The 72,089-nt window shown below is 36.8% G+C and overlaps 2 protein-coding genes, 1 non-coding gene and 1 pseudogene across 6 annotated transcripts; all 4 read right to left on the reverse strand.

Moving 5' to 3' along the window:
- Positions 1-4,789: 4,789 nt before the first annotated feature.
- Positions 4,790-7,523, reverse strand: LOC116105467 (glutamate decarboxylase 1-like). Of its 3 annotated transcripts, none has more exons than XM_031391887.1 (6): positions 7,202-7,523; positions 6,293-6,765; positions 6,102-6,209; positions 5,271-5,366; positions 4,989-5,203; positions 4,790-4,907 (listed from the first exon to the last, which is right to left on the reverse strand). In XM_031391887.1, exons 3-6 carry the CDS (start codon positions 6,183-6,185, stop codon positions 4,835-4,837), a joined length of 468 nt encoding a protein of 155 aa, XP_031247747.1. In that variant the 5' UTR covers positions 6,186-6,209; positions 6,293-6,765; positions 7,202-7,523; the 3' UTR covers positions 4,790-4,834. The 3 variants fall into 3 exon arrangements, with proteins under 3 accessions (XP_031247747.1, XP_031247748.1, XP_031247749.1); XM_031391888.1 differs by having other exon boundaries at positions 6,293-6,395; positions 7,202-7,217; XM_031391889.1 differs by lacking the exon at positions 6,293-6,765.
- Positions 7,524-25,557: 18,034 nt separating this feature from the next.
- LOC116105463 lies at positions 25,558-38,249 on the reverse strand. Of its 2 annotated transcripts, none has more exons than XM_031391881.1 (14): positions 37,805-38,249; positions 36,874-37,012; positions 36,025-36,244; positions 35,850-35,950; positions 35,184-35,305; positions 35,001-35,092; positions 34,073-34,178; positions 32,433-32,587; positions 30,942-31,069; positions 28,531-28,652; positions 27,535-27,632; positions 27,182-27,423; positions 26,621-27,002; positions 25,558-26,519 (listed from the first exon to the last, which is right to left on the reverse strand). In XM_031391881.1, the coding sequence occupies exons 1-14, from the start codon at positions 38,066-38,068 to the stop codon at positions 26,459-26,461; spliced, it is 2,232 nt and encodes a 743-aa protein (XP_031247741.1). In that variant the 5' UTR covers positions 38,069-38,249; the 3' UTR covers positions 25,558-26,458. The 2 variants fall into 2 exon arrangements, with proteins under 2 accessions (XP_031247741.1, XP_031247740.1); XM_031391880.1 differs by having other exon boundaries at positions 30,942-31,072; positions 37,805-38,248.
- An 18,677-nt stretch (positions 38,250-56,926) lies between these two features.
- Positions 56,927-57,033, reverse strand: LOC116105472. Its single transcript, XR_004124086.1, has one exon. It is a non-coding gene; the product is annotated as a small nucleolar RNA R71 (small nucleolar RNA).
- Positions 57,034-62,559: 5,526 nt separating this feature from the next.
- On the reverse strand, positions 62,560-65,622 carry LOC116105451 (annotated as a pseudogene).
- Positions 65,623-72,089: the final 6,467 nt, after the last annotated feature.

Raw genomic sequence — 72,089 nt, forward strand, 5'->3', positions numbered from 1 at the left:
CCCATATTATAGAGAAATGGACCAAAAATCAAGTATGAATATAAAATGAGTATACTAGCCTTACAAAGAAGCATACAAGAGTCATACAAGAGTCAAATCCAACCCTTGAAATTCTGATTGCCTTTTTCTCTCCTCTTTTTTCTTTCCTTCAAGGTTGGATTTGACTCTTTATTGACTCTTATCATGCCTCTTTGTAAGCTAGTATACTCATATGAATAGGACCTACAAATCAGAAATTTAACCTGTAATGTAGCTGATAAAAAAGACTCGAGTGGTCCCAATTAGAGACCGACGGCCCAGAAAAGCCGCGGGGCTGAGGCTAGTCCCCATATTATTGGGGTTCAAGAATCCATGTCTTGATTACTTACCAAAAAAAAAAAGGATATGTCTTGAGAGTTTATTTAGTAATTTGAAATGAGATGCCTCATCAAAGGAGCATATCGAGAACAAAAGTTGAATTTCTTGTTCTTGAGGTGGTCCTTCTTTCGTTCTTTCATTCTATTTTGGATCTTTTTTTACTTGTCTTTGTATTTCAAATCCCAAATCTTCATTTTTTGGCTTATCTTCAGCTTCAGCCTACATATTAAGATTATGATGTGACTTTGCATGACTGTATAAACGTGAACCCATATTTACTTACTGATTAGTACAGTTGACATTTGTTATTACTCTGTAATACTGCTGCTCTCTTATCTCTTAAGTGCAGCTTGGAACTGGTAGTCGAAAATGATGTGAAGGGAGACAGAAGCTGAGAGATGGAGATTTCTGATTTGTTTTCTCTTTGATGACGGAACTGAAGGTTATAAAAGTGCTTTGCGTGAGGAGAAGAGTGTAATTTTGGTGTCTTTCATCTTTTACTAATTGTTTGAAACCGTTGGTTATTCATAAATTAGTTATGGGTTTTGTTTTTTGCTTTTGCCAATGTTTAAGTCTCAGTTTCAAACATAACTTCTGTCTCTGCTTTTTCAAGTTCATTTGGATCTGCAAAATAAAGATACTAGTTAGTAGCAACATGTCATATTCATATCCTTTTCTTACTCATGAACATATGTTAGAGTTTTGCCACGACATTGTAATTATTAACACAAGTTCTCCTGAGTTACTAGATGTAAGCGCCCCGCGTTGTGCAGTATATTTAGTAGTTGTTTTTGAAACAGTTTGTAAATAGTTTTATTGTAATAACAATGTAATACTCCGTATTTTCTTTGTGGATTTTACTTAATTTTATTTATGTGAACTAGGGGTAATATTTAAGAATTGAAACTTTTTAGAGATGTTTTAGTAAGAAATAAGGATGGTGGGTTATTAGGTATTTTGCAAGAGTACTTGTGCGAAATTGGAAGTGTAAATCTTTTAACAACTTTATGAAATTGTTTAAGATGGGGGTCCTTTTAATATTGTGTCATCAAGGTACATGCATAATTCTCCAGGGTGAGATCATGATAAAAACTTAACTTTATTTAAGGATTTTGGGGTGCAAGATGTAAGAATCAAAGTAAAGGGATGCATGCATAATTCCAATGCAAGATATTAAGGCAATTTCTTTAGGAAATTAGCCCGGTTTTGGCACATTGTTTGCCATGGTTGTGAAATTTTATTATTTTGAATGAGGATGGTGGAGTGGAAAAAGAGAGATAGCCGAAAAAAAAAAAAAAAAGCCAAAGAGAAGGGAAAGGAGTGAAAGAGAGAGAGAAGAGTGAGTGTGGCTAAGTGAGGAGAGGAGATCTCACAGTTTTTCTTCAATGGGTAACATCTTGATTTTGAGATGCTAGTATCATTCCACCATTCATACAGTTTGTGCATTTCTTTTTCTCTAAATTCTTGGCGTTCGGGTTGTTAGGGAGGAAAGGCAAGATCTTTGAGGCAGCTGGCTTTTCGGGTTGAGCTAAATTTTTGTGTGAGTGGACTAGTAAATGCATTAAAAATTCCATGCTCTTGCATTCACATTTGATTGGGTTATTTTTTTTTTATTTGTGCTGGCTGCTTTATTGTTGGTATAATATGTTGAGTTATAAGATTATAAAGTATATTTAAAGTAAGTTGTCCGGCATGCTTTTGCTCACTTATTGATATTTTTTTGGTTAAGTTCGGCTAAGTGTTGAATTATGGGAGTGTTCCTGTATGTTATGAACTTTTGGTTGGAATTTGAAGTCTAATTCAGAGGCTGCAGGTTGGGTATTTTGGGTTATGTGCGTGAAATGTTTTGCTAAAATATGGGATTTGGTATGGGTGGTGTGGAGCCTTATTGCATCTTGTATTGTTATGTGAATTTAAATTTTTGCTGGGACTATGTTACATGTATTAGGCTGTCTTTTTGGCCTGGTTGGGTTTGGTTTATATATACATGTGTGGTTGTGGACATTTGGATGTTATGCATGTTGTCACTCTTCATATTTTTGTTGTGTTGGTTTATGGTCGAGAATGCTAAGCAATTATTGGACAGAGAAGAATGCAATCGATAATTGATTGGTTAAGTTGGTTTGACACAATGAAATTTAACAATAGGCAGCATTTGTGTTCTGGTACTGTCATATTGATGATTTATTGTTATGGGTTTAGTTTCATGAATTTTGCAATGGGGATTGCCGAAAGTTTATCTTGAGTGTTTATATTATTTTTGTTGGGTTTAGGCTTTGATGTTAATTAGTGGGGAGGTTGTATGGGAAAAGAAATTTTGGTGAGGAGCATTGTGTTTGGTTATGTTGTGTATTGTCAAAGTTGAAAGTCAGTTTGGGGGTTGACTGCAAAGATTAAAATGTGGGATTTTAGTAAAATTGATGATAATATAGGGTGCAAATAGAATTTTTTACATACTTTGTATTTTGACGTGGTGAGCATTGCATTCATGATTTCATACCTTTTTATTGAAATTTTATATTATACTTTAATATCGTAAGGCATGCATGATGCATATTTGAATGAAATTGTGGATGCATATTATTATTATGTTTGACTCCGGATTGGAAACCGTAACCGTCCCCCTCTAGACATCAGCTAGTATTTGATATTTATCCTCATGCGCGCATTGAGATGGTCTTTCCTACCGAACCATTGGTATATCCTATAGAACAAGCGGACGCCTGACGCCTCCAGGCGGATTACACTAGGCGGTATTGGCCGGTGTGGGATTTTGGACGCTCCGGGTAGACTGTGGGCGAGATTATATTTGATATCTATCATGACACCCCGAGGGTAGACTGTGGGTTGAGCATGGTTATCCAATGATATGTTCTGTACATCCCGAGGGTAGACTGCGGATGGTGCCACCCCGAGGTAGACTGTGGTGGTGTAGCTTCATGTCTGAGTTAGGGACTGGTTCATAGTTATGATCTGACCCCTAAGTCAGTAGGGTGTGATAATGATTTATTTTATATGATAGTGGTGTGTGATTTCATGGCATCCGAGATAATATATATATACTGTTGTTGCCTTGTCATATAGTGCACTAGTGTTGTGTGCATACAATTATTCATACTTGTTTTCCAGTTAAAATTATTTCGTATAATTTATTATCCGCTCACTGGGCTTCCCAGCCCACTGTTTTATGTTTCCTCCCCCAGATCGTAGATCGGTTCTGTGGGAGCATACTCTACGCTCTAGTTGGCCTTGACGCATGATGATTTGCATCTTTTACAAACTTTAGTGGACTCTGATACTATGTTTTCTTGTAATTGGATTTCAGTTCCTGTTTTTAGAATAATTATTGTGTATTTCTACTTTCTAAACCTTAAACATGCAATGCACTACTTTTCACTTTCGCTATAGACAAATTGTTTTTATGAATGTTTTTTTTTTAAGAGTATTCACCTTCCTTTCGGGATCCTGAGTCTCCTGAAGCGCCCGGATCTGGTGGAATAGGGATACTCGGAGGGGGCTTGACAACAGAAATCAACTATTCAAACATAACAGTTGTTAAGCATATTTTATCATCGATAATATTATAGTTACTTAATTCTTCTCTTTCAGATGCAAAGAATATGTATAAGAAGCTAATAATGTCATCCAAACCGTCTCAACTACTATCAAATCCTATTTATGGAACATAAATTATGATAATATATTATGTTTCATAATCGGATTTGGGTTCAGATTAGAATGGATTAGCCGTGTGACGTGTGGAACATTCTTTGCATTGGTGAAGCGAATATGTACATTCTTAGCAAGGAGGAACATACTCAGTAAATTTTAAGGATGAATACGATCAGCCCTCATTTGTTCCCCATCCTGCAATGTACTTAATGTTACAACATTTTCCAAGTTCAGTAACTAATTTCCATGGAACCATTTTTGGAGGCTCCAAGCTCAAAAATTCAGACAAACAGTTCCATCATCACAAATATCGATATGTTTTATTTGTAATAACAAACACTTATATTCCAGGAAAAAGATTATCCAAATCAGAGTCCATATTTATAGCACTATGTGAATCAAATTACAGTAATGTACAATGAGAAATCGTAGTCTAAGATAGCAACACTGAAAGTAACTTGAATAATGTTATATATATGCATCAGATACCAAGCAACCAATGAGAATCCACCAACATAAGAAGTTAACTTGGGAAAGCAATAGCTTAAGATTAAAGGATTCTAACACCATCGATCATTACAATCATCCTTAGATCAAGCTCATTTGACGTTAAACATTCCCAATTATATCTTACATATTCTCACATCCATTAGCATATAATAATTAATGGTACTATTGGCTTAATATAAACATCCATTACAAAATGGTTAGTATGTTAATGGTTTCTTTGAAAATGAATTGGTCAAATCCATATTTATGCCTACTCACATTAATGCTCTTCACCAAAGGCAACGGGAAATCCCACTCAAAGCTCCGGGTAAAGGAATGGAGCAATAAACCCACCGCTTGCAGCATCAACATGGATTGGAGTGTCCCGTCTACAAAAACAATATACAAATTAGTTTGTAAAATTAGGTAATGAATAATTGTAAATTGGCATATTAATAATAAATAATTACCCAGTTTGTTTGTTCTTCTCAGTCAAGAGATCATTCAAAAGCTTAACATCTTCAAATTCTCCATTGAGAGTGGAACCAAGAATAGCAGCAACACAAATAGTGTTCTCATCTACCATTTCAACTGCTTTTTGAGGGTCCATTACATAGTATCCATCTCTTAGCTTCACCTCCTTCAGCTCCACCTCAAAGTGCCTTGCAAATTTCTCCCAGCACACCTAACGAAAGATATGTTATGTTATAATTAATTAATGATAATTCATAAATGGGATGATGAGTAATTACCTGAACATTGTGCTCAAAACTGGACACACGTGTCAAAATATGCTCCCATGCTTCCAGTAAATAATTTCCATCTTCATCCGCAATTGTGACTATTGCCTATGGGCAATGTAAAATATCAAATCCAGCATCAGAATGAAGTTCAATGAATTATCCAGAGATGATAGACATATAGGTGTCATTAAGAACATCTACAGTAATCAGATCATACAATTTGAGTTCATGGTAGCAAACGCATTATGCATTGATGAAAATTTTTTCAGATTCCCACAAACACACTACTTGGCATGATAAACTACTGCTCCACATGCTATTGGTATTTGTAGCATTCAGATTTCATTCAGCTTAATTGCTTTCTAATTTTCTTGCATTTTTTATTTCTGCCAAATATTTCTTTTGTGTTTCAGCGACAAAAAAATTATCTCATTACAAAGATGCTGCAAATTTTGTACACAAAATAACAGTCATGAATGTTAGCCTGCACACCTAGGACAATTCAAGGTTGCAACTCTTAATTCATTCCTTCAGTGTCAATATTTAGGATTCATACTGAACTAATTTTCATTCGCACTTCACATTCAAGAAAACCATTATGTATTCTACAATTGTGGACAGACCAATAAATATGTTGACAACTGCAGGCATAGATCAGGTGATGACAATAAAGAATACATTACAACAATGATGATTCAGGTGGTTTGAAGTCTGATACTGACACAACTTTTGGTGAAGTGCATGGGTAAAGCATTTGCCAGAAAGTATATTCAGTATCTATTTGTTGCCACTAAATGAACCAAAAAAAACAAAAGAAACATAATTAAATAGTAAACATACCAAACTAAACTGACCAAGGAAGAATAGGCCATCATCAAAACTGACCAAGGAAGAATGGGCCATCATAAAATTTATTAGGAGCATTTTCCAAGTAATCGAAAGTGGGACCTGTTCCAAGTTTCTAATTTTTTTAGTTCGGTTTATATACAAAAAACCCTGACCATGGAAATACAACACCTTTCAAAACATACCAACTTGTTTTACAGGGTCTCCTATGAATGAAGTATACACATCCCTGTTGAGTGTATCAGTGTAGGATAACAATTCTTCACCAAACTTCTTTTTGTCAGGATCCTACAATATTTTGATAGGAAACTAAACATTCCAGGAGGTTCAGAGGAGGGCATCAAGGGAATTACACAGCCTAGCAGCAAGGTGTACGTGAGGAAGAATAAAGTGGATTAGAAGGCCACATGGGAGTTGCTTAAAAAGAAATATATATACGTGGCACCAGATTAGCAGATTAGTTTGTTAGGCCTACAGACTAGTAGACTAAGTTTGTTAAGATAATTGGGTATAAAAAGGTTACGAAAGATGTACAGGGTATGGGATTATTCACAAAGTTGTATTGGGAGGTTCCTAGCTCCTCGAAGTGCTAGAGTTATCTCTTCTTTTCATTTTCTTCATTCTGTTCTTCTTCATTTTTCCATTAAAGTTCTCAGTTCTGAAACATCAAGTACTACAGATTATTAATACAAATATCAGTGCATTATTCAGTGTTTAATCTTGTTCTCTGTGTGAGTTGAGTTGGTTGAGGGTGAATCATTCAGGTTGTTATCATTGGTATCAGAGCCAAGGAATCCTTATGGTTAATACGAGGATGGAAGCCAGAATTAAGGGATTGGAAAAAGATGTAGGAAGTGTTAAGGAGGACATCGGCAGTATCAAGGGGTATGTCGTGGAATTAAAAGAATGGATGCGATTGAGGGATGAGAAGTAGAAGAGTGGTGATCAAGGGAAAGATAAGGGAGAGACATCAGGAAATCAGATGACTAATGAAGAAGGAAGCCCAGCACAATGGAAAAACACCGGAGGATTAGAGCGACTTAGAAATAGTGCGATCGATGGAGATGATCGGAAAATAAGAAAGATGGATTTACCTGTGTTCAATGGTGAAGACCCATATGGATGGACTTTCCGAGCCGAACGGTATTCAACATCAACAAGATTTCCGAGGCTGAGAAGATGGATTCAGCGGCGGTGTGCATGGAGGGAGTGGCTCTCAATTGGTTCTAGTGGATTGATTCAAGAGCTCCGTTTCCAAATTGGGGAACGTTTAAAAACGCACTAATTGAACGATTTCGACCCTCCTATAAGGGTTCTGCTTTTGAGTCCTTGGTGGCGTTGAAACAAACAGGAACTGTAACCGAATACCGTGAGCAGTTTGAGTTGTTTGCTGCACCGATGAATGAGGTAGGAGAAGAATTATTGATGAGCACATCCACTAATGGACTAAAAGAGGAGATTAAGGCAGATTTACGAATTGCTAGGCCCACCTCCCTTTTTGAATTGATGAACGAGGCCCACAAGATAGTGGAAATAAATTGGATCTTAGACAAGTCCAAATTTAAACCAACCCAAGCCCAATGGAAATTTAAAGTTGAATCAAATCAGTGGAATTTTAAAACTGAACCAAACAAAATTGACCAACCATATACACGAGTTACACCCAGCCCAGAACCACTTAGAATCAGTTAGGGCTCTAACGACGCAAGAAGTGCAGATCGCACTAGTGGAGTACAAACACGATTTGAAAAGGGAGAGAGACCACCAGAATATTCACCAACAAACCTTCGAGAAGGTAATTTTCGGCGACTGACAGACGCTGAAATGCAGTATAAAAGAGAGAGGGGGTTGTTTGTAATTATGTAACACATTCCTCCGTGAGTTACTAGCATGTAAGCCGCCCGCGTTTGGGTCAGGGTAGTAGTTAGTAGTTGTTTTGAACACTTTGTAAATAGTTTTATTGTAATAACAGATGTAATACTCCGTATTTCTTGTGGATTTTACTTAATTTTATTATGTGAAGCTAGGGGTAATATTTAAGAATTGAAACTTTTTAGAGATGTTTTTAGTAAGAATAGGATGGTGGGTTATTAGGTAGTTTTGCAAGGTACTTGTGCGAAATTGGAAGTGTTCAAATCTTTTAACAACTTTATGAAATTGTTTAAGATGCGGGGTCCTTTAATATTGTGTCATGCAGGTAATGCATAATTCTCCAGGGTGAGATCATGATAAAACTTAACTTATTTAAAGGATTTTGGGGTGCAAGATGTAAGAATCAAAGTAAAAGGGATGCATGCATAATCCAATGCAAGATGATTAAGGCATTTCTTTAGGAGAATAGCCCGGTTTTGGCAATTGTTTGCCATGGTTGTGCAAATTTTATTATTTTGAGATGAGGATGTGGAGTGAAAAAGAGAGATAGCCGAAAAAAAAAAAAAAAAGCCAAAAGAGAAGGGAAAGGAGTGAAAGAGAGAGAGAGAGAGGAGTGTGGCTAAGGAGGAGAGCGAGATCTCACAGTTTTTTCTTCATGGGTAACACTGTGATTTGAGTGCTCAGCATTCCACCATTCTTACATTGTGCATTTCTTTTTCTTCTAAATTCTTGGGTTCGGGGTGGTGTTTAGGTGGGGAGGAGAAGGGCAAGATCTTTGGGGCAGGGGCTGGCTTTGGTCGGGTTGAGCTAAATTTTTGTGTGAGTGACTAGTAAATGCATTAAAATTCCAGCTCTTGCATTCAAATTTGATGGGTTAATTTTTTTTTTATTTGTGCTGGCTGCTTTATTGTTGGTATAATATGTTGAGTTATAAGATTATAAAGTATAGTTTAAAGTAAGTTGTCGGCATGCTTTTGCTCACTTATTGATTTTTTTGGTTAAGTTCGGCTAAGTGTTGAATTATGGGAGGTTTCTGTATGTATGAACTTTTGGTTGGAATTTGAAGTCTAATTCAGATGGCTGCAGGTTGGGTATTTTGGGTTATGTGCGTGAAATGTTTTGCTAAAATAGGGATTTGGTATGGGTGGTGTGGAGCCTTATTGCATCTTGTATGTTATGTGAATTTAATTTTGCTGGGACTATGTTACATGTTATTAGGCTGTCTTTTTGCCTGGTTGGGTTGGTTTATATATACATGTGTGGTTTGGGACATTTGGATGTTATGCATGTTGTCACTCTTCATATTTTTGTTGTGTTGGGTTTATGGGTCGAGAATGCTAAGCAATATATGGACAGAGAAGACATGCAATCGATATTGATGGTTAAGTTGGTTTGACACAATGAAATTTAAACAATAGCAGCATTTGTGTTCTGGTACTGTCATATTGATGATTATTGTTATGGGTTTAGTTTCATGAATTTTGCAATGGAGATTGCCCGAAAGTTATCTTGAGTGTTTATATATTTTTGTTGGGTTTTAGGCTTTGATGTTAATTAGTGGGAGGTTTATGGGAAAAGAACAATTTTGGTGAGGAGCATTGTGTTTGGTTAGTGTGTAATTGTCAAAGTGAAAGTCAGTTTGGGGTGACTGCAAAGATTAAAAGTGTGGGATTTTAGTAAAATTGATGATAATATAGGGTGCAAATAGAATTTTTTACATCTTTTGTATTTTGACGTGGTGAGCATTGCATTCATGATTTATACCTTTTATTGAAATTTTATATATACTTTAGATATCGTAAGGCAGCATGATGCATATTTGAATGAAATTGTGGATGCATATTATATTATGTTTGACTCACGGATTGGAAACCGTAACCGTCCCCTCTAGACATCACTAGTATTTGATATTTATCCTCATGCGCGCATTGAGATGGTCTTTCCTACCGAAACTTGGTATATCCTATAGAACAACGACGCCGCTGACGCTCAGGCGGATTACACTAGGCGGCTATTGGCCGGTGGGATTTGGACGCTCCGGGTAGACTGTGGGCGAGATTATATTTGATATCATAATCTGACACCCCGAGGGTAGACTGTGGGTTGAGCATGGTTATCCAATGATATGTTCGTATACATCCGAGGGTAGACTGCGGATGGTGCCACCCCGAGGTAGACTGTGGTGGTGTAGCTTCAGTCTGAGTTAGGGACGGTTCATAGTTATGATCTGACCCCTAAGTTAGTAGGGTGGTGATAATTGATTTATTTTATATGATAGTGGTGTGTGATTTCATGGCATCCGAGACTAATATATATATACTGTTGTTGCCTTGTCATAAGTGCACTAGGTGTTGTGTGGCATACAATTATCATACTTGTTTTCAGTTAAATTATTCGTATATATTATTATCCGCTCACTGGGCTTCCAGCCACTGTTTATGTTTCCTCCCCCAGATCGTAGATCGTGTTCTGTGGGAGCATAACTTACGCTCTAGTTTGGCCTTGACGCATGATATTTGCATCTTTACAAACTTTAGTGGACTTGATACTATGTTTCTTGTAATGATTTCAGTTCTGTTTTTAGAATAATTATTGTGTATTTCTACTTTCTAAACCTTAAACTGCAATGCACTACTTTTCAACTTCGCTATAGACAAATTGTTTTTTATGAATGTTTTTTTTTAAGAGTATTCACCTTCCTTTCGGGATCTGAGTCTCCTGAAGCGCCCGATCTGGTGAATAGGGATCACTCGGAGGCTTGACAACAGAAATCAACTTATTCAAACATAACAGTTGTTAAGCATATTTTATCATCGATAATATTATAGTTACTTAATTCTTCTCTTTCAGATGCAAAGAATATGTTAAGAAGCTAATAATGTCATCCAAACCGTCTAACTACTATCAATCCTATTTATGGAACATAAATTATGATAATATATTATGTTCATAATCGGATTTGGGTTCAGATTAGAATGGATTAGCCGTGTGACGTGTGGAACATTCTTTTGCATTGGTGAAGCGAATAGTACATTCTTAGCAAGGGGAATCATACTCAGTAAATTTTAAGGATGATACGATCAGCCCTCATTTGTTCCCCATCCTGCAATGTACTTAATGTTACAACATTTCCAAGTCAGTAAACTAATTTCCATGGAACCATTTTTGGAGGCTCCAAGCTCAAAATTCAGACAAACAGTTCCATCATCACAAATATCGATATGTTTTCATTTGTAAGTAACAAACACTTATATTCCAGGAAAAGATTATCCAAATCAGAGTCCATAATTTATAGCACTATGTGAATCAAATTACAGTAGTACAATGAGAAATCGTAGTCTAAGATAGCAACACTGAAAGTAACTTGATAATGTTATATATATGCATCAGATACCAAGCAACCATGAGAATCCACCAACATAAGAAGTTAACTGGGAAAGCAATAGCTTAAGATTAAGGATTCTAACACCATCGATCATTACAATCATCCTTAGATCAAGCTCATTTGACGTTAACATTCCAATTATATCTTACATATTCTCACATCCATTAGCATATAATAATTAATGGTACTATTGAGCTAATATAAACATCCATTACCCAAAATGGTTAGTATGTGTTAATGGTTCTTTGAAAATGAATTGGTCAAATCCATATTTATGCCTACTCACATTATGCTCTTCACCAAAGGAACGGGAATCCCACTCAGCTCGGGTAAAGGAATGGAGCAATAAACCCACCGCTTGCAGCATCAACATGGATTGGAGTGTCCCGTCTACAAAACAATATACAATAGTTTGTAAAATTAGGTAATGAATAATTGTAAATTGGCATATTAATAATATAATTACCCGTTTGTTTGTTCTTCTCAGTCAAGAGATCATTCAAAGCTTAACATCTTCAAATTCTCACATTGAGAGTGGAACCAAGAATAGCAGCAACAAATAGTGTTCTCTCTACCATTTCAACTGCTTTTTGAGGTCCATTACATAGTATCCTCTCTTAGCTCACCTCCTTCAGCTCCACCTCAAAGTGCCTTGCAAATTTCTCCGCACACCTAACGAAAGATATGTTATGTTATAATTATTATGAATAATTCATAAATGGGATGAGAGTATTACCTGAACATTGTCTCAAAACTGACACCGTGTCAAAATATGCTCCCATGCTTCCAGTAAATAATTTCCATCTTCATCGCAATTGTGACTATTGCCTATGGGCAATGTAAAATATCAAATCCAGCATCAGAATGAGTTCATGATTATCCAGAGATGATAGACATAGTACGGTGTCATTATAGACATCTTTTTCATTGAATCATTCTGAAAATCTAATTAATCAAATAACAATAAGATAGGTTAGTGTGGTACTTAGTATTAGTAATTCTCTTGGGATTCGATACTCGTTACTCGAGCTTTATTACTTGCACGATTCCGTACATTTGTGGATTTCAACAACATATGTTACATTTATATTTCGGCTTCTTCTTTATAAACATACTTCATAAACATCAAATTATTTTCTTAATTTCAAAGGATATTGAAAAAATCTCCAACTCCCAAGTCCCAATATTATAGAGAAATTGACCAAAAATCAAGTATGAATATAAAATGAGTAATACTAGCCTTACAAAGAAGCATACAGAGAGTCATACAAAGAGTCAAATCCAACCCTTGAAATTCATGATTGCCTTTTTCTCTCTCTCTTTTTTCTTTCCTTCAAGGGTTGGATTTGACTCTTTATATGACTCTTTACATGCCTCTTTGTAAGGCTAGTATTACTCATATGAAATAGGACCTACAAAATCAGAAAATTTAACCTGTAATGTAGCTGATAAAAAAAGACTCGAGTGGTCCCAATTAGAGACCGACGGCCCAGAAAAGCCGCGGGGCTGAGGCTCAGGTCCACATATTATTGGGGTTCAAGAATCCATGTCTTGATTACTTACCAAAAAAAAAAAAAGGATATGTCTTGAAGAGTTTATTTAGTAATTTGAAATGAGATGCCTCATCAAAGGAAGCATATCGAGAAGCAAAAGTTGAATTTCTTGTTCTTGAGGTGGTCCTTCTTTCGTTCTTTCATTTCTATTTTGGATCTTTTTTTACTTGTCTTTGTATTTCAAATCCCAAATCTTCATTTTTTGGCATTATCTTCAGCTTCAGCCTACATATTAAAGATTATGATGTGACTTTGCATGACTGTATAAACGTGAACCCATATTTACTTACTGATTAGTAACAGTTGACATTTGTTATTACTCTGTAATACTGCTGCTCTCTTATCTCTTAAGTGCAGCTTGGAACTGGTAGTCGAAAATGATGTGAAGGAGAGACAGAAGCTGAGAGATGGAGATTTCTGATTTGTTTTCTCTTTGATGACGGAACTGAAGGTTATAAAAGTGCTTTGCGTGAGGAGAAGAGTGTAATTTTGGTGTCTTTCATCTTTTACTAATTGTTTGAAACCGTTGGTTATTCATAAATTAGTTATGGGTTTTGTGTTTTTGCTTTTGCCAATGTTTAAGTCTCAGTTTCAAACATAACTTCTGTCTCTGCTTTTTCAAGTTCATTTGGATCTGCAAAATAAAGATACTAGTTAGTAGCAACATGTCATATTCATATCCTTATTCTTACTCATAGAACATATGTTAAGAGTTTTGCCACGACAGCCTAGTTTACATATAGATTTTATTTTGTTTGTGTTTTCAAGCTAAAAGACTTGTTCTATCGCTTAGTTTGCTAGGGACTAGCAAGAAGCTGGTTGGGGGTTGTGATAAGAGTTTGAAAATACACATTTAGTTAGTGGTTTATGGGGATTATTTGTGGGAAATTAGACTTAATTTGGTAAAGTTGCTTAATATTTTCATAATTGTCTTTTACAGGATCACGGGTATGTTTTGAGTGTTTTCAGGTTCTTAAAGATTATATTCAAATGAAGGTTATTCGATGATGGAATGTGGGACGACAAGAATCAAATGGTTCGTGATTCAGACTGAAACAAAGAAGTTATGGTGATTTGAAGTTAAAGTGAAAATCTTGGAAAACGCTCTAGTTTTGAACATGTGATAGTAATTCGACAATAACTTGAGTTGTAGATTTTGGATCAAGATGATTCTTGAACCATTGGAAAGATGATTCAAAGGGATACAATTCATATTTTTACCACTTCGCAAGATTCGAATGTTATCATGCTCAAAAGCCATCGTCTTTTCAAGATTGCAAGTTCTAGGGCAGAATCAACTATGCCGCAGCACAACTGCGGTTCTGGAGTTTTTTACATTAAATTTATGATATGTATTTCCTATTTTTAGAGTTCTAAAGTGATTAGGAAAGTGGGAATCATAACCGTAAAACCCTAGGAGTATAAATAGATGTCTTTAGTTGATTTTTAGGAGATTAGAAGGGAGAGAAGTTCAGCTACTCTTTGGAGATTGCAAATTCCTGCAATTTTGAGTCACCAATTAGAGAAGTTTTTCTACTCTTTCTTAAACTCATGTTTATGAATACAATAGCTTTTATTACAAAAAGTATGAACTAATTTTATTTTCTAGGACTAAGATGTAGCCCAATTTTATGAATATGCATTGAATTATTTGTTGCTAATTTTTATTAAGTTTTGTTTTAAGTTTTATTATTGCGCTTAATGCTTTCAATTCTTAAGGGCCTTAGAGTTGAATGATTTTATGGGTTAGGTTGAGATCGAGAGATGAAACCTAATTAGTCTAAGGTAATAAAACCATAGATTGAGTGAACACTAGAGATATGTTACCGCGATCTGTGAGACTCTGATAAATTCCATAAAACTTAATGATCTCCCATTACTTAAATCTGATTAGAGATAATTCGGGTTAGTAATTAGGAGTTAATTTGTTAATTGTTTGAGAGAAAGTTAACAAAAATATTAGGGAGTTTGGTCTTGAGAATAAGCTTAATTGGGCTAACGATAATTGTCAATACATAGGATTAAATTGGTATGAAATCTATACCCTAGGTTTAGTCATATTGATTTCCTACTAAAGTATTAATAAAAGTCTGTCTTTGTTTTGTTTCTAAGTTGATTTATTTTTCATTGAATCATTCTGAAAATCTAATTAATCAAATAGCAATAAGATAGGTTAGTGTGGTACTTAGTATTAATAATTCTCTTGGGATTCGACACTCGTTACTCGAGCTTTATTACTTGCATGATCCCGTAAATTTGCGGATTTTAATAACATATGTTACATTTATATTTTGGCTTCTTCTTTATAAACATACTTCATAAACATCAAATTATTTTTCTTAATTTCAAAGGATATTGAAAAAACCTCCAACTCCCAAGTCCCAATATTATAGGGAAATTGACCAAAAATCAAGTATGAATATGAAATAGGGCCTACAAAATCAGAAAATTTAACCTGTAATGTAGCTGATAAAAAAAGACTCGAGTGGTCCCAATTAGAGACCGACGGCCCAGAAAAGCCGCGGGGCTGAGGCTCAGGTCCACATATTATTGGGGTTCAAGAATCCATGTCTTGATTACTTACAAAAAAAAAAAAAAAAAAAAAAGATATGTCTTGAAGAGTTTATTTGGTAATTTGAAATGAGATGCCTCGTCAAAGGAAGCATATCGAGAAACAAAAGTAGAATTTCTTGTTCTTGGGTTGGTCCTTCTTTCGTCCTTTCATTTCTATTTTGGATTTTTTTTTTTACTTGTCTTTGTATTTCAAATCCCAAATCTTCATTTTTTGGCATTATCTTCAGCTTCAGCCTACATATTAAAGATTGTGATGTGACTTTGCCTGACTGTAGAAACGTGAACCCATATTTACTTACTGATTAGTAACAGGTGACATTTGTTATTGCTCTGTAATACTGCTGCTCTCTTATCTCTTAAGTGCAGCTTGGAACTGGTAGTCGAAAATGATGTGAAGGAGAGAGACAGAAGCTGAGAGATGGAGATTTCTGATTTGTTTTCTCTTTGATGACGGAACTGATGGTTATAAAAGTGCTTTGCGTGAGGAGAAGAGTGTAATTTTGGTGTCTTTCATCTTTTACTAATTGTTTGAAACCGTTGGTTATTCATAAATTAGTTATGGGTTTTGTGTTTTTGCTTTTGCCAATGTTTAAGTCTCAGTTTCAAACATGACATAACTTCTGTCTCTGCTTTTTCAAGTTCATTTGGATCTGCAAAATAAAGATACCAGTTAGTAGCAACATGTCATATTCATATCCTTATTCTTACTCATAGAACATATGTTAAGAGTTTTGCCACGACACTGTAATTATTGAACACAAGTTCTCCTGAGTTACTAGATGGAAGGCCCACGCGTTGTGTAAGTATATTTAGTAGTTGTTTTTGAAACAGTTTGTAAATAGTTTTATTGTAATAACAGAAATCAACTATATTCAAACATAACAGTTGCTAAGCATATTTTATCATCGATAATATTATAGTTACTTAATTCTTCTCTTTCGGATGCAAAAGAATATGTGTCAGAAGCTAATAATGTCATCCAAACCGTCTCAACTACTATCAAATCCTGTTTATGGAACATAATATTATGATAATGGATTAGAATGGATTTGGGTTCAGATTAGAATGGATTAGCCAAGGTGTGACTGTGTGGAACATTCTTTTGCATTGGTGAAGCGAATATGTACATTCTTAGCAGAGGAGGAACATACTCAATAAATTTTAAGGATGGATACGATCAGCCCCTCATTTGTTCCCCATCCTGCAATTGTACTTAATGTTACGACATTTTCCAAGTTCAGTAACTAATTTCCATGGAACCATTTTTGGAGGCTCCAAGCTCAAAAATTCAGACAAACAGTTCCATCATCACAAATATCGATATGTTTTAATTTGTAAGTAACAAACACTTATATTCCAGGAAAAAGATTATCCAAATCAGAGTCCATAATTACATAGCACTATGTGAATCAAATTACAGTAATGTACAATGACAAATCGTAGTCTAAGATAGCAAACATGAAAAGTAACTTGAATAATGTTATATGTAGCATCGGATAACCAAGCAACCAATGAGAATCCACCAAACATAAGAAGTTAACTTGGGAAAGCAATAGCTTAAGATTAAAGGATTCTAACACCATCGATCATTACAATCATCCTTAGATCAAGCTCATTTGACGTTTAACATTCCCAATTAATATCTTACATATTCTCAACATCCATTAGCATATAATAATTAATGGTATACTATTGAGCTTAATATAAACATCCATTAGCATATAATGGTTAGTAGTGGTTAATGGTTTCTTTGAAAATGAATTGGTCAAATCCATANACTAGGTGTTTTATTCTTCTTTTCGCAAGATGGTACATGCTCCCTCTAAGGATGAAGTGTCACACTTGAGGAGTAGTCTTTGTGACTACTAAGTTTGAGCTTTGTCCATTGGCACCATGCTGCATGTCACATTCTTATTTAAACCCTCTGAGTTGCCTTAAGGATTCAAAAGGGAAAGAGGCAACCAAGGAGTCAAAAGGGAAAGAGGCAACCAAGGAGAAGGGAGACTTTACATCTCTCCCTCTTTGGGTAGTAAAGGAGAGACTGGCGATCAAAGGGAGGCTCCTCCTCTAACCCTTGGTCTCCCATGGTAGTAATAGAGGGTGAACTGAGAACAACTGAAGGGTAAAGTGGTGGCTTGCTCCTATAGAGGGTGCGATGAACAAGAGGTGCTTGTGAGTGGCCTATTGTTCGCCCATCATAGGGGGCAATGGACAAACAAAGAGAGGCCCCATGACTTCTCTTTGCTACCCAAACTTGTTTCCTTTGGGCAACAGGAGGTAGCCAAATCTGCTTGTTTGCCTTATGGTTGGGCAAGTACAGTGGATTCCTACACCAAATCCCACTTGCCCAACCCCCTTAACAAGTGCTAAAATGAACGATATCAAAGCAATTTAATAATATTTATTAACTTATAACAGTATAAATTTTAAGGACTTACTAAAACTTCATTAACGATAGGGGCAATTATGTTATTCGGAAACTTCAAGGGGATTTTGTTATTATAGTAGACCTTAGGGGGATTAATGTTTATCAACTCTTTTTCAAAAGAAAGCTTTTAGACATGTAATATATGACAATTATTGCCAAAAGAATATTAAGATAAATGTAAAATATTTTATAGTTCTCAAGTCAAGGCATCCTAATATTACTTTTGTCAAGACCATGCTTATATACATTTGGATTCATCTCATTCAACTGAAATAAAAAATGAGTTCAGAACATATAAAAATTGCCAAAAAGATAGTAGTATTGAATAAAGGGAGTTTGCATTTGAGTCTTGAGATACACAACTGTTTCAACTTGCAACAGAAACCAAAATTATATACCTGTAAGTGTTGTTCTCGTCTCATTTGAAAACAATTTCCTGGATTTTGTCAATAATTGATCATCATATATTTAGCATCATTAGTTTTGAAGATCCCATACTAATCCTGCAAGTTTTGAGTCCTTTGTCACCAAACCAATAGATGAGTAAGATCCCATACTAATGTACTTAGATATGTGATACACTCCAAGATAATCAAGAGTCAGACATAAAATAGATGAGTAAATAAATAAAAACAATCCCCTTAAGAGGTTCAATCTGCTTAAACGGGTGCTTTCTCTCAAACATGATAAGTTGAAAGCATATACCAACATTGATCCACAAAAGCATCAAATCCTTGAAGATCAAGGAAAGTAATAAGAGCACAGTTCTGTAAATAAGGAAGGTAGAATTCTTTTCAAAAGATCAATTATATGATATCACCTTTGACAAACAAGAATCATGAACATCTGTTACAATAGTCGTTCCATAAGAAAATAATATTGCAAATGGTAAGCATTATAAACACCATTGACTCGACCTATACAAATACAATTAGATGATGACAAAATTATCACAAATTGGTATACTTGTATTCAATACCATACAAATGCTTCTTGATTATGGCAAAGTGAATATTGAATCCTTAGCTTGAAATAAAAGGAATGAAGAGAATGGATAACATTGTATTTTGAAAAGCTTCTACTCGTGCACTGATAGGAAACTAGACATTCCAGGAGGTTCAGAGGAGGGCAGCAAGGGAATACAACCTCCCTATCAGCACGGTGTACGTGAGGAAGAATAAAAGCGGATTTGAAGGCCACATGGGAGCTGCTTAAAAAGGAATATTTAGACGTGGCACCAAATTAGCAAAGGAGTTTGTTAGGCCTACAAACTAGTAGAATAAGTTTGTTAAGATAATTGGGTATAAGAAGGTTATGAAAGATGTACAGGGTATGGGATTATTCACAAAGTTGTATTGGGAGGGTCCTAGCTCCTCGAAGTGCTAGAGTTATCTTTCTTTTCATTTTCTGCATTCTGTTCGTCTTCATTTTCCATTAAAGTTCTCAGTACTGGAACATTCAGTTCTGCAGATTATTAATACAAATATCAGAGCGTTATTTAGTGTTTACTCTTGTTCTTTGTGTGAGTTGAGTGGGTTGAGGGTGAATCAATCAGGTTTCTATCATTGGTATCAGAGCCAAGGAATCCTTATGGTCAATACGAGGATGGAGGCCAGGATTGAGGGATTGGAAAAAGATGTAGGAATTGTTAAGGAGGACCTCGGCAGTATCAAGGGGTATCTCATGGAATTCAAAGAATGGATGCGATTGAGGGATGAGAAAGAGAAGAGTGGTGATCAAGGGAAAGATAAGGGAGAAACATCAGGAAACTAGATGACTAATGAAAAAGGAAGCCCAACACAATCGGAAAACACCGGAGGAGTAAAACGACTCAGAAGTAGTGCGATTGATGGAGATGATCGGAAAACAAGGAAGATGGATTTACCTGTGTTCAATGGTGACGACCCGGATGGATGGACTTTCCGAGCCGAACGGTATTTCAACATCCACAAGATTTCCGAGGCTGAGAAGATGGATTCAGCGGCGGTGTGCATGGAGGGAAGGGCCCTCAATTGGTTCCAATGGACTTATTCAAGAGCTCCGTTTCCAAATTGGGGAACGTTTAAAAACGCATTAATCGAACGATTTCGGCCATCCTATAAGGGCTCTGCTTTTGAGTCCTTGGTGGCGTTGAAACAAACCGAAACTGTAACAGAATACCGTGAGCAGTTTGAGTTGTTTGCTGCACCGATGAATAAGGTAGGAGAAGAATTATTGATAGGCACATTCACTAATGGACTAAAAGAGGAGATTAAGGCAGATCTGAGAATTGCGAGGCCCACCTCACTTTTTGAATTAATGAACCAGGCCCAAGAGGATAGAGGAAAGAAATTGGATCCTAGACAAGTCTAAATTTAAACCAAACCGAGCCCAATGGAATTTTAAAGCTAAAGCAAATCAGTGGAATTTTAAAACTGAACCAAACAAAGTTGACCAATAATACACACGGGTTACACCCAGCCTAGATCCACTTAGAATCAGCTGGGGCTCTAACTACGCAAAAAGTGCAGATCGCACCAGTGGAGTACAACTGCGATCTGAAAAAGGAGATAGACCACCAGAATATTCACCAACAAACCTTCGAGAGGGTAATTTTCGACGGCTGACAGACGCTGAAATGCAATATAAAAGAGAGAGGGGGTTGTGTTTCAAGTGCGATGAGAAGTTTGGCCCCAATCATCGTTGTCGGAATAAAACACTACAGATTTTGTATGTCACAGCTGATGAAGAGTCTAAGGAGGAAGAAACCATTCTGAAACCCGAGGATGAGATCCATACTGAAGGTACTCCTATTGCCCTATCTATGAGTTCCATTGTGGGTATACCTTCAACAAACACGCTGAAGCTTCGTGGGCAGATTAAAGGGGAGAGAGTCATAGTGTTGGTTGACAGTAGGGCCTCCCATAACTTCATCTCTGAAGACCTGGTCAATAAGTTGCAACTGGGTAGGGATGATACTAAGACTTTTGGTGTCATGGTGGGGAATGGGTACACAGTAGGGAGTACTGGGGTTTGTAGAGAAGTGGAACTAGAAATTCAGGGCATCACAGTTTGTCAAGATTTTTTTCCGTTTGAGTTAGGAGGAGCGAATGTCGTTTTGGGAATATCCTGGCTGAGTTCTTTGGGTGATGTGTGTTCTAGTTGGAAGAGCTTAACAATGAAGTTTGAAGTTCATGGAAAATCAGTGACCCTACAGAGAGATCCTTCCTTAGTGAAAAGAGTGGTTTCGTTAAAAGCAATGCTCAAGTCACTACACCAACAGAGGGAGGGATATGTTATTGAGTTATGTTCTATTACTCATCCAGATAGTGTTTCAGCCCCAAGTTTGCATCCGAAAGTGGAGGTTGTTTTGACCGAATTTTCTAGTCTCTTTGATCAACCAGGAACTCTTCCCCCCCATCGTAAAAGAGATCATACCATCACTCCCCGAGAAGGGGCTCAACCCCCCAACATTAGGCCTTACTGATACCCGTTTTTTCAAAAAAATGAGATTGAGAAATTGGTGGGTGAGATGCTAGCAGCGGGTATTATCCAACCTAGCATAGGTCCCTTTTCGAGCCCCGTTTTACTAGTAAAAAAGAAGGATGGAAGTTGGCGATTTTGCGTCGACTATCGGGCTTTGAATGATCTCACCATTCCTGATAAATTTCCGATACCCACCATCGACGAGTTATTGGATGAGTTAGGGGGTGCATCCATATTTTCAAAACTTGACCTTAAATCGGGCTACCACCAGATTCGGGTTCGAGATGAGGATATCCCAAAGACTGCTTTCCAAACCCATGAAGGCTATTATGAGTTTTTAGTTATGCCATTCGGCCTAACTAACGCTCCTTCCACATTCCAAGCCTTGATGAATGACATCTTCAAGCCATTCCTCCACAAGTTCATTCTTGTTTTTTTTATGACATTCTCACATATAGCACTGATTTGTTTACTCACATTCTGAATTTGAGACAGGCTTTCCAGACATTGCAGGAGCACCAGCTGGTCCTTAATAAAAATAAATGTGTATTTGCTCAGGAGAAATTGGAGTATTTGGGCCATTTAATCTCAGTGAACGGGGTGGAGGCAGATTCGACAAAGATTGAATGCATGTTATCTTGGCCAACCCCTCCCACCTTAAAGAGCTTACGGGGATTCTTGGGGCTCACAAGGTACTACAGAAGATTTGTTCGGAATTATGGACAAATAGCCCACCCACTAACCCAATTGCTTAAGAAAGATTCCTTTCGTTGGGGTGAGAAAGCACAAAAGGCCTTTGATACTCTCAAGCACGCTATGGTGACTGTTCCAGTGTTGATCATTCTTGATTTTTCACTGCCCTTTGAGGTTCACACTAACGCGTCAGGATTAGGAATAGGCGTTGTACTAGTACAAAGAGGCCGCCCAATAGCTTTTCTTAGCAAGGCTTTCTCCTACTCATCCCGACAAAAGTCAGTTTATGAGGGTGAGCTCATGGCAATTGTTTTCGCCATCCGCAAATGGAGCCATTACTTGCTTGGTCGGAAGTTCATTATCAAGACGGACCAGCGCAGCCTCAAGTTCCTGATGGACCAACGACCTTTGATTCCTGAGCAGCACAAATGGATCTCCAAATTGTTAGGATTCTCCTTCGAGATCCAGTACCAACCTGGCAGCTCCAATAAAGTTGCCGATGCCTTATCCCGCCGGGAATCAGTTGTGTCCATGCATGCTTTATCAATAGCACACTTCGGTGAGTATGAAGATTTGGCTGCTGAGGCTTTCCAAGATCCAAAACTCAAGGTAGTTGTGCAGGATTTGCTACTTCATGCATCATCTCGGCCAAATTACACTCTTCGTAATGGCTGCCTCCTCTACAAGGGCAGGTTAGCACTTCCCAAGACATCTGAGTTTATTCCCCGGTTGCTCCATGAGTTACATGACACTCCAAGTGGCGGGCACTCTGGTTTTTATCGAACTTACAAAAGAATTACTAGCATACTGTTTTGGGAAGGCATTAAACATGATGTTCAAAAGTTTGTCCTGGCTTGTGGCGTCTGTCAACAGAACAAGCATCAGGCCTTAAAACCTTCCGACCTTTTGCAGCCACTTCCCATTCCTAATTTAGCATTTGATGATGTTTCTATGGATTTTATCGGGGGACTCCCTAAGGCTTATGGGTATGACACTATACTGGTCGTTGTTGACAAGTTGACTAAATATAGTCACTTTCTTTTGTTATGCCACCCTTATGATGCTAAGCAGGTTGTGACCCTTTTCATCAACGAGATAGTATGTCTTCATGGGTTTCCCAAATCCATCGTTTCGGATAGAGATCGGGTATTTATGAGTCATTTTTGGACTGAATTATTTCGGTTGGCAGGGACTATCCTTAAGTTTAGTTCGGCATATCACCCCTAAACAAATAGACAAACAGAGGTGGTTAACCGTTGTGTGGAAACTTATCTTCGTTGTTTCACCTCCTCCAAACCTAAGCACTGGCCTAAATGGCTCTCTTGGGCCGAGTTCTGGTTTAACACCTCGTACCACAGCGCTACCAAAATGACTCCGTTCAAGGCTCTTTATGGATGGGACGCCCCACTTCTCCTGAAATTCACTGAAATTAAATCTGCTGTGGAGGATATTAACCAGCAAATGGTCGAACGCAATGCTCTTTTGGAGGATCTTAAAGACAACCTACATGCAGCGCAAACTCGCATGAAAACTACAACCAATGCCCACCGTAGGGACGTAGTTTTCCACCCTGGTGATCTACCTCAAGCTACAACCATATAAATTCAAGTCTTTATCCAAGAAATTCAATGAGAAGCTAAGCCCCCGTTTCTATGGTCCCTTTGCAATTGTGGAACGGATAGGGGAAGTTGCTTATAAATTAGATCTCCCTCCTACTACCAAAATCCATCCAGTTTTCCATGTGTCTCAACTCAAGCAGAGTTTGCACTCAGCAGTCCCTATCCAACCTCTCCCGGCCTTCTTGACTGGGGACTTAGAGTTAATGGTCCATCCTGCTTCAGTTCTAGATATTCGGACTCTTTTGGATGGCTCTAGGGAGGTCCTAATTCAGTGGCAGGATCTTCCTTCTTTTGAAGCTACGTGGGAGCCATATGATGTCATTGCTAATCAGTATCCTAGCTTTCACCTTGAGGACAAAGTGGCTCTCCTAGGAGGGGGTATTGATAGGAAACTAGACATTCCAGGAGGTTCAGAGGAGGGCAACAAGGGAATTACACAGCCTAGCAGCAAGGTGTACGTGAGGAAGAATAAAAGTGGATTTGAAGGCCACATGGGAGCTGCTTAAAAAGGAATATTTAGACGTGGCACCAAATTAGCAAAGGAGTTTGTTAGGCCTACAGACTAGTAGAATAAGTTTGTTAAGATAATTGGGTATAAGAAGGTTANCGTATGAAAACTACAGCCAATGCCCACCGTAGGGACGTAGTTTTCCACCCTGGTGATCTTGTCTACCTCAAGCTACAACCATATAAATTCAAGTCTTTATCCAAGAAATTCAATGAGAAGCTGAGCCCCCGTTTCTATGGTCCCTTTGCAGTTATGGAACGGATAGGGGAAGTTGCTTATAAATTAGATCTCCCTCGTACTGCCAAAGTCTCAACTCAAGCAAAGTTTGCACTCAGCAGTCCCTATCCAAGCTCTCCCGGCCTTCTTGACTGAGGACTTAGAGTTAATGGTCCATCCTGCTTCAGTTCTGGATATTCGAACTCTTTTGGATGGCTCTAGGGAGGTCCTAATTCAGTGGCAGGATTTTCCTTCTTTTGAAGCTACGTGGGAGCCATATGATGTCATTGCTAATCAGTATCCTAGCTTTCACCTTGAGGACAAGGTGGCTCTCCTAGGAGGGGGTATTGATAGGAAACTAGACATTCCAGGAGGTTCAGAGGAGGGCAGCAAGGGAATCTGCTTAAAAAGGAATATTTAGACGTGGCACCAGATTAGCAAAGGAGTTTGTTTGGCCTACAGACTAGTAGAATAAGTTTGTTAAGATAATTGGGTATAAGAAGGTTACGAAAGCTGTACAGGGTATGTGATTATTCACAAAGTTGTATTGGGAGGGTCCTAGCTCCTCGAAGTGCTAGAGTTATCTTTCTTTTCATTTTCTGCATTCTGTTCTTCTTCATTTTCCATTAAAGTTCTCAGTACTGGAACATTCAGTTCTGCAGATTATTAATACAAATATCAAAGCATTATTCAGTGTTTACTCTTGTTCTTTGTGTGAGTTGAGTGGGTTGACGGTGAATCAATCAGGTTCCTATCATGCACATATGTAATATATAGTTGTAAAAACACATTTATATATTGCATTTGCATAAGTAGCTTCAAGGGGTGCAAAAGAACTAAGAAACTACTCAAAGTAGGATCTAACAGAACTTGAGTCAGCTTAATTCACTAAACAAATTAAACGAAGCTCAAGATAGAGACATTAAATTTCCAAGCCCAAACACCACCTTTAGAAGATTTTCCTAGAGTTTGGCATATGACTGTGAATACCAATTTGCTATGTATTAATTTGTATCAATCCATGATAAAAGTAATCACATATTTTCAAGTATAAAATATTTTAGATAATTGGTTTTCATAAACTAAATAAATAAATAAAGAGAAGAAGATGAATAGAAATAACTTTATTTAGGATTGAATTCATGAACAAAAAGTTTACTAGAAATGGAGCTTGAGGTTTGTTCCCAAGATCAATCAAACTAGAACAGAGATTAAGCTATAATTTCTTTTGTCAACCCAAGCTCAAAAATTCGGAGAAAACAAGTATTATCCAAACAAACTTATGAAAGCCTATATATGATGGGCCAACTTAGTTTATATTTAATTTTGTAACTCTAGAAGAATGGGGGACACAATATATACATACTATCATTTACTAATGACAGGTACTTTAAAAGACAAAGCTTAGGTGGCAGGATAACTGTTCTTCAGGGTTTCATGAAACCCGCCACTCTAGAATTGAATCGATCGATTGAGGGTAAAGCTTCAGTGATAGCAGAAAATATCATATCAACCTAGGAACATACTTCAGACATAATGAGGGTACGCCTTGGGTTAATAAAGCGGTTTCTGCAGAAGAATCTTTTAGAGATCACTGTAGCCAACAAATTTACCAATTATAGCAGCATTGCATCTTCCTGATATGTTATCTTTTATAGGATTTCTCATCATCTTTGCACATTGTCTTCTTACTACAGACTTTTGTTGTCCATTACTATGACAAAAAGTTTTGTTAAAACGAAGGGCTGGGCTTGCAAAATGGCCACCACAATTGAGAACCCTGGACTTAGGAAATTACAACATTAACTTTGAAACGCTGTTCATCACTTGGGTATCAAGTACTCGAAGGGTATCCCTTCTGTCAATAATGGTTGGTTTTCTTCCTTGGCTTAGTTCACTAATCTGGATATCCAAACATGCAGATTTACCCCATATGGCAGAGAGATCGTTGATACACTGGAGGCTACCATATAAGAGAAACAAAGTTTAGAGTCAACCTTCTAGAATTTACAGTACAAGATTTGAGGTACATCTGCTGCTACTCTTGGGCTTCTTGAGCAGCTCGAGCTTCCAATACCTTTTGCATGGCCTGGTAACATCTGGAAAATATAAACTTGGTCAAAAGAAATTCATTTAACAAGCTTTTACCGATTCGTTTATAGCACAAAGATTATACAACTAAGAAAAAACTCAGTTATACCTCCAGGGCATATGGTCAAGGAACATCGATGGTGAAACAACTATATCTGTAAAATTTTCTCTGTTTGCTATAAAAGCTTTATAACTGTGATTCCTCTTTTGGGTTCTCCAGCTTGCCCACAGAGGAATATTCAAGCTTTGTCGTTGCAACACTATATGAATTGTAAGGCCAGGCAAAAACACCTCGGTGGGAGTTCCGGCTGTCCCATTTTCGGTTCTAGAGACGGTTTCCATTAAACAAGACACAGGATCACCTAATGGACTAGCACCAGCAGCAATGTCATGGAATGGATTAATAAAATCATCACCATCCGTTTCAACAATATTTTCTCTTGAGTCATCCTCATTCCAAATGGAACACTCTCTATTTGGTTGCTTGGCCCCTGGAGTGAAGTTAAAATATTTTAGCAAAGATACCTTTTGTCCCCTAAAAAACAAATTGAAGTGGCATATGATCTCTCACAGTCATGAGAACAAAAAAAGAATCATGCATAACTTTAGCATGCAATATAATAAACAAGCATAAGAAAGAGACTAGCTCTTGCATCATCCTCATACTGACCCCCATGGATGTGGTTATTGAAATCCTCAGTCGTGTTGATCTCAGAATGATTTACAGCTGCGTCTTTTGCCTCAATTTTACTTATTTGATACTTGCTTGCATAGAGAAACTGGCGTGCAAGTCTGAAAATTAATGCTATATCAGTTGTAGTATCTTGTGCCAGTGCCATTATTGCAGATGCACGTAGCCGCAGGATCGATCCAACTGAAAGGCGTGCAGAAAATTCATTTTCGTATACAACGCTGCAGAAAGCTCAACACTTTACAATGAAACAAGATCATGAAACCTCTAGCAAAAGAAAGCAGATTATTTTCTTTGAAACTTTCAGCAGTATGAATGGCAATCAAAATTACCTTGTAATAAATTCTGTACAAGCATTTGCAATCACTGAATCCACACACGGCAGGGCACCATAAGTATATACATGCAAATTTGGGAATCGACCATATAGCTGCAGCAGAAAGGAGGAAACAATCATGTTCTTTAAGAAATCCAAAATACTATTGTTAGGAGTTGAATGGAAGCAGACAATAGGGGAGGGAATAACCTCTAGGAAAACTCTGCATGAAAAAATGACATAAATTGTTCTCAAACAAGTTGAGTCATTTAATTAATGCACTTTGTGTAGAGATTCAATCAAACATGTATCATTTCTAAGGTATGTTAATTATGCATGTTGGATTGAATCTCGTTTATTCAAACTAAACTAACATAAAGGCTTAAAATTTGTGTCAATATAAATATTTGGGGTGGGTGGGTGATGCGAACCTACCTAGATTCTTTTACCCAACCACACCCAGAGTGATAAGCACAAGAGTATATTCAAACAATTCAAGGAAACATCAAGGAAATTAAACAAAATAACAACAAAATAATAATATGCTGGACTTCGAGGGCCAGCTACCTCCTCTTCACTATATTCACTTTTCAGATACCCCCCTCTCAATCTCTGCTGCTCCTTTTATTCACTCCCTTCTCCTAACAGAATTCAACCATCCACCATTCTCCTTTCGCCACCTATCCATTCCACTTTTTCTTCTCTTCACACGTTAATTGCCTTTTTATCACAGTTAATCCACTACTGCCCTTTCCTACATTTCTTATTATAGACCAGCACACTAAGGGTCTTATCAGTGGGTGGTGTGCTATATGTACATTCCGCAATCACCTTATTCAAAGGATACATAATCAGTAATTACCTCTTTTTTACTGCCAAATTTTCTAAATTTTATTAAAATGACAATGGTCATCTCAGTAGAAAGTCTGATGTTTCAACTGATAACTGAAAAAAAGATAGATTAAGCAAATAAAAGAGATAATTGTATCAGTGCAAACAAAGAAAGCCATACTCTCAGTCCTAGCAATGTAGCAATGGAACCTCCCAAAGAATGTCCTACTAATCGCACATTGTAACCATCACACTCACATCCAGCTCCCAGTAATGAGGAAAGGAATCCAGTTGAACCAAAATCTGCATTCCATTTTCACTAATTGGTCAGAAGAAATATGAGGTGGAATGCAATTCATATACTGAAAAATGATGGAGAATCAAAAGACTAAAAATTTATTATTTGTTTAGGAATTTCAAGATTTAAGTCTTATTAATACTTATTCAAGTTGAATTGGTTTTCCTCATTCGACTTTAAGGTAGATCTCTGTTTCAATTTTATTAATGAACTGGCCACTATCAATTGGACTGTATTGTTACTCAAAAATGACCCTTACAAGAAGGGTTTTCAAGAAAGCACCCATTATTGTTTAGTGAATAAACTGACGGAAATAGATCTGAANTCTCTCTCTCCCTAACTGAATTCCTTTGCTGTCCCAACCCTTAATCGCCACCTGTCCCAGCCTAAACCCCTGGAAGTTTCCTGCCACATCACCAAAATCCCCTACTTCCCAACCTTATGTTTCCTACAATAGACCAGCACACTCAGGGTCTCATCATTACCCGCCCCAAGCAGTACCACCTTGTCCTCAAGGTGGAAGGAGGGAAATTGGTTACCCGACACCATCCCGCTCCTCCACTCCTTCACCGCCCTCTGCTTCCTTACTAAATTCTTCCTCCACTTTTGTCATTCGTCGGAAAAGGGTTGTTCGTAGTTGAGGGATGTTGGAATCGATCGTTCGAAGCGCTTCCAAGCTTGTGCTCCAGTAACCGGCGGTTGGCATGGAATTAGAACGTGCCTCCTCCCAAGATCGGCATGCCGGCGTTGGGTTGGCTGGATATTTTGGACTGTCGAGGAGAAGGGAAGATCTGGAGTCATGCGATTTGTTTTTGTTATAAGGGAGTTGGACCCTTGACCCGAATTCCTCTGACCCGATTCCTTGCCCAAGCCCCAAGTCTGCTGGCCCATGTCCTCTTCTAGGTCCAATTTCAGTTTGTCCAAGCCCGTGCTCAGTTATAATTGTTTTCCCATGTTTGTCCAGCCCAAATTTTAAGTCTTCCAAGGCCCATTTTTTCTTCTCTTTTTGTTGGGCCAAATCTAATAAGTGAACTAAATTATCAAGTTGGGCTAACCTGATTTCGGCCCGAATTTCCGATTTCAGCCCATTACGAAAGGCAACCATTAAAACTTCTTCTTTAACTTCAACCAAAGGAGCAGAGACCGCTTCAATCCTCCGACGATATTCCTCCACCGTGCCTAGCTATCGGATTCCCATTAGTGCTTCGTATGGACTTCCCTCATGTGACCCACTAAAACGGTGAAGCAACAACAATTTAAAGGTTGCCCAAGAAGTTATCAAAGCTCGAACTTCCATCCATTGGTACCAATTTACAGCGCCGTCCTCCATACACATGGCCGTTGCTGTGAGACGATCTAATTCAGTGATTCCATTGACTGAAAAATATTGTTCAGCTCTGAATATCCACCCATGAGGATCCTCGCCGGAAAAAATAGGAAGCTCCAGTTTCCGGCCACCAGTGTTTGAGTTTTCTCCTTCAACTCGGTGCCCCATATTTCGTCCCTGTTCGTTTTCTCTCGACCTCTGTCTTTTCGACGAAATTTCTCTGCCTCTTCTTCTCTCGTCTTCTTCATCCTTTCTCCTCATCCATTCTCGTATCTCCATTAAACCATCCAGAACAACACCAATATCTCTCCCAAGTTTTGACACTTCCCTCTCTACATTTTCTATTCTAACTTCCATTCTTGTATCACCCATTCCATTATCGAACTGCTCTGATACCATTTGATGCAAACCTACCCAGATCTCTTGCTCACTCATACACAAATACTAACACCAGAAGTAATCAACAGTTCATTGTAAATATCATGTAAACATCCAAAATAATAGAGTATATATTGCATTGAGAAGTTCAGAATTACACTCAGCTATGGACTATATCTCAACGTCAGATTTACAAGAATTCAATTAACAAACAATGGAAACTAATGGAAAAATATATATGTTGGACTTCGAGGGCCAGCTCCTCCCTAATTGCTAACTTCGAGGGTTAGCTCCTCCCANAATTGGACTGTATTGTTACTCAAAAATGACCCTTACAAGAAGGGTTTTCAAGAAAGCACCCATTATTGTTTAGTGAATAAACTGACGGAAATAGATCTGAATTATTATTTCCCTCACGTTCGACATTCCTTGTACACTTAACCAAATTAAAATATTTCTGTGATCAAAGCCCAAATTCCTCCTCCAATTAGCTATTCATATCAAATAATAACCAAGGATGAAGGCAAGAATAATAACAGCCATGAAGAAGGACTAGAACAGAAAAATCAACAATTATTAATAACAATACCATCATTATCATATCTAGGATTTCCCTCAACTTGCATATAAAGCTCCCGTGCAGCCTCAACTATACCCAGGTGCCCATAGTGTGGGGAAGATGATTCCACGCTTTGCTTTATATCAAGGTGAATATGACTACTGAAGAAAAAAACAAAAATAAGTTCATATGTGGAGGTTGATTCTTTTAGAAGAGCTTAAAAACCATACAAATTCTAAAGTGATACAAACAATTATATATGTTACTTCAATGAATTAAAGTGCATATGACCTTGTAAAAACCTAGAACCATGTCACAGTTTTACAGGAAGCTTAGATGCTATATATTGTCTGATGACTTGAATGTTTATCATATTGGAACTGCTATATTACTAACCGGGTAATATTGTTAACCCTTTTTTTAAGTCTCAAGTACCAATGTTTTAATTACTATAAACATTTAAGTATAGTTACTAAAACATGTTTAAGAACATGAAATTGAAACGTCGCTACTTGAACAAAAAAAATGGTCAATAATGTTATTGAGGCCAGTAACTTAGTGTGATCCCTCTTATAATTATAGAATCATTGATTTGGTATATTTTCTTGTGCAGATAACAAGGTTGGTAGCTAGTCAGATTTTTCTTATATACACATGGGTAATTATTCAGATGTCCCTTGTATTTTGCAAAAACCCTAAATATACTCCCTGTAGTTTCAAAAATAACTCTCATTTTTGCTTTTTGTAAATTACTGACTTCTCTTGAGGTTTGTTCTATAAGGAAAGGTAAGAGAAAGTTATGAAATTATAAGAGGTGTGTTTGGAATTGGGGTAAATCTTCAGGTAGATCAGCAATAATTGCCCCTAGCATTTTTACCAATGACTCCGAGACAGAGCTTCATATGCAACACAAATATCAGTTGACCATACTGGTGAAATATATATTATGACATCAAGAAGGCAAACATGTATTATATATCAAAACGTAGACAACTGATGATTACTATGTTTTGTGCTCTGATTCTATATTGCATAAATTTTGGATGAGTTTGAATCAAATGATAAATTTTGTCCCTACAAAAAAGTCAAGAATTTTTCTACCAAGGGCAACTTTGCACAATAAATATAAAATATAAACTTATTCAAGTTTATCAATTTAATAAATCATGACCGTCTTAAGTACATGCACTTTTTAACATTTCACTAGTGCTCAAGATACAGACACAAGATAAATATTCTGCAATTGTTATGAAACAGAAGGCTTTAGCATTTTTCATTTTCCCCACTTTACCATTCTTAATTCAGCCTATTTCCTTATCTCCTATTACTCTCTTTATTAATGAAATGTAAGAAATACGGGATTGTCTGAATTGATACTCAAAGCTACGACATGAAGTGATGAAACTTTCACTTTCCTTACATTCAGCACACAAAACCATGTATGTGTACACTACTTAAAATTGCTAAATGTGCTTCTGTATCTACTCACACTTAGCACGAGAGAGAGAGAGAGAGACATACTTCATTAACCCATCCAAATCTTCAGCAGAAAGGAGACATTCCCTGCCTAAACCATCAGTTATTAAGTCTTCAGGGGTCTCAGTTCCTCGTACAGCAATTACCACAGATTTTAGATGATGTAAAACCAAAATAAAGTATGCAGCTTTACATTTTTCCTAGAGAAGAAAGAATCCATATAGAGTACCCAAAACATCTGTTAGATCGCTGAGGTTATAATAATAAGAAATTTGCATTTTTAAAAATGAAAAGATAACAGAAGAATTTTTAGCAAGTGGAGTGACAGTTTTCAGAAAAAAATAAAAAAAATAAATTCTGCAGTAATATCCTCTACAATTGAAGTAATAGTAAAATAAAAGAGCATAGTGTTTGTGGAAATCAAAACAAGTTTACCATTCTGAATCACAAAATTAGGTAGCTCAAAACAAAAATAAAAGAAAAGAACAATTATGCTGTTTCAGAAGAGGGATTCATTTTGATGAACTCACACTATGTAACTAGGATATTAAACAAGTAAATTTCTGATACACAGAATACAGATGCCTCCAGACTTTACCTGAGCTGAATTTAGCTAAGAAAAGCCCTAGGAATTAAGAAAACTTTATATTGAAGTATTTAGGAGCATAATGTATCAGTTTTTTAAAATGACCTCATGATTTCTAAGTTCGAAAATAAAAATCGATAGTTGGTTTCAGAAAATGTTTGTGAAAGCACAAAATAATTTGCCAGATTTTGTAAAAGAAAAGAAAAAGGAAAAACCTCCATTCCATAAGAAATTTTCAACTAAACATTTTGTCATTAAGTGTTAGTTCTTATAAAAATTAACTTAGTTAAGAACTAATTTCTACAAATGACATTTAAAGCAATAAATTTTCTCTCTACATTCAAAAATTAATTTACCAATAAGCATTCAGCAACTATGAATTTAGATTAATATTTCAAACTGTTCAAAATAGCTAGTTCAGATATAAGATTCATGTACAATCAACTGCGTTAATTGTACTAAAAGAATTAAAGCAACCAAATTAAAAATAAGCATATTATTTATTGGTTAGTCACAGACTTAAAATTTAGTGAAAGAAACAAATAATACCATTGGATATTAACTACATTTCCACCAGAAGAATTTCTACTGTTCTCATATCAAAATACTGTTTTTCAAAAAATGATACAAGAAGAATTTTGAGTCTCGGAAGTACTATATCCTATTTGTTGTTTCCATTTCTTATTTTCATTTTCTTGAATAATAGCGAATGGACCCTTATTTATCTTACCTTCCACATTTATAGAATTCATCTCTTGGTTGAAATGCCAATACTGCAAATTCTAAAGCATTAACACATTTAGATTGCATGACTTTGTCCTTATCATGGTCACAGTTTAGATGGTATTTTTCTCTAATAGCAATATTGCAATCCCACAAGGCTTACTCGATAATAAGTCATCAATCTCCTTCATTTGCAAAGCTCAGATAAAAAGTGCTATCAACATGGTAAAAACCATCAAAGAGATTTATGCAAGATATATATATAGTCATATGTCCATCGAGTTTCAAGCCTAGAACAAGTTTTTCAATACAAACCCATCTCCAACCTATTTTTGTTGCAAAACCAAGATAAAAAGTACTATCAACATAAACTCACCTGACCCACACGTCCTTGCCGAAGTACATCTGGGGATAAATTGACGTACTTTAGAAAGGCTGCCGCATGGCCTCGCCACCAATTATCACCATCAAGCATGGGTCGCCTGAGAAGAATCGAATAAAAGTTCATGATTGCAACGGACTAAAAGATTTTCTAAGCAGTAGTAGATATGTTGTACATACCACTATTTTCATGTGTGTGTATAGACAAAGGGGATCCCCTTTTATACAAAATGTATGAGAGATACAACACATTAAAAATGCCAAAAAAAGGCAAACCTTGGAGAAAAGTATACAGAGGTGCCAATGGTATTTCACGTGTGTTTATAAAAATTATAGAGTATTTATGAGATATGACACATTTTGGGTAGTAACTTCTAATAACTCAAATTATACATACGAAAGAAGGGTCAAAATGTAGGTCAGAGACCCTCTTTATAAGTTTTCTAAAAATATATTCCCTGAATCCTAATAGAGGCCATAATGTAATCTTCAAGATGTTCCTCACAAGTATACATATATCACACATACCAAATTTCAAGGTGATTAGTTATCCATATGGAGCATATCACTTCCACATAAACAGGTCCACAGGAACTATCACTAAAAGAACCAGATAGATGATGTCCAATTGATTAGAAATTGGCATGTATAACAGGGGCAAAACATTAGATCTAGAGGTTATCTGCCCAAAAAATGAATCCCACAAAAGTTATGAAATGATGTGGGGGCTGCTACGCTTACACTAGGTGCAATTTCATCCTAAAATAGTCATTGATATTTAGTTTTTCTATATAAAATTGATTGACGAACAAAATCACCATAATTATTACAAGGATCTTCAGTTTTCTTAACACATTTGCAGCATAACTTCAAACCCTTTTACATACAGGTCCCTGAGGCAAGATTTATAATCAACTGGTTACCTGCTACGAGTCCATGGAGACAAAACCCCTTGCCTATAAAGCCATGCACAAGGAAATAATATAGGATTTCTTCCAACATCAAGTAATGGGCCCTGCATCACGCATCACTTATGTATAAGATTGATTATAAGTAACTATAAAAAGGTTTATTATTAAAGATAGAAACAAAATGTTTCTTAATACAGTGTAGGCAGCTTCAGCAAATTTATGAAAAGCAGCAGCTTCCTGAAGCCGTTCTTGAGGTGCCTCGAGAAATCCTTCATATGATATTGGGGACTGGCTATGCCTCTGCAATAAAGCTAAACCTGAACAGATAATGCTTTATAAAGTCAGGCAAGACAGACTGGTGAAGAAAAAATTGAGGATGTATAACTTGAATTATAGACCGAGGATTTAGGAAAGTCACTAAAAATTATTCAGAAAAAAATCTATTCTATAATTGTTATGCCTTTCTTGCTGAAGATTTAATAATTTTATTTTGTATAGTATGTAATTGTTACATAGGCCTTATACACAAACAGAATTGACAATAAATGAAAAAACAAATACATAAGCATGTGGTAGCATGTCAAATCTTACATATATATACTTAGCAGGGGGGGAAATAAACAGAAAGAAAGCTAACAAAATTCCAATCTCTCTTATAATATCAAGATCCTTGGGGTTTAGGATTAGGGAGAAGGTTGGTTGGGATCAGCATCAGCACAGGGTTAAGGTTTATATCCTACCTATCAGGGAGTGGCCCAAAAAATAAAAATAAAAACAAAAATAAGCATACAAAGAAATTGCATGAAACAGCTACATGAATATACTAAGAAACTAACTAAGGTCAAAATACTCAAAACAGACCTGCCAAAAGTTCCAAATGGCCAGTGCCTGATGCACGATAAGCAACAAGATCACCAAGTAATTTTGCTACTGAATATATTTCATCTTCCTCTGAGACAGTTCTGGACAAATTATAAAAGTTGAAATCAGATGGAATCGACCAATAATGAATATGATACTTAACGAACTGACTTACAAGTATTGAATACGTCCAAAACAGCACATTATCTCACGAATGCCATGATCAAATACTTCATGATAGTGAGCTTTCCATACATCATCTTGGGTTGCATAAAAGGACCTCCATCTTAAAACATCAGAACCTATAAAACACTGCACTAGTGCTACAAAACAGACCATGATGACAAATAACAGCAATAGCTTTTGCATCCACCAGTTACCATTTGAAGACACTCCTGCAACAAAAAATTCAAATTGCTGAACAGAATGGTAAGTTTCTAATATCATCAACCTGAATAACCCAGCCCTGCTAAGGTTTTGGTTTAATTTTTCACACCTGAGTTAATCCATAATAGTGAAACAGATGTTTATCCATTGCTTTATTTTGTTTTTCTCGGTTAAAAAAATAAATGAGAGAGAGAAGAAGAAAGTAGAAGAGAAAAAATTGTTAAACTAGTTTACAGACTTGGAAAAGTAACTTCCCTTATTTAAATAATATTAAAGCCACATTTTCAGCTCATACCTTGACATGATTCCCATTTCTTTTCTCCAAATAACAAGATCAATCTCATTAAATTATTACTGGAATCAAACCTTGGTTTTGCAGCTAATGGATGGAGGGCTGAACTTACCCATTTCCGATGAAGTAATAAAGACTTCATGTGGTAAAATATTTTAACTTTTTCTCTGTATATTACTTTTTTTTTTTTTTTTTAAAGAAATGAGAAATTTTCATTCAAAAGTATTAGAAAAAGCTGAAGCTGTAAATCACCCAAAGGCAAACACAAACTTAATTCTCAAGCCATGTGATAATAATAACAACAATAACAAGCACATAAAGATAATGCAAGAATGAACATCTTACCTAAAACACACCTACTTGGAGTTTCATCATCAGAAACATATTTAGCCATGTTGAACAAGAGGTAAGTTGCACCCACAACTTGAAACAATGCAATTACTATTGCAAAACGGGTCCACCAAAGCCATGTTTTGTACCTCAGCTGTTCAGAGAAGCAAAAAAACATTTTTTTCTTGTATGTTAGAGTTATAGCAGTTGAGCGATAGCCCTATGCATTAAACAAGTTTACAGGAAAAGGGGTGTATAATTAAGTGAATAATCCTATAGGTAACCCATGGTTAGACATCTTAAGTGATAGCTCTGAAGACAAATTATGCCAAAAAATGAACGGTGGTTGAAACCAGCAAATGATTTGTAATAAACTACAATATACATTTGATAAGTACATTACATCTTCACATTACATTCTTTTTTGCTCATCTAAGAAACTACAATATCCACCAAATAGCCTAAAAGTATTCTGAAATAAGCTGAAATGCATACAATAAAGTTATTTCATATACAAATACTAAAATGACTAGAACACAACTAAACTTCTAAAAGAAACTACAATACACCAAAAGTGTACTCCTAAAAATACTAATTAGGCTTTAGTAAACCATTTAAAGCATCCTCACCACCATGCTCATACTATATGTAAGTAAACAATCCTCTATGTAACCCTTGGTTAGACATTTAAACAACAGCGAAGAAGACGAAATTAAGCCCAACAATGAAAGCTAGTTGATTGTAGCATATGATTCAAGATCAGTACATATAGAAAAGAGTGTCTACACTTCTATTTAGACTTCATTAAACTCTAGTTAGTGTCTGATGCATGTTTAAAAAATTACCCCAAAGAAACACAACAACAAACGTGGTTCTTCTTCAATTGCTCAACACAAACAAACAAACATTCCCAGCATTGCATTTGGTTTAAAAAAAAAAAAATTACCCTTCTTTCATTGCGGATGATGGTGTCAGCAGTAGAATCAAGAACGGATTTGGCAGTGGCTTCTTGTGCCATCCCTGTTTTAATCATGGCGCCAAATTTAATCCCAGCGGCCAATGAAACAACCCCAATGGGAAAAAGCTTGTGGGCATCACAAGAAGGAAACGCAACAAAAATAAGAATCCCACCAATGATCACCACCATTACGTTGGCAACTCCAGAGATTATTGTCCCAAATCTTAAGCTCTGTAGCCTTGACACCCCCATGGCTTTGACGAAATATGGGTGTTTGGGTGAAATTGGTGGCAGCTGAGCTGAATTGTGGTGGGTACTGCTGAAATTAAGAAGGAAGGTAGTGATGGGCACGTTGAAGTCACACTAATTATGGCATGAGGGTTTTAACATTTTAAAATGAGTGATATTACCCAACAATTCTATTCTCTCGTAATTCTGACGGAATAACTTACCATTGACCAATTTACGATTAATTGGTAAACCTATGTGAGACTCACCGACCAATTATAAACTGTCAAAATTATGAAAAAAAAGTTAATGGGAGATGATGATTGGTATAATAGTACTCTTTTAAAATTCAATCTATCCATTAATTCCCCGACAAAATGAATCAAATTTTCATTAACGAATTTAATTTTGGCAACTAAAATAACAATATTTTGACATTTTTTTATCACCGTAATGATGCCAGTGCCACTTATCACGTTATTTTATTATTTAGAATAACTTTACTCAGTTTAAAACGAGTAAGGACTTCTTCCCACCCAAGGTTTGTCTTAATGATATTTTTTCATCCAAAAAAATTTTAAAATCCAACTTTCCCACCCAAAATTTATATTATGACCAATCGCCAACCGATTCCAACATCTTTGTGACCCCAAACTCACCAAAACCCTTCAAACCTTACTCTTGTTGAGCTCGCAAATCGCCGGCAATCAAGTAATTTGTGAAATGCGTAGTTGCCCCTCCTAAGTCAGATTTCGACCAATTCCAACCACCAAGATCTAATCTGCCACCACCAAAAGACTCACTAGCATCCCCTCTTCAAAAGCCCCAGTAGCCTAAACTAAGTTTGCTCTCTCTTGGTCACCAAATCGAAAAGTGTATACTAGATAGTAAATAGAATATAAACTTTGGGTGGAAAAATGGTATTTTGAAACTTTTTGGGTGGGAAAGTCATTAAGGCAAACCTTAGGTGGGAAAAAGTCGTTTGCTCTTTTAAATAAAGAAATGGTAAGTTTTTTCCTTGGATAATTGAAAAGCAAATGAGTTGGCCAGTCTTAACCGTAGCTCTGCTACCAACTATATTTGTTTTCAAAGTTTCGTGATTGCTCTAAGTCCCGCTAAGCCAGCTAATTACCTATGTAAACTCAATGATATTATTAAGTCATACGCAAATAAGAAGCACAATGAGTATACAAACAAACACAAATTTTATGAAGACACCCATCTTTAACCTTTTATTTATTTGTTTACAAAGAAAATTAAAGATCACAATAGCCTAAATAGGACTTTATGCTTCTTGAGACACTCTAAAATAGCAATGTGATGAAACACCTGCTAATGCGTTGGTCTATATTATAGGAGATGTAGGAGGGGACAACAAGGAATTATTGGTAATGTAACAGAAAGGGTCCCGGCAAGTGAGTGTGAGGGAGAATTTGGGAGGACAGTTGGCAGCGTGAGTGTGGTTAGTGGGTGAATTCTATTATGGAGTATGGGACTGAATGGCATAAAATGGGACAAAGAGAATTAAGGGGGTATTCTAAAAAAGTGGAAAAGTGTCATTTGGGAGGTCGAAGTCTAGCAGGCTACGTTTTCCTTAGTGTTTTCATTTTTATTTTCATTGTTCTGTTTTCTATTTTTCTATTGAATTAAAGTTGTGTTGATTGGTGTAGATACCTGATATCAATACTAATATCATCATTTTCTTCATCTTCTTATTGTGTGAGTTTGCTGGTGTGTTTACTGGGTTTTTTCTGGTTAGATAGATATTGTGGTTGTTTGATTGTTGGATTTGAGATAGGTATCAATCAATTGGCATCAAAGCGTGGTTGTCTAGGTTATGGTTGGGACAAGAATGGAATCAAGGATGGACAACGTTGGAAAAGAAGTGACAAAGTTGGGTATAGATATGGGAACCATTCGAGAATGTATGAAAGAAATTCAAATGTGGATGAGAAGGTGTGATGAAGAAGAAGCAGGTCAGAAGATAGATATTGTGGTTTTTTTATTGTTGGATTTGAGATAGGTATCAATCAGTTGGTATCAAAGCGTGGTTGTCTAGGTTATGGTTAGGACAAGAATGGAATCAACGATGGACAATGTTGGAAAAGAAGTGACAAAGTTGGGTATGGATATGGGAACCATTCGAGAATGTATGAAAGAAATTCAAATGTGGATGAGAAGGTGGGATGAAGAAGAAGCAGGTCAGAGGAATGGAGACTAGTTGAGAAATGTTAATGACCATGAAGGAGAGAATCGAAATGGGGCTGGAGGTTTGGGAAATAACAGACAAAATTGGAACAAAATAGGGTGCAAAAAATACATGTATTTTCCAACAATGATCCGTACGATTAGATTTTTAGGGTGGAGCAGTACTTTAGCCTGAATGCGATCACCGATGAAGGAAAATTGACAGCGGCCACAATTTGTATTGAGGGGTAAGCCATAAACTGGTTCTAGTGGAAGGAAACCAAAGAGCCGGTGACTTCTTAGCCATCATTCAAGTTCGCTGTAATCCAACGCTTCAATGGGTCTTAAGAAAGTAACCTATATGAGACAGTAATGGCAATGAAGCAAACCAGTTTAGTCATTGATTTCAGATGTCGTTTTGAAGCAGTGGTCGCTTTGTTGATGGAGGAGAAGGAAGAAAAATTAAACGTGGCATTTCTCAATGGACTCAAAGTTAAGATTCGAGCTGAATTATGATTAGCCCAACCCACTTCCCTAATTCAGACTATTGAGATGGCCCAACGTATTGATGAGATGAACATGGCCTTAGAGGAAGCTCGGATTGTAATGCCAAAGCCCATCAGAATGAGTGGATTTAGGCAAGGAAATGGGTTTAATGTATCTGGGCCCAGAACTTTTAGTCAAAACATGACCCCACCCAATCATTATATGAAGTATCCAGGTCCACCCGAATCCCTAAGTTTTTTTTCCAATTTCAATTCAGTTCAACGAAACCTAGAGGGGTCTCTACAGAGTTCGTCAAACAGCTTCACACCATAGGAACAACCAACCATCTCATTTTGCTCTATCGATTGGCCATTTTTTTCAAAACGAGATTTTCCTTTTCGTAAGATAATCGAGGCTGAAATTCAACGCAAAAGAGAAAAGGGGTTGTGTTTTAAGTGGATGGAAAGTATCACCTTGGCCACAAATGCGGAGACAAACAATTTCAGATTCTTTTAGTTGATGAGGAAGAGGATGACCCAGGCCCTATAGAAGGGTACAACATCGTTGAAGTAGTCGAAGAACAACCTCAAGGGAGTGTCGAATTGTCACTCAGTTCTGTCGTCGGCATCAATGGACTGAAGATGGTGAAACTTAGAGGAGACATTGGAGGTAAAGAGGTTATTGTTTTGATTGATAATGGGGCCTCCCACAATTTTGTTAGTAAAGATACTGTCGAATTGTCACTCAGTTCTGTCGTTAGCATCAATGGATCGAAGACGATGAAACTCAAAGGAAACATTCAAGGTAAAAAGGTTTTTTTTTTTATTGATAGTGGAGCCTCCCACAGTTTCGTTAGTAAAGATATTGTTGAGAAATTGGGGCTTGCTGTTAAGAAAACTTAGGCGTTTGAAGCAAGAGTGAGATATGGGTATAAGGTGAGAAGTGAAAGGGAGTGTAAAGCAGTGTGTTTAGAGCCTCAGGGGATTCAAATCATCCAGGATTTTTTGCCATTTGATATGGGCAACTTTGACCTTGTGTTGGGAATGGCCTGGTTAGAAACTCTAGGTGAGACTACCATGAATTGGAAGGAACGGTTTATGAGGTTTAAGCTAGGTGATTAAACCATAAAGTTAATAGTTGACCCATCCTTTAGTACAACGACGGTGTCCTTGAAAGCCATGATCAAGAAATTGCAGAGTGAGGGCCCATGATATATGGTTGAGTTCGGTCAATTACAAATCCCGCTTGAGTGTGAGCAGAATGTAGATGTCCAATTATTACTATTCCTAGACAAATATCATATTGTCTTTGAGTTGTTTACGGGGTTACCACCCTCCAGACCGCAAGACCACACCATAAGATTACTACCTAATGCCCAACCACCAAATATTAGATCCATAGGTACCCATTTTACCTGAAAAATGAAATTGAGAAGATCATTGGGGAGATGCTGGCATCAGGACTCATTCAGCCTAGTGTGAGTTCCCTTTCGAGTCCAATTTTGTTAGTAAAGAAGAAAGACAAGGGCTAGCGGTTTTGTGTTGACTAAAGAGTGTTGAATAAGCTGACTATTCCTGATAAGTTCCCTATTCTAGCAATTGATGAGTTGTTTGATGAACTAGGGAGAGCAACTATATTTTCAAAGCTCGATCTAAAATCGGGCTATCACTAGATTCGTGTGCGATCTGAAGATACCCACAAAATAGTTTTTTGAACTCACGAGGGGTACTATGAATTCATGGTTATACCCTTCGGTTTGACCAACACACCCTTGACGTTTCAAGCCTCAATGAACGAGATCTTTCTATTGTATCTCCTAAGATTTATACTTGTCTTCTACGATGACATCTTGGTATACAACAAGTCTATGAGTGAACATGTACAACACCTCCAGATCACCCTTCATACCTAGGTGGAACATCACTTAGTAGCCAACCAGAAAAAGTGCTTCTTTGAACAAAGANGCAATAAGGAAGCTCTAAACATAATCCAGTAGACTGCCCAATACAGCTTGAGGGGGTGAAATCTGTTGCCCTGACCCATTTATCATCAGGGTCATCCTTAAAGAAGTTAAATAAAGGGTCTTCAAATTCCTCATAAGAAAAGCGTGTTTCTTTCTCAAAAATCCGGGGAGCACCAAGTAGCTTAAAATCAAAAGAAACCCAAAAAATAATCCTTTACAGTCAGCAAATTAACATTTAACCTAAGAAAGAAGAATAGTAAACATGATCTGAAAGATCCAACTCTCAAGCATGTGGATAACTGAATTCCACCATCCATCAAATTCCATGTATTTCCAATTGCAATATGTATTAAATAAATCTAGTCCATTCTTTCCCATTCAGAATCCATTAGACCACCTGTAAACAAGGTCTACAAAGCCAAGGGCAGGAAGAGGAATAGAAATTAGGGTGATGAGGTGTGAGTGTTAGGAGAGTGTGTGAATCGGTTAGGAGAATGGTGAGGTGTGCAATGGGTGTGAGTTTGTTAGACCAGAGAGAGATTATTGTTGTGAGGTGGACACACAGCTGGCAATTAGTTACAGAATAAGAATTGAATCAGTATATAAAGAAGATAGTGGAATGGGGGAGGGATATTGAGATATTTCCATAGGCTATTTGGGAGGTCCCCCAGCTCCTCGAACTGCTAGGAAACTATCCATTGTTCCTTTATTTCTATCAAATATTACTTAGCATCAGCTACTGTTATCTTTGATTGTGCACTCTATTGTTTGTGGTTTTGTGTGTGTTGTTGTGATTGTCTGTTGTGCAGGGGAATTCCATCAGAGTTCCATCAGCTTGGTATCAGAGCCAGATAACCAACAGGCCCACGCTGGGGAATGGTCAAGTCAAAGATGGAAAACAGGATGGAGAGTATGGAAAAAGAAATGAAGTCAGTAGTGGAGGACATGAGTTCAGTCAAGACTGACATTCGCAGTCTAAAAAGGAGTTCCTAACCGAGATGAGAGAATTAATGAGAATGAGAGATGAGAGGGATGAAAGACGTGACCGCGAGAAAGGGAAGTCCCAGTCAACCTCAGGGGATCAAGACAGTGGTTACGATAGGGAACCAGGCCAAGAAACAAACGGGAAAAGTGAGAAGGAGGAGAAGAAGGGCCGGAAACTGGAGCTCCCAATTTTCAATGGAGAAGACCCTTTTGGATGGACATTTCGAGCAGATCGTTATTTTGCAATTAACAGATATGGGCCATCGGAGATGGTGGAGGCCGCGGCAATATGTATGGAAGGCCGAGCATTGAACTGGTACCAATGGATGGAGGGTCGAGAGCCTTTCGAATCGTAGGGAGAGCTCAAGGCAATCGTAATCGCAAGATTTCGGCCGTCGTTCCAAGGATTTGCACATGAAGCGTTGGTGGCGCTGAAGCAAAACTCCACCGTGACTGAGTACAGAGAAGATTTTGAATCCCATACGACACCGTTGAAGGATTTGGGGGAAGAGTTGTTGATGGGTGTTTTTGTTAACGGGCTCAAGGAAGAAATTAGAGCTGAACTGAGATTGTTAAGGCCCAAGTCCCTTCAGGATCTGATTGAGCAGGCCCATCGTGTGGAGGAGAAAAACTGGATCATGGATAGATGTCGGCCCAAGCCTTTCAAAACCCAGGGAGCCAAAGAGAGTTATACCCGAGTGTCCAACAGCCCAGATATGACCCGACCCGCATGGTGGGCCAACCCAGCAAGAGTACCCGACCCGCCCCGACCCGCCCCGCCCCGCGTGGTGGCCCAATTCATCAAAACTACCAGAATCCAGCCAAAACGCATTATCGCGTGCACCCGATAGGAGAGAGAGAGCACCGCAGAATGGAGTTATGGGTTTCCGAGGAGGTTCAGGGGGTACTTTCCGGCGATTATCTGAAGCGGATATTCAGTTCAAACGGGAGAGGGGGCTCTGCTTCCAATGTGACGAGAAGTTCGGGCCTAATCATCGTTGCTGAAGTAAATCTTTACAGATTTTGTTAGCCTGGGAGGACGACGAGGCCGAGGAGAGTGAACTTCCACCGGGAAATGACGAAATCCCTAACCCAGAAGGTACTTACTTGGCTCTTTCCTTAAATTCCATTGTGGGTATTACGTCCGACAAAACCTTGAAAGTAAAGGGACAGATTGGGAAAGCCGATGTGGTGGTGCTGGTTGACAGTGGGGCATCACATAATTTTATTTCACAAGAGTTGATCGAGAGTCTGGGTATTGTGGTGGAAAGGGGTAAGCTCTTTGCGATAATGGTGGGAAATGGAGTCACGGTGAAGGGAGAAGGGGTGTGTCGGCAAGTTTCTCTGGATGTACAGGGGATTCAGATTAGACAGGATTTTTTCCCTTTTGAGTTAGGAGGAGCTTACATTGTTTTGGGGGTGACATGGCTGAGTTCCTTAGGGGATGTGTGCGTCAACTGGAAGAAATTAACCATTAGGTTTGAAGTAGATGGGAACAGAGTTAGTTTAAAAGGGGATCCATCTCTGCTGAAGTCGAAGGTCTCCCTGAAATCCATGTTGCGGTCCATTAACAACACCGAGGAAGGATTCCTGGTGGAGTGTTTTTCTATTGAGAAGGAATTATTGCCCAAGGGGGAGGATGTAAGTCCTGATGTTCAGGCAGTTTTGGATCAGTACAAGCACCTTTTCGATCAACCAACCAAACTCCCTCCACATCGCACCCATGACCATACCATACCCCTCAAAGAAGATGTTCCAACCCCTAACATCAGACCCTATAGGTATCCATATTTCCAAAAGAATGAAATTGAAAAACTGGTGGAAGAGATGTTGACAGCCAATATTATCCAGCCTAGTACCGGTCCATTTGCCAGCCCAGTGTTATTAGTCAAGAAAAAGGATGGTAGTTGGAGGTTTTGCGTTGACTACCGGGCCCTCAACGAAATAACAATTCCTGACAAGTTTCCGATTCCGACCATCAAGGAGTTGTTGGACGAATTGGCAGGGGCAACCATCTTTTCTAAGTTGGATCTCCGATCAAGATACCACCAAATCAGAATTAAACACGCAAATATTCCCAAAACTGCGTTTCGGACACATGAAGGTCACTATGAGTTTCTGGTTATGCCATTTGGTTTGACCAACGCACCTTCTACATTTCAGGCACTAATGAGCAGCATCTTTAAGCCAGTCTTGCGCAAGTTTGTACTGGTGTTTTTTGACGATATTCTGATATACAACCCGGACTTCGAATCCCACATCACACACCTGCGGCAAGTTCTTAGGATCCTGGATGAGAATGAACTGGTGATAAATGAAAAAAAATGTTTGTTCGGGCAGCCCAAACTGGAGTATTTAGGTCACCTAATCTCGGCTGAAGGAGTAGAAGCTGATCCTAAAAAAATTGAAGCAATGATTTCTTGGCCCACACCCACTAATGTGAAGGGCCTCCGCGGATTCTTGGGATTAACAGGATATTACCGCAGATTTGTAAAAGGGTACGGAGGTATAGCTCAACCCCTCACACGACTCCTGAAGAAAAACTCCTTTAAGTGGGATTCAGAGGCCGTACAGGCCTTTAATGCATTAAAAGCTGCTATGACTACGGTTCCAGTCCTGGTCACTCCCGATTTCAACTTACCATTCGAGATTCACACTGATGCCTCGGGCCACGGCATGGGGGCTGTCCTGGTTCAACAAAACCGACCCATAGCTTATTTGAGTAAGACCTTCTCCCCTCAAGCAAAGCAAAAATCAGTCTATGAGAGGGAATTAATGGCCGTTGTTTTCGCGGTGCACAAATGGAGCCCTTACTTGTTGGGGCGAAAATTCATCATCCAATCAGATCAGAGGAGCCTCCAATTCCTTAAGGACCAGCGTATTAAAACCCCAGAACAACAGAAATGGTTTTCTAAATTAATGGGGTTTTCATTTGACATCCATTATTGGCCGGGGACCACTAATAAGGTAGCCGATGCTTTATCCCGGAGAGATGAGGAACCAGAATTCTCCTCTTTGTCAGTGGTTCAGTTTACGGAATATGAGGAGTTGGCCAATGAAGCCCATCAGGATCCCAAGCTTAGGTAGCTGATTCAAGATTTAGTTTTGGCTCCCAACAGCAGACCCAACTATAGACTAAGACATGGCTGCTTACTATACAAAGATAGGTTGGTTCTGCCTCTAGACTCACGGTTTGTCCCAAAATTGTTAACTGAATTTCATTCCAGTCCATCAGGGGGTCATTCAGGCTTCTTTCGAACGTATAAAAGGGTTGCCAATGTGGCTTACTGGGTAGGCATGAAGAAGACTGTACAAGACTTTGTTAAAACATGTTCCATCTGTCAAATTAACAAACATTCAGCTCTGAAACCTGCGGGGTTACTCCAGCCACTGCCTATCCCAACTCAAGCATTTGACGAGTTGACAATGGACTTCATTAGGGGCCTCCCAAGGGCCAAGGGATTCAATAGCATTTTGGTAGTAGTGGATCGGCTGACTAAATACAACCATTTTCTGCTCTTGTCACACCCTTATACAGCCAAAGAGGTGGCACTAGTATTCATAAAAGAGGTGGTGATGCTTCATGGGTTCCCAAGGTCCATCGTTTTCGACAGGGACAGACTCTTTATGAGTCACTTTTGGCAAGAGATTTTCAGGACAGCCGGAACAGCTTTGAAATTTAGCTCCGCTTATCACCCGCAAACGGATGGCCAATCCAAAGTAGTGAATAGGTGCTTAGAGGCATACCTTCGCTGTTTCTGCAGTTCACAGCCCCGGCAGTGGCCGAATTGGTTACCATGGGCAGAATTTTGGTATAACACAACGTATCATAGGTCCGCCAAGATGACACCCTTCAAAGCCTTGTACAGACGTGACCCTCCAACTCTTCTTAAGTTTACCGACTGCCCCTCCCAGGTTGATGCAGTGAGCCACCAGATTCGGGAACGAAATGCCATCCTTCAAGAACTCAAACACAACCTGGAAGTGGCCCAAACTCACATGAAAGAACAAGCAAACCGCCACCAACGGGATGTCCACTTTTCCCCAGGGGACTTTGTGTATCTTTGGCTTCAACCCTACAAATTTAAATCCTTAGCTACTCAACTGAATGAGAAACTTAGTCCCAGGTTTTATGGACCCTTCCAAGTCTTGGAGAAAATTGGTCAAGTGGCCTACAAGCTGGAACTTCCCACGACAACCCGTATTCACCCAGTTTTCCATGTTTCTCAGTTAAAGCACAACCTTCATAGCTCAGTACCCGTACAACCCCTGCCCTCCTTTCTCACGGATGACCTGGAACTACAGGTTCAGCCGGCAGAATTGCTGGATGTGCGCACCCTTTTGGATGGATCCATTGAGGTTCTCATCCGTTGGTAGGATCTGCCTGCTTTTGATGCTATCTGGGAATCTCAGGATGTAATACGCAGCCAATTTCCTCAATTCCACGTTGAGGACAAGGTGGCACTTCAAAGGGGGGGGGGGGGGGGGGGGCGTTATTGTTAGACCACCTGTACACAAGGTCTACAAAGCCAAGGGTAGGAAGAGGAATAGAAATTATGGTGATGAGGTGTGAGTGTTAGGAGAGTGTGTGAGTCGGTTAGGAGAATGGTGAGGTGTGCAATGGGTGTGAGTTTGTTAGACCAGAGAGAGATTATTGTTGTGAGGTGGACACACGGCTGGCAATTAGTTACAGAATAAGAATTGAATCAGTATATAAAGAAGATAGTGGAATGGGGGAGGGATATTGAGATATTTCCATAGGCTATTTGGGAGGTCCCCCAGCTCCTCGAACTGCTTGGACACTATCTATTGTTCCTTTATTTCTATCAAATATTACTTAGCATCAGCTACTGTTATCTTTGATTGTGCACTCTATTGGTTGTGGTTTTGTGTGTGTTGTTGTGATTGTTCTGTTGTGCAGGGGAATTCCATCAGAGTTCCATCAGAATCCCAAATAAAAAACCTTCAACAAAAGATTCTGAACTCCCTCCCCCCTCCCCCCCTTCTTTTGTTAAAGTAAATTTTTACGTGGAAAACTGGTAAGAATTTTATTTAAAAAGTGCAGTACCATAGCCAGAAGTATTGAAATACAAATGTCAAAAAAGCATTGAGACAGTCCATATAAAGAACTTCTTTTCAATAGAAAAGAAGATGCAGGTGACTATCATCAATTGCTTGCAAATTAGAAAATAGAAATCAACAGAATGTCTACATCATATAAAAGAACTTTCATTCTTTTTCCATTCATGCAATACACAATGAAGCTGCATTTTGTTGCGTGAAAAATAAAAGAAAATAAAATAGCAATGAATTATCGTCAATGATCAAAATTAGAAAAGCAACCTGAATCAGAAGATACTTTGCTCTTTGATGGCATGGACGATGGAGTTCTATCTGCCAAATATTTTCGTAAGCGAGCTCAAGCCTGATTCTACTCGTTGATAAGACAGATAAAAATTTAATTTTCGCATTCCGATACCAAAATTCACAGAACCATCCACCCCTCTCCAGAAACAGCAAATGCTTCATTTGAGATCTGACAACCAAAATGCAGCATTATTTTTCCATGCTATGCATAAAGGTTCTCGGTTTGGCACAATATCATGCTCCATTGGCCGAGCATTGAGATATGAACTCCCATACCATAGGCGTTGTCTAGCCAAAGAGTGATAGATTCAGCACTTCTATTGGTTGTGAATTGGACAATAGCATACGCTCTCGGACCACCACTTTTGTGCTTTCCTAACTTTAATAGCATAAACAGCTCCTTCACCTGTAAGTGACTCCAGATATGTCTTGACTGCTTCTGCAGTAACACTACTGGAATCCATATACCTGAATGTTTTACCCATAATGAAGTATGCTGCACTTTTATCATGTCCAAAAAAAAGAAAGTCAACCATTGCAAGTACATGGATCCATATTTGTACACATAATACAAAGCACCAAAACTCAGGAAAAATACACAAAAAAAAAAAAAATGAAAGAAAGAAAAGATGGTTGAATTTATCTTTCTCATAGTCACTGCGACTTAGGCATACCGTGAGTGAATTCTGAAACAAACCAAATTTTATATATAGTTTTGCATCCAAAACCCAATTTCCCAAATTAATATCGGTAAACACTATTTCTGAGTAAAGAAGATTCTTGCAGGGGTACAGGAGCACCCCTGCAATGTGATTTGCAACATGTTAACACTTTAAATCCCACTATCCCCAATCAAGTCCTCTCATGTAAAATAAGTATTAAAAAACAACAAAGAAATTGTTGCGAAACATAGCAATTTCAGCAAAACGAATACTGTTGACCTTGACATTCTCGAGGAGTAATAAGATCCATAGGTCAAACTTTCAGTTACTTATTTGTGGAAGCACCAATTAAAAATAGATCTAAAATCTAGCCATACTTTAACTTCAATTATTCCACAGAAAAAGAAACTTATGAAAAATCACAGAAGGTAGTCTTATGTGTGGGTGTGTGTGTATAAAACATGAACAGCAATCTTATATGATTCATGTTCTACTCAGAAGGAAAATCAAATTGATGCTGATGTGCCTGCATTTCTCATCAGTAGTGATTTTGAAAAGATAAGCTTGCGATTAAATCAAAACAAGAAATTTACCTAAAAGTGGGCCAGATAAAATTATATACCATAAAATTAAAACATCTACATTCTTCACTAATCCAAGCAAAATGTTACATCCATCATGGGTTCAATAATGTGGAAATTTTATGTCACAAAACAAACACTCCTGAAACAATAAAAGAAAGAACAGAAACTAGAAAAAAATAAATAGTAACATTAAACATCAAATTAACAACAAATATTAATCTAAAACATGGCAACTGTTAATATACAATACATAACTTGTAATTATTATCATTTTTCTTTATAGATACTCGGTAACATCATCGAGCCAGTCTATAATAACACTCCTCTCATTCATGAATCATGCATACAGCAAAAGAATTTTTCTGTGTTGCCATCCCGGTAACATTATCGAGACTTGTACCATTAAACCAAGATGCTAAATAATACTAGAGGTTACGTTACCCAGTAAAATAACAAAAACTTCATTAATCCTTATTACATAAGCCTATTTTTTTTTTTTTTTTTTTTGATAATCTGAAAATCTCTCTACATAAGACTTCAATACTAAAAGGAACGATCATATAACTTTCATATTACAAGTTTGCCAAATTTCATTCCTTTTTTTTTCTTTTTCTTTTTAGATTTTACATCGTCTCTACTGTAAGTATGGAGTTCATGTCATAAACTGCAAGTAAACAAAGCCAACTTGTTTCTTTAAATAACCAACAGAATGAACTTTGAGTGAAAACAAAAAAAAGAAAAGGAAAAGAAGAAGAAGAAGAAGAAGAAGACTCACCAGAGAAAAAACCCAGAAGCCAAGAAGATGAAGAGTGCTGTAAGCAAAGAGTGAAGAGTAAGTTGATCGTCTTCGTCAAAGCCAACTTGTTTCTTTAAATAACAAAAAGAAATGAACTTTGAGTGAAAACAAAAGCAGGAAGAAGACTCGCCAGAGAAAAAAACCCAGAAGCCAAGAAAGCTGAAGAGTGCCGTAAGTAAAGAATGAAGAGTAAGTCGATCGTCTTCGTCAATGGCAGGTCAATGTTCTTTTATGTGAATATTGCCGCTACTGTGCTGTACTGTATGTCTCTTTCTCTTTAATTCCACAAAGATTCTCTGCTTCGCGGGGCCATGCATTACAATACTCCTACTGCTGATGTGTGTTTGCCAACGTTGACATTACGTCCTGTTGTTTACTAGAAGATTTTTTGTATTGTTTAAATACAATTTTAGATATAAAATCCTTCTTGATTTTATTCAAAATTCAAAAAAATAAAAACTATTTTCATATTATATTTTATAAGTTTTTTCTTAAATTATAAAGCCTTTTTTATATTATTTAACTAAATTAATAGAAAGTTGATGAGGTGGAGAAAAATGATTGGGTAGGTTGAAGTGAAGAGTATGGTCGGGTTAACAGAGAAGTAAAACTCTTGCTTAAGAAAAGAGTAAAAGGAAAGCATAAATGTGTTGTTGAGTATATGGTGAAGTAACTACGTGATATAACCCGAAATGGGAGGGTGGTTTTGGAATCTGGAACCTCTCTTTAATAAATTAATAATAATAATAATAATAATGTTATACTTACAATCTCTTCTCATAAATTTTTTCTCATAATTTTAACGTGATAGTTCATTATTAGCCAACCGTAATTTATCAAGTGGAACCCTTTATGAATTGACCAATTATGGACTGTTACATCAAAGTTATGAGAGAAAGTTTGTAAAAAAATATTATAAACGTAATATTTTCTAATTAATAATTGTATTATTTGTGAGCTACATCGAGGTGCTTTGTCTTTTTTGTAGTGAGCATTCATCCATTTTGAAAATATGATTTTATCCGAATTTTTTACAAACCTTAAGTTAATATGTATAAATTTGTGAGAAAACAACGTTTTTACTAATTCATTTAAATTCAATCAATCTAATATCTAAAAACTGTCTGACAATATTACTGGATAATATTTTTTTGGAGGCTAAACACATGGGGATTAATGTTTTACTATTTACTACAATATGGCTACACACGTTTTGAATCATCAATATTTGAAAAGGGAAAAAGAAAAAGAAATAAATAAACAATAAATTTATGAACCAATCTTTATTTTATAACCTCAATTAGGGTTGTTCAACGAGGCGAGCCGCTCGCGAGCCGGCTCGAGTACGGCTCGTTAACGGCTCGGCTCGATTCGTTAGAGAGAACGAGCCGAGTTCGAGCCTGCCTCGGCTCAGCTCGGTAGGCTCGCGAGCCGAGCCAGGCTCGAATTATTAGGGGGGTTTTAGGTGTTTTTGTAAAGTATGGGGATTAAACTGAAATTTTCAAAACAAAAAGTTTGCAAAAATAACAAAAAAAACCCCGATATTAAAATCCCTAAAACGTGATCGAAACCCATTCGCCAGCGAATCCAAATCAAATCAGACTGAAAACAAGAAGAAGAAGATGGGAGGAAGGGGAGAGCAGTCAAAACTAAACAAATCAAGCAAAGTGTTGTTCAAATATGGTAAACAAGTCAAGATGCAGTTGGGGTTTGGTGTGTTGCCATTTTGCTTCTCTGTAAGGTTCCTCTTTTCTCTTCTCACTAGGGAACCTTGTTAATGGTTGGTGCTGGTGATGGCATTGTTTTTGGGTGGGCTGTGTGATTTGTTTTTGGTTTTTTCTTTTCTGTTGGTGGTTGGAAGGTGGGACATGCGGCTTTGTTGGTGAGTGCTCTGGGATTATGTTTTTTTTGTTGGTTGTGTCATGTGGTGATGTGGTTCTCTTCAAGGAAGAAGGAGGCAAGGCTTGGAGGCTACTGGACTTTTTGTTCTTGGAGTGTTTGCAGCAGATGGGTGCTTTGCAGGTGGCTGGTGTTAGCGGTCTGGTGTGTGACTTCTCTATTGGCTGGTCTGCTGATGGATCCCGATTTTCGTTCAGCTAGTGTGGCTGTGAGAGTGTTTCATGTGGTCTCTTAGAGGGGGTTTTGAGATGCTGGGGGTTAGGTTCTCTGCTCTTAGGTTTTAATTTTAAAAAAAATAATAAAACTGCATATTTTAAACCCCAATAAAAGTGAACAGATGGCAAGCGGCAGTGCGGCTCCTTCAGTCCTTGTGCCATGTATTTTGTTTCTTACTAACGTTTTTTTTTTAAAACTGTCTCATCCTCTTTCTTTACTCTTTCTTTTGTTGGGGCCCTCATTTTCTCTTCCTTTCTCTACATCTGTGTATTTTGTTTCTTACCTTTTTTTTTTGAAACTGTCTCGTCCTCTTTCTCTTTCTTTACTCTTCTTTTATTTGAAACAGTAAAAATTTTGAGAATTAAACAATTACAGCTTCATATCACAACTTAGAAGGAAAGGGAAATTTAGTGAAAAAATCACAGTTTAAAGGAAAATAAGAAAAAGGGCAGATGCCAAAAAAAAATAAATTAATTAAAATTAAAAAAAAATTGCAATTTAGACAAAAATTACTGTTTAGAAGAAAGAAAAAAAAAATTAAAGGGAAATAAGAAAAAGGGCAGGCGCCCAGCGAAATTTTGTAAAAAAAATTGAAAAAAAAAAATTATTTGGATCGAGCCGGCTCGCGAGCCGGTTTGAAATATACTAAATCCACTATCGAGCTGAGCCGAGCCACATAATTTTTGGCTCGGCTCGGACTCGGCTCGTTTACTTATCTTCTTTCACAAGCCGAGCTCGTTAAGCCAAAAACTCGGCTCTACTCGGCTCGATAACACCCCTAACCTCAATCATGGTGATAAAATCCACATATAAAAATAAAAAGGTGAAAATGTTGTCCGTACATAATAAGACAATGAAACGTGGGGTCTTTTGCTCCCCATTTTGGAGTATTTTCCCCTTCTTCCTTAAGTTGCTTGTAGGATTAGGACCCCACAATCACATTTTATTTTGACCTTATCTTTCTTCTTATTTTTCTATTAATTTAATTTAAAGTTTTTTAATTAATTTAACATTGTTAAGGAAAATAACATTGAAAATATTAAGTATGTTTAAAAATATTTGTAGTAATAAATAATATCTTTATAAGAGTTATCAATTTATTTATGGATTCTATTATTTTAACCCACGTTAAGAAAACTCTTTAAAATATTTATTGCTAAATGCATATTGAATATAATTTTTCTTCTATAATTATGTATTTTTGTTGTTCTAATTATTGGAAGATATTTTTAAAATATGTGACAGACAAAACTCTTTCTTGAAATAGTTTTTCAAAAATAATTTTCCAAAAATGTTCAATGAATAATATTATCCATTAGAAATAAAGTAATTTTCGCTACTTAAAAGTTGATATTTGCTAATAAAAGTTCAAATACAAGCACACTCTTGAGCAAAAATTGAGGCAGGCCAGAATGTTACATACATACATACATTTGCAGATCATACAAAATCCTTGAAACAAGAGAGAAAGTTTTTTGTGTATCCGTTGCACAGACAAGAAGTCAATAAAAGTAGCACAAATAGCATACACGTGATTCACAATTGGGTGGTAACAAGTGCAACGGATTCACCAAAATGTTCTTCTTTAAAGAAGGCCATTTATTTAAATTTGCAGCAAAATTTTAAGGCAAGCCAGCTGATAGGAGCTTGAAAATACATATTTAGTTAGTGGTTTTTGGGGATTAATTGTGGAAAATTATGCTTAATTTGGTAAAGTTATTTAATATTTTCATAATTACCTTTTACGAGATCACGGGTTTTATTGAGTGTTTTTCAGGTTACTAGTGCTTAAATGTTATGCTCGAATGAAGAATCATGTTTGCAACGAAATGAGTGACGAGCGGAAACAAACGGATCAAAAATCGGAGTTGAATTGAAGAAGTTATGGAAGTTGAAGTAAAGAGAAGATTATAGATTACGTTTCAGCTTGCACATGCCTTGGTATTTTGATAATATCTTGAGCTTTAAAACTCTGATTAAGACGATTCTTGGACCGTTGGAAAGCTAATTCAAAGGGCTACATTTCATATGTTTAAAACTTTTCCAAATTCTATCGTTATAAAGTTAAAAAATCAGCATCTTTGAAGAATAGTGGAATAATATGGGAAAAGGGCAGCAACTACTGTGCCGCGGCACACTTTTTCCAGTAGCTACTGTGCCGCAGCACGGTGCCACGGCACAATCACGGAAGTCACTAGTTTTTTATCCATTTTTAGCCAGGAGAATAGGGTTAAGGGTTCCAAATCAAATAGAATTAAGGAAAAACAAACTCTAACCCTTGTGGGATATAAATAGAAGTCTTTTAGCATTATTTGGGCGATTCTTTGGGGTGAGAAGAAAGGAAGAAAAATCTGCAGAGAAGAGAACTAACAGAAATTCTGGAGCTTTGATTCACAATTTAGAGAAGTTTTTCTTATTCTTTTCTTGTAAACTCATGATGAATGTTTTAATAAAGATGATTGTTTCTTTCATGTTTATTATGAACTAATTTTATTCTCTAGGGCTAAGATGTAGCCCAATCTCTTAATTCTGTATTGATCTTTGATTGTTAATTTTTATTAAGAATTATTCCTAAGTTTTACTATTATTCCTAATGCTTTTAATTCTTAAGGGCCTAAGAATTGAATGAACTAATGGACTAAGTTGAGATCGAGAGATGATACTTAGTTGGTCTACGGTAGTAAAACCATAGGTTGAGCGAAACGCTAGAGATAGGTTACCGCAACTTGTGAGGTTTTGGTAAACTCCATATAGTGTAATGATCTCCAATTGCTTAAATCTGATTAGAGATAATTCGGGTTAGTAATTAGAGGTTAATTTGATAATTGTTCGAAAAAAAGTTATTGGAAATTTAGGGAGTTTGACCTGTAGGAAGAGCTTGATAAAATTAGCATAAGAGATCGATACATATGAATAAGAGCTGGTGTGAAGTCTATGCCCTAGGTCTAGTCATCTTGTTTTTACCCAAAGGTTTCTTTTAATTGTTCTCTTTTCAGTTTTCTTTTTAAATTCAATTGTTTATTTAATTTAGGTTTTCCTTGATAAAATTTGGATTGATCAAATAGTAATAGGATAGTTTAATTGCTAATTGATAATAGTAATTCCCTTGGGTTCGATATCCGTATTTTATACACTTTATTACTTGCACGATTTCATACACTTGCGAAAATCAACAACAAGTTTTTGGCGCCGTTGCTGGGGCATTATTATATTATAAATATCAATACAAGCTATTTAGTTGCTAATTTGGTTTGTAATTTATTTTTATTATTTATTTATTTTTTATTTTAGTGCTTTAATTTTTATTTATGTATTTTTAGTGTTGGACTATACAGAGGAGTTAGGTTCAATGGCAAATACAGGAGGAGAAGAAGTTCAAAGGGCACTTAAGGATTACTCAAGATCTACAATTGAGGGATGTGCTTCTAGTATTAGGAGACCACCGATTCAAGCAAATACCTTCGAGATAAAGCCAGACATTATTAAGATAATACAACATTCGATTCAATTCGCAGGGTTATCTAGCGATGATCCTAATTTATATATCGCAAATTTTCTGGAGCTATGCGATACATTCCGACATAATGGGGTGTTTGATGATGCAATTAGGTTAAGGCTTTTCCCATTCTCTCTTCGGGATAAAGCTAAGGCTTGGTTAATTTCTCTACCACCTGGAAGCATCACTGCTTGGAATGAGTTAGTTCAAGTATTCCTTGCGAAGTATTTTCCACTGATGCCAAGATGAGAAGTGACATCACAAATTTTTTCCAGCAAGATATGGAGTCACTTTATGAAACTTGGGAGAGATATAAGGATCTCTTTTGGAGGTGTCCTCACCATGGGTTACCAATATGGTCGCAAGTGCAAACATTTTACAATGGGTTAATGCCAAATATACAAGCCATGGTAGATGTTGCAAGTGGGGGAGCCTTGAATAACAAAACACCGGAGAAAGCGTATAATCTGATTGAAGTGATGGCAAGCAATAACTACATGAGGCCTCCAGAGAGAAATTCAACGAGGAAAGCAGCGGGAGTGCATGAAGTTGATGGTTACACCGCATTGGTTGCTCAACTCTTTGCCATTGAAAAGCAATTGGGAGTTGCTCTAAAGGTAAATGCTATTGAATCTTCTTCTCTAATATGTGACCTTTGTGCAGGAAATCATTCATCGAAGGATTGCCAAGAAGGGAACCCGTTTGCTCAGCCTGAACAAGCCAATTACGTCAATAATTTCCAAAGGGGGCAAGGGAATCCATATTCCAACACATACAATCCAGCATGGAGGAAACACCCGAACTTCTCGTGGAGCAACAACAATGAGCATAAACAACCTCCTGTTTTTCAGAATCAAGAGCCAAAATCTAATTTAGAGAATGTGTTGACCAAGTTCATTGAAGAGACAAGCAAGAGGTTTGAGAAGACCGACGTCCTAGTTCAAAATCAATCAGCCTCTATTAGGAACCTTGAGACTCAAATTGGGCAAATTCACAACATATTAGCGGAAAGAGTTCAAGGAACGTTACCAAGTGATATTGAGGAAAGTCCAAAGGAGCAACTCAATGCTATCATGTTGAGAAGTGGTAAGGAGTTCAAGGAATCAAGCAAGAAAGAAGAAAAAAGGTAACAACTTGAAGTAGAAAAAGTGGACAGAAGTGACCATGCTATGGCGGATGATGACACGACCCTCCCGTATCCTCACAGAGTGCAAAAACAGAGATTGGATAAGCAATTCGGTAAGTTTATGGACATGTTTAGAACTTTACATTTTAACATTCCTTTTGTAGACATGTTGGAGCAAATGCCGAAGTACGCGAAGTTTCTGAAGAAGATTATCACCAAAAAGAGGAGATTTGAAGAACATGAGACGGTGATGCTTACGGAAGAGTATAGCGCATTGTTATTGAATAAATTACCACAAAAACTCAGAGATCCAGGGAGTTTTAATATTCTTTGCACAATTGGTAGTTTTTATTTTGATAAAGCTTTGTGTGATTTAGGAGCTAGCATTAACTTGATGCCATTTTCTATTTTTAGGAAACTTGGTTTATGAGAGGTGAAGCCAACCATGATTCATCTTCAACTGGCGGATAGATCCATAACATATCCTAGGGGAGTGGTGGAGGATGTCCTAATAAAGGTAGACAAATTTATCTTTCTGGTAGATTTTGTAGTTCTTGATATGGAAGAAGATCGGAACATACCTTTAATATTAGGAAGGCCTTTCCTAGCTACTAGTAGGACTTTAATAGATGTACACCAAGGTAAACTAATCTTAAGGGTGGAAAACGAACAAGTGGAGTTCAATGTTTTTAAAACGATGAAATGTCTATCTAAGTTGGATACTTGCTTTGAGATTAGCATCCTTGATGACAAAGTAGCAGAAACCTTCGAAGAAAACTACCTTATCTCACCCCTGGAAAATTCTTTAGTCAACTCTAGGATTATGGACACTGAATTTGAGAGGGTAGATGAACAACAATTGAAGCCTTATGTGTTTGGTGGATTGAAGGATAAAATGGCTTGGATTTTCCTAGATGATCCAGATTGAAGGATACGAAAAGTCAAGCGTACGACTCTAATAAAGCGCTTCTTGGGAGGCAACCCAAGCTCTTTACTTTAGTTTTGATTTTAGTTTTGAATTTATTCTAGATTTTTGTTTAATGTGTTAAGTTGTGATAATTTTGATTTGGTTTGATAGGTTAGTTGTTTATGTTTCACCCATAATTTATGTTATGCACACTAAATTGGCCAAGAAAGGCACATAGTTTGTTTTCTTTTGGATTAGATTCCCGATGACTATTGGATACAACAAACAATATGCATGCCTTCACAAGATTATCTCCACATAAATGTTGTGCATGAAAGGTAGTGTGGTTGTTCTCTTTGCACATTGAGGACAATGATCATCTCTAACGTTGGGGGTAAGGAATATTTTCTTATAGTCAAATTGTTTTTGTGCTTTGAATTATCTCTTTAAAAGCTTTTGGGTGAAATTGTTTTAGGTATGTTGCTCATACATAAGTCAATGATAAGACCATGATAGTGATATTTGTAACATTGAGATTTTTATTAACTTTTGCGTAATGTGAAGATGATAGTAGATGACAATTGCATTTAGTTATGACTCTCTTGGGATTGGGTTTGATTGGTTGAATAATTCGGAAACTTAGAGAAGTTTTATGTGTGTTTTTATGGGCAATAATGTTTTTTTGTGAAAATTGGGCATAAACTCTAGAACTCATTTGATAACCACTTGAGGCGAAATCCTAGAATCTGCATTGCTTAGGATATGATTTAGGCAATTTTCTTTGGAACGATTGAGCCTTTCAAGCCAACCTATATTATTTTATCCCTAGTTAACTCTTTGAGCCTATATATACACTTGGTAAGCCTTATTTTTTTGTTGTAAACCTATTATATCTCACCTTGGCGATGAAGCCTAAAACACTTTCTGACCCATTTTATTGTGAGAGACTTAATTTAGGGTGACCTTATAAGAAAAACTCATGAAAAGAAGTGTGGTTGAAGAAAATAAATATATCTTTTGGACCACAACCTGAGTATGTGCAATGAGATAGGTTGGGGGTTGTGAAAAGAAAAAAAAAAATTGATAGTAGAAGCAAGGTGGGGTAGACGAATTTTTTTTTAGAGTTACTATCTTCCTAAAAAAAAAAAAAAAAAAAAAAAAAAAAGAACTTTGAAAAAAAAAAAAATTGTAGCAAATGGAAGAAGTAGCTTAGGAGAAGAACTTGAAAGGAGGTAACTTACATGAGGGTTTGTGCTAATGTTGGAAGGAAGAGTTCAATCAATGTGAAAGGGTAAAGGGTGAATGAGAAGGGAAGCAAGAAAGATTGTTCATGGTCATTTACTGTAAAATATTAAGTCTCTTACATTTTGTTAAAAAATCATTTCCGTTCTTTCATAAACCATTACCCCAGCCTAACGTTAAAACCATGAAAAGACCTATGATCCGAGGTAGTGATTGAATTCTACATTAGTGGAGAGTGGTTTGAAAAGTGACCTATGGAGTTTGATTGCACATTTATTTTATTTTCGTACTTTGCCTATGGAAGCTATGCATAAAATCATTTGGGTTTTTGGATGAATGGTTTGTGAATGATTATGAGAGAGTCAATAACAAAAGTGTAGTTGAAATTCACTCATTCTTTGCATTTGCATGTTGTTAATTATTTGATTTGTTCACATTGACACAATTTTTGAGACTATTATATGCATGGATCCTAAAATGTTTGTTTGAAACTTTAGTTTTGAGTCTAGGTAAGGTTAGGTTTGGATGTTTGTAGGTATCATCGCTGGAAACCCTCACGAGACTATAACTCGTCCAACTAGGGCCGCCTAGGGGTTTAAAGGCTTGTTGCATATGCTAAATGCAACCGTGACAATCTACGGAAGTGATTTAGGATAGTTTAGATATAAACTTTATTTTGTTTGTGTTTTCAAGCTAAAGGACTTGTTCTATCGCTTAGCTTGCTAGGGACTAGCAAGAAGCTGGTTGGGGGTTGTGATAGGAGCTTGAAAATACACATTTAGTTAGTGGTTTTTGGGGATTAATTGTGGGAAATTAGGCTTAATTTGGTAACGTTGCTTAATATTTTCATAATTGTCTTTTACAGGATCACGGGTTTTTTTGAGTGTTTTTCAGGTTACTAGTGCTTAAATGTTATGCTAGAATGAAGAATCATGTTTGCAACGGAATGAGTGACGAGTGGAAACAAACGGATGAAGAATCGGAGTTGAATTGAAGAAGTTATGGAAGTTGAAGTAAAGAGAAGATTCTAGATTACGTTCCAGCTTGCGCATGCCTTGGTATTTTGATAATATCTTGATCTGTATAACTTGGATTAAGGCGATTCTTAGACCGTTGGAAATATGATTTAAAGGGCTACATTTCATATGTTTACCACTTTTCCAAATTCTATTGTTATCGAGTTCAAAAATTAACATATTTGAAGAACAGTGGAATGATGCGGGAAAAGGGCAGCAGCTACTGTGCCGCGGCACACTTTTTCCAGCAGCTACTGTGCTGCAGCACAGTGCCATGTCACGGTCATGGAAGTCACTAGTTTGTTGTCTGTTTTTAGCCAGGAGAATAAGGTTAAGGGTTCCAAATCAAATAGAATTAAGGAAAAACAAACCCTAACCCTTGTGGGATATAAATAGAAGTCTTTTAGCATTATTTGGGCGATTCTTTGGGGTGAGAAGAAAGGAAGAAAAATCTGCAGAGAAGAGAACTAACGGAAATTCTAGAGCTTTGATTCACAATTTAGAGAAGTTTTCCTTATTCTTTTCTTGTAAACTCATGATGAATGTTTTAATAAAGATGATTGTTTCTTTCATGTTTATTATGAACTAATTTTATTCTCTAAGGCTAAGATGTAGCCCAATCTCTTAATTATGTATTGATCTTTAATTGTTAATTTTTATTAAGAATTCTTCCTAAGTTTTACTATTATTCCTAATTCTTTTTATTCTTAAGGGCCCAAGAATTGAATGAACCAATGGACTAAGTTGAGATCGAGAGATGATACTTAGTTGGTCTACGGTAGTAAAACCATAGGTTGAGCGAAATGCTAGAGATAGGTTACTGCAACTTGTGAGGTTTTGGTAAACTCCATAGAGCGTAATGATCTCCAATTGCTTAAATCTGATTAGAGATAATTCGGGTTAGTAATTAGGGGTTAATTTGATAATTGTTCGAGAGAAAGTTATTGGAAATTTATGGAATTTGACCTGTAGGAAGAGCTTAATAAAATTAGCATAAGAGATCGATACATATGAATAAGAGTTGGTGTGAAGTCTATGCCCTAGCCCTAGTCATCTTGTTTTTACCCAAAGGTTTCTTTTAATTGTTCTCTTTTCAGTTTTCTTTTTAAATTCAATTGTTTATTTAGTTTAGGCTTTCCTTGATAAAATTTGGATTGATCAAATAGTAATAGGATAGTTTAATTGGTAATTGATGATAGTAATTCCCTTGGGTTCGATATCCGTATTTTATACACTTTATTACTTGCACGATTTCGTACACTTGCGAAAATCAACAACACCAGCAAACCATAGATTTATTGAATAACAAATAGTAAGATACAAGTAGTTTTGAGACACTTACAATATTAACAAACACACAACAATCAATACAATATAAAGTTGACACTCAAACTGAATAATTGTACAAATAAACATATATATTCACATAATGAAGTACTCTTGTCAAGGCAACTCTCTTCAAATGATATTAGGTAATAAACAAGAACTTCATATGAAGAACTAGGCTTGTAATGAAGAATGATGCAAAGCCCTTAAGATTCTCTGCTTGTCTCTCTTGATCTCAAGAAGTTTATCATGAACACATCATGGAAAACTAAGGAAATGCTCGCGATTTAGTTCTTCATTGTACTGACCCCAAAAATTTGGATGATATGTAACATAATACCAAGTTGATGCTTTGATTAATACTTTCTCAGGACTATCATATTCATTTTCCTTCTTGTTGAACCATTCCCTGGCTTCCTTTATCAATGACTTCACAACCAATTTGATTCCTTCCAAATCCCTTTTCTTACTAAAAGATTTTGCCATTTTCATTATTTGACCACTGAGTATTTCACCCTCGGTTGATATCCCGAAATAGTCCATCATATTTCCCAATCTATAATCATACTCACGTTTGTAATAAAAATCATATCAATGTAGTCCTTGAAGCCCTTCACTTCCATGTCAAGGTCATAAAACTACCTCGCCTCATTCGAGACGAAGGATTTGATAGTACCCATCTTTGGCACAAGATCTTTTACCTAACGATAAAGTTTCCCAATCACACTTCGTGATTCATAGGATTCTCATTCGTGCTTTTCCATGTAATCCAAAAAATTTCTAACTTGTAAATGTTGAGGGATTTTAGCAGGTACTCTGGTTTTTGAGAAGTAAACAGAAATGGAGGCTAGCTTTGCAAGAAGAATACATTGCCAACACATTGCCTTGTAAGGACTAATATCTGCAAATGCAACATGGGCATTATAGATTATTCCCAAGTTTTCATTGAGCATGTAATCTACAAAATACTCCTCCACATTATGTACCACAATAGTGTCTATGTTAAGGCATAGAAAAAAAAATGCACTCATTAGAATTCAAAAGAAAATGAACTAATGCAATAAGCCATAATTCATGTATGTGTTTGAACAATTCTTGGCAGGCTAGATTGAGTAATACCTCAATTGTAACTTCATTATCAAGAATCTTAGGTGGTGGTGAAGCATAATCCATAGGTGGGTACTGGCGAGGAGGAATGAGATCACGATCCCAACAAACAAAGTGGATATCTCCATCCTAATCACTCCCCTAACATTCATTGGGATGAGGTCAAGTTAACAATGTAAATAATGTCACTGTAAATATGCTTTATAGAGAAATTATGCTTAAGAAAACAAAATATCACTGCACAAGAAGAATGTAATGTGATCTTTAAGGGGGTGGTGACCAATTTAAAAAATTTATGAGTTCGATATTAAAATTGCATGCAAGCAAGAAATATATAATATGTAATAAGACAAACTATGTTTTGCACATGTGTAACTATGCTATGTGGTGTATACGACAAGCTTACCACTTTCCTTTAGCTGGAAATACTATGTAATCCACCATGTGGTGCAAGGTCAGAACATCGACAGCCTTTAGAACACGAACATCTCCAAGATGTAGACATGGATTTTTCACAACAATTACCATTCCCCTTACGATGCTACTTTGGTTTGATACTCTGCCACTAAACAAAGCTAAGGAATTGGTCGATAACTCAGTCTGACGACTTGAACATTGCACAAACACCTGACCATATTCCAAGATTCTTGTCTCATCTAGACACCCCATCATTACTCGTCCCCTTGGGATAAAGATTCCTTTTTTTGCTTTCAAGTCACGTACCTGTGTGGGCACCGAGAGACATTCCTGTGTGGATCCTCGGGCGTGACACTCATTAACAAAAGAAACACGAATAAAGTTCTCACCATCATCAGAATGTGTGCGTAACACATTACTGGATAGAACAATCTCTGGACCAAAGAAATATACTTTGGATGGGGTGACTAGAACCATGTGCATATATACAGATATGTGACTTAAACTGATGGCAGGCAACATAGGAGGTCTTGCAGCCATGCTGTACTTTTGGTATTGTTCTCTAAGCCACTGTCGAGGTTTAAAGCAACATTGTTTTGAATAAAACAGTGTCTCAAGAGCATGTTCTACAAATGCTACATTTCTTCTATGCGGTTCAACCATCCAAGAAAAATTTATCATCTATTGCTGGCCTAGGAATACAACCATGTTGAACTAAGGTATTAATCTTAAACAGGATACAAAATGGCAAGTTAAATCCTTTAGGTGGACTTACAATTGGGACACGATCAAAGTAGCAAGAGGAAGTTGAACCTCTCTCCCCGACAAGTTTCCCTATAGTTTCTTTGTAGTAAGCGAAATCTTTTTGAAAATCCAAAAGATAACCACTGGTTGGGAGTTCCAAACATAAAGCAGTAGATTGGCCAATGCATGAGGATGGAGTAAAATCAACTTCATGAATCCATTGAACATCAGTGTCATTTCTAAAAAAGGTTTGATTAGGCACATCTTTGGAATATATCTGAGGAACACAGAAAAACTAACAATAGCAACACACAAAGATGAAAAAGAAGAACATGTTAAGAATTGTCCTCAGTTGTCATACAGATTAAAATGTATTATTGCTAGCAATTTTAAGAACGAGAACAAGTTTTAACTATAGCCTTAAGTACCAAATCATACACTAGCCATCGAAATAAAATCTTAAATAATGCAAACTATATAGCAGCAAAGTATAATAAGAAGCAATTCTATATTGCAGAAAAAAAAATACAATACAAATTAGTTTAAACAGCACATCTGAATGATGATAGACCTCTTGTCTTGTAGACTGCGCAACTTAACTAGCCTAATGCTCTCATACGGGAGCTGAAGCTTATATTCCACAGAATTATGAGATAGAAAAAAGATAAATTTTCTTAGTCCCAATCCAAACTTGACAGAAACATTTTCCTAAGTCCACAGTGATGAAAACTTTTGGTCTGACAATTGAAAACCAAAGTGCAACTTTACATCCTTAATCATATGCTGAAGGTGACTTGATTTTGGTCCCTCGCCCATATTTTGATCTTTCAAGTAAGAATTCCCATACCAAAGGCGTTCGTCAGCTAAGGACTTAATTGTATCTGCAGCTTCAGTTGTTGTGAAGTGTACAATTGCATAGCCCCTTAAACCTTCCTGTTGCTAAACTCCCACATCAGTGACAGTCCCTTCACCCAAAATTTGCTCCAGAAATTGTTTTATGGCTTCTGGTTGCTCAGCCGCAGCAAATCCATACAATATGATTGACTTACCCATTCAGTTTAAACAATTTCGACTGTTGTTTCCTAATTAACACCAAATTAGTAACACTTAACAAAGTCTCATTTGATGCATAGAAAGTAAAGAAATTTGAAACACATCAATGCTCAATTAATGAACTTGAACAAATATTTCTTAAATTATAAGCATCACATATTGAACAATCAGACCTCAAAAATGCCTACCCATTTCAGTTTTAATGGAAGTTGGTTGATCCATAGACTCAATAATCTGAATGAATATATATAACAAACCATAGTACCATACGATACATTGCTGAAAAGAATATTTCTTTTCATGATTATAAGAATATATATAATCAAGGGGAAATAAGCTTGGCTGATAAAATCTCCAAATCGCATAAAAGAAATTTTTCATTAATTGCCCTAGTATCACAAAAAGTTGTCATAAATCTTCCCTAGGATACAAGCCAATTTGTCTAAAGCTCTATAAAGATGAACAAAATTTTTGACACTCAAAGAAATGATAAACAATATCAACACCTGGCCAGTCTAAACATGGAAAAATGATGAAAATTTAGAATATGTAAAGTTTAGTGTATGGAGAAAATCAAAATCAATGAGCAAACAAAAGAGCACACAGTTGAAAATCTTCCATAAAATTCAACACTAAAATGCATGCAATCTTAAGCAAGAGACTGCAACAAAGGAAATAAGTGAATGGTTGTAATTAAATAAATAAATAAGAGAAAGAAACTCACAAAGTGTACATAGAGATGATTGTAGAGATATGAATAAGCAGATGGAAGTACGTGTGTAAGAAGAAATAAGCAAAACGTAGAAGAAGAAATGAAGGATTTGATTATATTTATAGAGAAGAAGAAAAAGAAAGACTATTGGTAGTCAATTTCTATACTTGCAAACCAAGTCTTTTCATGGCGCCTACAAGTTCCATTCCAGGATTTTATACTTTCCATGCAAATAATTTCTCTACTACTGTACCTAGAGTCTCAAGCATAAGCATTACTTAATTATAGTACTAAGTACTTATAATTCTGATAATTAACATCACATTTGCTGGTGTTAAAAGTATTTATAATTATCAAAAATTGACGTCATTTTTTCCTATATAAGTCTTAATATAAGACTCCATTTTTAACGACATTGTTGAGGTTGTGGAGCCAAATTCAATCCAAATTAGAGTTGGATTAGGACATGGGTTTTCCTAATTTGTGTTTAAGTATAATTAATTTTTTTTTTTTTTTAAGAATACAATTGGAAATAGGATTATAATTATATTAGGATTTAAAATATAAAACCTATTAGGATATGGGATTTGAGTCCTATTAGGAATTGTGTCCCACGTATTACCTATAAAAATGGGTTAAATCCTAGAGTTAGACAACACAAATTGAATAGAAAGCAAAGCCACAATCAGAATGAGAGCCACTAAATAGGGTTTAGTGAGTGAGCTAATTTGTGAGGCTTGAGAGATTCTTGTAATTTTTCTTCTTTTTCATAGTGAAATTCAGCAGCGGCAAAGTGGACGTAGCTCCCATTTTGAGAATGAACCACTATAAATTTATGTTTGTGTGTGTGGTTATTTTGTATCCTTTGTTCGCATTATTTTTTGCTTTCAGGGAGTTAGGATTTACTAGTACTTAATTAAATCCCCCCAATAACTGGTATCAGAGTAAGGTTTAGGGAGAAAGCGATGGTTGGAGAAGAAGGAGGATATGTACCTTGGATCAACAAGTTTGATGAAACAGATTACGCATTCTGGTAGATGCAAATTGAAGATCATCTGTATGGCAGAAAAATTACATCTACCTCTCTTAGGAGAAAAACTCGAAAAGATGTCAGATGAAGATTAGGCACTCATTGACAGACAAGTATTAGGAGTCATTCGATTGATATTGACCACGAACGTGGCAAGTAACGTGGCAAAGGAGGCAACCACAATAGGTTTGATAAAGATCTTGTCTGATATGAATGAGAAGCCTTCTGGAAATAACACGATACATATTATGAAAAAATTATTTAATCTTAAGATGACAGAAGGTGCTCCCGTGACAAAGCATATGAATGATTTTAATATAATTATTAATCAATTGTCTTCTGTAAAAATTGATTTTGATGAAGAAGTTCATGCCTTAATTCTTATGGCTTCCCTACCAAATAGTTGGGAGCCTATGAGAGCAGCAATTAGTAAGTCAACAGGTAGTGCAAAATTAAAACTCATTGATGTCAGAGATAAAATTCTTGCTGAGGAGGTTCACAAGAAAGATTTGGGTGAGATAACATTGAACGCTTTGAATGTTGAAACAAGAGGCAGGGGCTATGATAGAAATTCAAATCGAGGCAAAGGAAGATCAAAATCAAGGAACAAAAGAAGCAAGTTCAGGTTTGGAAAAAAAGTTGAGTGCTGGAATTGTGGCAACAAAGGCTACATACAGAGGAATTGCAAAGTACCAAAGAAAGAGGAGAATAGCGATAATGACACCGCCAATGCCGTAACTGAGGAGGTACAAGATGTTTTACTTTTATTTGTTAATAGTTTTATTGATTCTTGGGTTTTAGATTCAGGAGTTTCATTCCATACCACTGCACACTATGAAATTCTAGAAAATTATGTGGTTGGAAATCATGGAAAGGTATACCCAACAGATGGAGAATCTTTGGATATTGTAGGTATTGGTGATGTTAGATTGAAGATAGCAAACAGACCTGTGTGGAAAATCCATAAAGTAAGGCATGTGCCAAAATTGATGCGCAGTCTAATATTAGTTGGGCAACTTGACGATGAAGGGCATAGTGTGTCTTTTTTGGGTGGTGCATGGAAAGTTACTTAAAGAGCCATGGTGGTTGCTCTTGGAAATAAAATTGGAACTCTTACATGACTTTTAGTTGTAGAGATTCAATTGCAGTTGCAGAAACTGGTGTTATCTCGAGTTTGTGGCATTGTAGACCTGGGCGTATGAGAGTGAAAGGAATGAAGGAGCTTTAATCAAACGAAAAACTACCAGAGTTGAAGTCGATTGATCATAGTTTGTGTGAAGGTTGCATCTTTGGCAAACAAAGAAGAGTAAGTTTTTCCAAAGTAACAAGGGAACCAAAGGCAAAGAAGTTGGAGTTGATACAGACGTGTGGGGACCCGCTCCTATGTCATCCCTTGGAGGCTTAAAGTATTATGTAATGTTCATTGATGACGCAAGCAGAAAGTTTTGCGTTTATTTTTTGAAAAATAAATCTGATGTTTTTGATACTTTTAAAAAGTGGAGAGCCATGGTTGAAAATGAGACAAACCTAAGGGTGAAGTGCTTGCGATCCGATAATGGAGGAGAGTACATTGATCGGGGGTTCAGAGAATATTGTGCCAATAATGGGATCAAGAGGGAGAAGACCATTCCTGTAACTCCTCAACAGAATGGCGTCGCTGAAAGGATAAACATAACCCTAAATGAGCATGCAAGAAGCATGAGATTGCATGCTGGACTACCATATACATTTTGGGTTAACGCAATTAATACTGCAGCCTACTTTCTCAATAGAGGACCCTCTGTGTTGCTAAATTGCAAGATCCCAGAATAAGTTTGGAGCGGCAAAGAGGTAAATTATTCTTTCTTAAGAGTGTTTGGTTGTTTAGCATATGTTCACATTGACTTTGCTCTTAGAAGTAAGCTTGATACTAAATCTAACAAATGTTTTTTCATTGGTTATGGTGATACTGAGTTTGGTTATCATTTCTGGGATGACCAAAACCACAAGATTATAGGAGCAGAGACGTCATATTCAATGAAAAAGTGATGTACAAGGATAGGCTCAACATGAAGTTAGAAAATCCAAGCACTGAAGTGAAGAAGCAAGAGGTAGTCCCTTTGGAAGACTTCCTAATGAATGGCATGCAAGACAATGACCAAGAATATCAAGATAATATAGCTTAAGAAGTTGAACCACAAATGCCCGTGTTCGAACCTAGAAGATCTTCCAGGACTATAAGACCACCATAAAGGTACTCCTCTTCTTTACACTATATTTTACTAACTAATGGTGGTGAACCAGAGTGTTATGAGGAAGCAATGCAAGTTGATGACTCAATCAATTAGGAGCTAGCTATGAAGGATGAGATGGACTCATTATTAAAAAATCAAACCTGGTAGTTGATAGAGCTACCACAAGGGAAGAAGGCATTGCAAAACAAGTGGGTTTATCGGGTGAAAGATGAACATGATGGCAGTAAACGATATAAAGCAACATTGGTCGTGAAAGGATTTTAGCAGAAAAAAGACATTGTCTACACTGAAATTTTCTCTCCAATTGTCAAGTTGACTACAATAAGAACAGTACTTGGGTTAGTGGCAAAAGAAGACCTTTATCTTGAGCAGTTAGATGTAAAGATGGCATTTCTTCGTGAAGAATTGGATGAAGAAATTTATATGCAACAGCCATAGGGTTTTAAAGTACAAGGAAATGAGAGATTGGTGTACATACTTCAAAAGAGCCTATATGGGCTAAAACAAGCGCCTAGACAGTTGTACAAGAAGTTTGATGGGTTTATGTGTAGTAACGGTTTCCTCAGATGCCAAGCAGACCATTGCTGTTATTTTAAGAAACTTGGTAATTCCTATGTCATCCTATTATTATATGTAGATGACATGTTAATTGCAAGGGCTTGTAAACAAGAAATAGACAAACTAAAAAGGCAATTGTCAAAGGAGTTTGCTATGAAGGATTTGGGAGTTGCAAAACAAATCCTTGGTATAAGGATTACCAGAGACAGAGCCAAATGTTTCTTGAAGCTGTCACAAGAAGAGTATGTGAAGAAAGTACTCAATAGGTTCAACATGGGTGGAGCAAAGCCAATAAGTACCCCTTTGGCTAGTCATTTTAAACTATCCAAAGATCAGTCACCTACAACAGAACATGAGAGAGACTACATGGCCAAGGTACCCTATGCATCTACGATTGGTAGTCTTATGTATGTCATGGTGTGTACAAGGCTAGACATAGCACATGCAGTGGAAGTTGTGAGTAAGTATATGGGCAATCCAGGAAAGCAACATTGGGAAGCAGTGAAGTGGATTCTCAGATATTTGAAAGGTACTATAGATTCAGCATTATGCTTTATGAAGTCAGACTTAGAGCTACAAGGTTATGTGGATGTTGCTATGGCTAGTAACATTGATAACCGTAAGAGTACCACAGGTTATATCTTTACAATAGGTGGTACATCGGTCAGTTGGGTTTCAAAGTTATAGAAGATTGTTACTCTTTCTACTACAAAGGCAAAGTATGTTGCTATGGCAGAAGCTAGTAAGGAGCTAATATGGTTACAACGATTCCTAGAAGAATTAGGTCAGAATTATGAGAAGAGCGCTTTGTATTGTGATAGTCAAAGTGCAATTCATCTGGCAAAGAACCCAATCTACCATGCTAGGACAAAACACATAGAAGTTCGTTACCATTTTATACACTCAGTTTTGGAAGAAGGAGTTATAGCTCTCGAGAAGATTCAAGGGAGTAAAAATCTAGCTGATATGTTTACGAAGGTGGTTACACTTGAGAAACTAAAGTTATGTACAACTTCAATTGGACTTCTTGCTTGAAGAAAGAGAAGTTGATGTTGTTGCTGATGGAAGTAAAGAATTTAAGACATGTTGAATTAGTCTCCAAGTGGGAGATTGTTGAGATTGTGGAGCCAAATTCAACCCAAATTAGAGTTGGATTAGGACATGGGTTTTCCTAATTTGTGTTTAAGTATAATTGGTTTTTTATTTTTTATTTTTTTAAAGAATACAATTGGAAATAAGATTATAATTGTATTAGGAATTAAAATATAATTCCTAGTAGGATATGAGATTTGAGTCCTATTAGGAATTGTGTCCCATGTATTACTTATAAAAGGGGGTTAAATCCTAGAGTTAGACAACACAAATTGAATAGAAGGCAAAGCCACAATCAGAGTGAGAGCCACCAAATGGGGTTTAGTGAGTGATCAAATTTGTGAGGCTTGAGAGATTCTTGTAATTTTTCTTCTTCTTCTTCATAGCGAAATTCTACAGCGGCAAAGTGGACATAGCTCTCATACGGAGAGTGAACCACCATAAATCTTGTGTTTGTGTGTGTGGTTATTTTGTGTCCTTTATTCGCACTATTTTTCGCTTTTAGGGATTTAGGATTTACTAGTATTCATTTAAATTCCCCCAATAGACATGGTATCAGGGGCGGAGCTAGGGATGCCTCCCTCGGGCTCCAATCTTATAAAAGAAAATTTAAGTTTTTAAAATTATGTGCATATAATTTGTTGAATATTATTATTTTAATTGCATATAAAAAAAAAAGTACTCATAATAAATAACTATTATTCTTTAATTCTCCCAATCTATTTTTATAAAATTCATCATATAACTCAATTTTCTCTTATTTCTAGATCACTCTTCCTCTATATTTCAATATATTTTATTTATTTTCTTTACTTATTAATGCTATCTAATATTAACATTA

Source organism: Pistacia vera, unplaced genomic scaffold (assembly GCF_008641045.1).
Source record: "Pistacia vera cultivar Batoury unplaced genomic scaffold, PisVer_v2 Contig5, whole genome shotgun sequence".
NCBI lineage: Eukaryota > Viridiplantae > Streptophyta > Magnoliopsida > Sapindales > Anacardiaceae > Pistacia > Pistacia vera.

What these genes read in the sequence shown, in the direction of transcription:
- LOC116105467 (XM_031391889.1), bottom strand. Translation starts at nt 6,185, where the DNA reads ATGCTCCTAATAAATTTTATGATGGCCCATTCTTCCTTGGTCAGTTTT. An exon ending in TCCTTGGTCAGTTTAGTTTG is followed by an intron (nt 5,367 to 6,101) that starts GTATGTTTACTA and finishes CATTGCCCATAG; the next exon opens with GCAATAGTCACAATTGCGGA. An exon ending in GTTTTGAGCACAATGTTCAG is followed by an intron (nt 5,204 to 5,270) that starts GTAATTACTCAT and finishes ATCTTTCGTTAG; the next exon opens with GTGTGCTGGGAGAAATTTGC.
- LOC116105463 (XM_031391880.1), bottom strand. Translation starts at nt 38,068, where the DNA reads ATGGGGGTGTCAAGGCTACAGAGCTTAAGATTTGGGACAATAATCTCT. An exon ending in TCCTAGATATGATAATGATG is followed by an intron (nt 28,653 to 30,941) that starts GTATTGTTATTA and finishes AATGGAATGCAG; the next exon opens with ATTTTGGTTCAACTGGATTC. An exon ending in CTACATTGCTAGGACTGAGA is followed by an intron (nt 27,633 to 28,530) that starts GTATGGCTTTCT and finishes TTTCTGCTGCAG; the next exon opens with CTATATGGTCGATTCCCAAA.